The sequence below is a fragment of the Python bivittatus genome, unplaced genomic scaffold, assembly GCF_059951505.1.
Source record: "Python bivittatus isolate LINGU-HERP-01145 unplaced genomic scaffold, Pbiv_v1 ctg000080_np1212, whole genome shotgun sequence".
NCBI lineage: Eukaryota > Metazoa > Chordata > Lepidosauria > Squamata > Pythonidae > Python > Python bivittatus.
In genome coordinates, this window is record NW_028277035.1 from 88,780,554 (window position 1) to 88,852,642 (window position 72,089).

A 72,089-nucleotide genomic window follows, 5' to 3' on the forward strand; every position below is an offset into this window, starting at 1 on the left:
TATTGGAACCGTAGAAAGAAGGACCTGCTCCTTTCTTCCACAAGTCATCTATCTGCAGGGAAGTCAAATGGTTAATAATGCCACATCTGGAGAGTAGATTTTCATAGTTGTCACATTTAGAGGGTAAGTTGCCATAGCTATTACTGATTGGTGAGATGATTTCTGGGTCATGCTGGATGTCAGAACATTCTCCTAGTCTTACACGGCATGATCCAGAAGTCATCTCACCAATGTCCCATCTAATTTGGCTCCTTCGAGTATTACAGTGGAACCTCGGTTTACGAACTTAATTCATTCCGTGACTCTGGCCGCAACCCGAATTGGTCGCAACCCGAAGCAAATTTCCCCCTAAGGTTCAATGTAATTACCGTTAATCCGTTCTGGCGTGGAGGACAGGGAGGCGGCTATTGCTTGGAGGGAGAGTCCCCCTCCCTAAAACCACGTGTCAGGGGCAGAAAAATGGCCGCAGACCATGTGTCAGGGGCGGAAAAATGGCCACGGACCGTGTCAGGGGCGGAAAATGGCCGCGGACCACGTGTCAGGGCGGAAAATGGCTGCGGACCACATGTCAGGGGTGGAAAAATGGCCGCAGACCACGTGTCAGGGGTGGAAAATGGCCGCGGACCACGTGTCAGGGGCGGAAAAATGGCCATGGACCGTGTCACGGGAGGGAAAATGGCCGCGTATCCTGCTCGTACCCCGAGGCGGAGTTCGCAAACCGAGGTAAATTTTTGCGGCCGGAGCTGGTCGTAACCCGAAAAGTTCGTTAACAGAGGTGTTCGTAACTCGAGGTACCACTGTATTTTGCTGTATTATTGCTGTATGCTGCCCAGAGCTGATCTTGTTTTCCAACCTGATCTTCCATTTTGGTGGTGCACTGTTTGGCTTTTTTTCTTGTTTGTTGACTTCAGTTATTACTGCAGCCGTGCTGAACATTAGTTGGTTTGTTTCTTGCAGTGAGCTGGTGCTTATATTTGATATTACAGTATTGGCATCTTTTAATACTTGTGCTAGCTGTTTCTTTGTAACAAGCTTCAATGCAGGCAACCTTATTCTGTTCTTTTTGTGCTGTTCTAGATGCTCAGTTATTCTTTGTTTCAATTCCTCTTGTTTTTTAGTTTGAGGGCTTTGTTTTTTCTGAGGAGAAGGCAGAGGAGAAGGTGCCTAGTTTGGGAATGAAAATGATTCAATAGCTCTGCTGGCTTCCTCTACTGCCGACTCCCCCTGGTTTGCCTTTACAGTCTGAGCTACTTCTGTCAAGGCTTCAATTTCTTTGCCCTGGGTAGACCTTTGCAGTTCTTCCAATTCTTCTTCTGTGAATACTTTATTCCATATTATAAATCAATGCTGATCTGATAGCCTCTGTTCTATGATTTCTGATTCTGGATGTTGTTCTTTCCAGAACTGGTGTATTCTTTTTAGATATCCTCCTCTCGTTGGACTTGATTTGTAATAGCAGATCATTATTTTCTTTTGTTTTCAGTCTGTATATTTGCAACGGGAAAACAACTTTTCTTCCAGTAGTCCTGCAGCTGCTGGCCCGAGTTGCTCAGTCAACAGTCCTGAGTCCTGTAGCCCACTTGTCACCAGATGTCCAGGAACTAGAACATCTAGCATGGTCCTTGTTGACCTGGGAAATGACTAATCCGGTATAGGTTTCTGTAAATTACATCTCACCATATTGCTTATGGAAGAGACACTCTTCGTGTGGCTCCTCTGATGAGACCTGTTCAGTATGGTTGAACCTCTGGCATAGCTCTCTTCCTCCTTGGAGCATGCAAGCCTCACAATCACATCGAGGTAGTGCCTCACTGGGGTATTATTATTATTATTTAATATCCTCTTTGGCCAGACTCACATATGAACTGAGAGGAATACAAGCTTTATGTATAAATGTGGCCATGCAAAACCTTGTTAAGTATGCTTAATCAGAAGCAAGTCCTACTGGGTAAGGTGCTTAAAGTGCTGTTATGGACACTAGGTGGTTTACAGTAGCCTGTGTATCTACAGGAAGATCAGTTTGCTTAGTCAGTCACTGAAGAAGACAGTGAAGTTCATGTAACATAGTAGGCTGCTGACTAGGCATACAATCATAATCCAGTATGTCTCTTGAATGTCTCAGAGCTCATCTTGGCAGGGATGTGAGGGCAACCTCCTTCTCTGGTCCAATGCATCTTGCATTCCAGAATGTTGACCATGCTACTTCTGACCTGGAATCCCTCATGAGACTTCCATCCCTCCACTCTGGGGTCCTTGATCTCTGTTGTAGAATCAAGCAGAATTGTTCTGTCTTCTGTGACCTCAGTGGGTGAACTAGAATCAACCTCACATGCCAGGTAGTACCCACAGTAACCACACCAAATGTTTTTGTTAACGAGCAGATTATTCATGGCAATCCCAAAGCTGTCTTTTGTTAGCATGCTTTTGAAATACACACCTTGACTTCTTCTTCACATTCAAATATACAGTTTCTAGAATGTGTATTGCTGGACAGTTGAATTTCATTTTAATGTGCTGAGGAATCTTTTCCCCTCTGTAGTCCTGGATCTACAGTTGTTTATCCAGATCTGCTGGCCCGAAGGCAGCTTATTCACTGAAATGCTGTGATATACTATATATAACTATGAATCAGACTCAAGTTAGTGGACTGCTCTTCTAAGATTCTTGGCAGGGAAGAGCAGAAGCACCCAGTCCCCATGAACCTTTTGTTGTCAAGCTGGTAAAATATGGACATTGATGGACTATGTTATTGTCAGGTGAATTTATAGTTGATTGATGGACTGGACTCCATGAACCACAAATTCTACGGTAGCTAAGACTGCAGGTTAGTGGCAGTAAGAATCACATCTGAATTCTCTAGTGCAGAGGTGAACAGGCTTTTTCAAACTTCAGATGGAATGACCTATCTACAGACAAGAAATATTAATCATAATAGTACAGCAAAAATGAAATAAATCTTTACCTGGCCATGGAAAGTTAACTTCAAGATGAAATATTTATCTGAATTATTCTCACCTGCGTCTTGAGGGGCTGTATGGGGTTTACAAATATTTCAAAATATAAGGTGATAATAATGAAAAATAATAAACTATACATTCCTTAATATAAGCATCACTGGCTCTACAATGAATCCCCAAAGGCCCTCTGGAAAAGCCAGGCTGTAGCCAGCTTTTGGATGGCCATGAGAGCATGGACTGTACTTAGATGGCATGCTGTTCCCTAGGAGGAGAGCTCCCACAGAAAATGCCCATCATCAGGCCCCCTCCCACCACACCTCCTAGTAGGCAGGGATCCTTCAAAGGCACTCACTAGCTGTCTAGTTTGGTAGTCTCTTAGATACCCAGGGCCCAAGCCTTATTGGTGGCAATCAGCACCTTGAATTGCATTTGGAAAAATACTTCAGTTCCTGAAGTGGCAGCATTGTGGCTGACCATTAAGCATATGGGCCAGTGCATTCTGGACTAGCTGAAGTTTCTGAGTGGTCATCCAGAGCAGCCCCATGTGGAGCAAATTATAATAAACTAACCAAGAAATGATAAAGGTATGAGTGACTATGCCCAGAGCTTCCCGTTCCAGGTAAAGCTCCAGCTGGTACCAGCTGCAGTTGATCTAAGGCCATCCTGGCCAAAGCTTCTATCTGCTCTTCAGGCAAAAGTCAAAAGTCCAGGAGGATTCTCAAATTGCAAGCCTGCTGTCTTGGGGGGAACACTACCCCACTGAAAGACAAAATTGGTACATTCCTGGAATCAGAAGGGTTCTGAATTAACAGCCACTCCATCCTGCTTGGGTTGAGTCTGAGTCTGCTTTTCCCCATCCAGGTGCTGAGTCAGAACTTCTACTGTATCTCCTATTGGGCTTGGGGTAGAGAAATTCAACTACTTTGAACCAACATGTGTCCTCTCCTAACTACTTTCCTTTAAAGAAAGGACTGAGCCCCTGAGCAGCCCATAATGGAGCACGTGTAGGTCTGAAATTACGCTGCAATTACCACAAATTGGACAGCACACACACAGACACACACACCTGAATTTCTCCTAAAAGGTATGAGCTCTCATCACTAAAAGATTCTCACTTATAGGAGAACTTGAATGCTTTACAAGGTAATAAATTAGTCCTGTCCTTTTAATTAATATGTAAGCCACCTAGTGTTACTTTGGTGATTGAGGCTACCTATAAATTGACAGTAAATACATTTTTAAATGTAGTAAAACAACAATAAGAAATCTGAAGAAAGGATGATTAGAGACCACTTTTTAAAACTTTCCAGAAACATTTCCTTGCCTTGCTCTTATCAGACCACACCACCTAACTTTGCAACCAGTCTCCAATTGTGCCCCATTTTAGCTGCTCGAAATGAATACTGTGTCCTAATAGAAATCCTTCCTTGAATGTCCAGACACAGTTTCTTCACTTCAACTTCTGCATCTTTGACATTTTAACCAACAGATCAACATTTAGTTTTTGTATTGAGTGTGCAGCAGATCGTGGACCTGGGTGTGAGTTGCTTTGAGTTTACCTATATTTTCACGTCGATCTGTGCCATTGGGTTGTGGCAAAAGTATTGTGCCTCAACCGCATGGTGACCCCCAGTCTGTTTTTTGCAATTCCCAACACACCTCTGACTATACCTCTGTGCCATTTTGGTGCAAAGCACATGAAAATTACAGGGGAAGCCTTCCAATTTGCTTAACACAAATAAAGAATCACGGTAGACCTCCTATTTCTCCTGCACAACAAATCAGAAACCCTTGTGTATGTGGTTTGGCTCACTATGACTATCTGTGATGGAATGGAATTATGAAGGCCAGGCTCAGGGAGACAAACATTTTCTGATTGATGTCAAGCCTAGCCCAAGGAACTCCAAGAGACAATGCTAATTCAGTTCAGCTATGTTTATTAGCTACAACCTCTAGCAAGAATCTTCCCAGACTAAAACCCCAGTTCCCAAAGTCCTCCAGCCACAACAGTGTGAATTCCTCAGGGAGGTGCCAGTCTCATCCTCTTGTTCCTCCCACGCGGTTCTGGCGAGCTAAGAAAATGTTTATCTCCCTGAGCCTGGCCTTCATAATTCCATTCCATCACACTATCTCAACACTGCCATCCTTGGATATACCCATCAAATGCCCACTGCTGAGCCACAGAAATTACCTACTCTGGGCGCAAGGTATGTTTTCTATGCTAGATTATTTCTGTTCTGAAAAACATACTCCACGTAGCGTAATAATTCTTTCCTGGTTTTCAAAAGCTGTGGCTCCAGACAGTGCTTAACAGTCCCTAAGAAATCCCTTCTTAATTACAATTTTGTTCCTTGCTGTATGGCCAAGCCCTAATTAATCCTTAGTTTTGGATGCTGTTTCTCACACCTATGTGGTAAAGCTACCTCAGTGTGGCCTCATGTTTCTCTCCAAGGAACTCCACACTCAACCTACGTAGTTTAGCTTAATACAAGCTTACTGCAAACTCTTAAACATGGTAGATGTTATAGCGCACTGTCTGTCCCTCCACCACAGTTTAGGAAAGGGGTCAGTGGCCTTGTTGTGGGCCACATATTTTCAAGAATAATCTTTTGGGGACCACTTGATGAGTCGCCCTGAAGCAAGCAGGAGGGAGAACCAGACTTAAAAGAGGGCGGCATTCATTTTCTTTTTGACAGCCCCCTTTCCTCTTCCTAACACCCTCTTTTCTTTCGCCTAAGCAGCAGGCAGCACCGAAGGGGAAGATAGCTTTTACCTGAGTCAAAATCATTGCAATTAAGCTGAAGACTGCATGCTTTAAAACAGGGTTGGCTACCACAGGCCATGGGCTACATATGGCACCACGGCATCCTCCCAAATCTGCTTCAGAGGTTGAGTAGGGTCAACGTTTGGGGGCTCCTTTTCATTTTTTTTTCATAATTTTGAGATTTAAAGAGGAAAAAGAGCAAACACAATAAAAGAAAAACCCAGCCGTAGATGAAGTTTCCTATTTGAAGAGTTCTAAGGAGGAAGATGGAAATACCTGGCAGTAACACTGAGTCTAATTTGAGGATTTCTTTCTTTATATGTTGCCTGATGGTAATTAATTATTAATAATAATAATGACAGATTGTCATGGAGAAAATCTATCCATATGGTTGCTAAGAGTCAACAATGACTTGATGGCATAGAATCATTATATTGCAACTGTTTATTATCCTGGCTCTAGTTCTTAATCCTAGTTCAACTCAAGTATCGTTCTAGTTGATTCTAATAAATACGGATCTTGCTTTTTTTCTTTGATGGATCCACACGACTACTCTAGCTTTCTATGGGTCTTTTCTTTTTTTCTTCCCAGAGTGGCTTTGTGTTACCAATCTTTCCTCCAGGAGTCTCTTCCCCATATTTTTAGCCCGGGCTCTCCAGATGTCCCTGTGCTCTCTGCTCTGTCCATCTCAGTCTCCAAAGTATGCTGACACATTCCCATCTGTGGATTTCATCAGGAGATCTTGGGTGGAGTCAGAACGATCTGGGCAACTCCTACAACTCTGATTTTGCTGGTCCTTGTAGATATAAGCCAGAAAGAACCCGCTGCACACCAAAGCTGTGAGCTTTCAGAAGAGCCAGTGCCTTCCAGAGGGAAACAGAACCGTCATTTTCCAGCCTTTAGGTAGATAGCCAGCTAGGTTATTTGTCTGAAAGCTATGGACTGGGAAGCAGGGACAGGATATCGTTGAAAGTAGGCTGGGAATACTGCAAATACTGCATTTTTTTGCAGGGAAATTACTCAGATTTAAATTGTAAAAGAAGGGAGCTTACTTTATAGGGTAAATCAGATTATTTGCTCATCTAAACCAGGGTTCTAACTGCCAACACCTCTGAACCTTTAACTAGAGATGCCCGGGAGCAAATCTAGGATTTTCTGCATTGATGGTTAACATATGCAATACTTCCTAGAGGAGACCAAGAACATCAAGAGCCTCTGGTTACCAAAATGTTAAGGCTGGCTCCAGGATATGGGGGTTTTTGAGCATTGTACCTTTCATGGGTCCATCAAGTAGAGGTGGAGTAGGGCATGTAACCTATTTAGACTGCATCTGATCTTCCTGGATAAGCTGCACAAAATGGAGATGTGGGACTGTGAGGTCAGTAGGCTCTTGGCTAGTCTTGGGGCCCTGGCAAATGCCTAGCTAAGCCTCCCTCTGGAGCTGGTCTTGCAAACTTACTTAGCTGTGAAAGAAGCCTCATCAAAGTACATTGTAGAAAGATAATTTTGGGGTCTTGAGCAGTGGCCATTTTAAGGCAAGACAAATGTGAGATGAAGGGGCTTGGTGATCAGTTTGAGCTGTGGTATATTGGAAATTAGTCACTGATTAGAGTTCAGTCTGTCAATAGCTTTGCAAGCTTGTCTGTATGTGCTATTTGGTTATGATATACAATAGAATATGAGCAACTGGGTCCTCTTTGGAGTTTTTGTTACATTCAAAAGATCCAGTGGAAAAAGGGATTGGTGGGCCAAGATTATTTCCACTGGTCCATCAGGCAGCTGAAACGGAAGAGTTTGGCAAATGCTTCCTGGCATAAATAAGTGTAAAGAAAGGGGGAAGTGCCACTTTTAAAGCCAAAATGAAAAATCAGCAAATCTTGAAATCTATCATACTTTCACATTTCAAAATTTCATTTTTTCATGTTGAGATTTTCCATAGAAGTTGCTATTTGGGTTTGGGAATCTGTGGTTAACTTAAAAGGTGAAAATTAGAAGTTCTTATTGGCTTTCTCAGAGATAAGTAAGTCAAATGTTTACTATGTCAGCAATCAAATCTTGTCAAAATTTCCCATTACATGTCAGCAATGATCATAAATTTTGCTACTACATTCCGACTGTCACTTATTCAGAAAGTTGATCACTGTATATCAGATTCTGTTAGCAGATGGCTACTGTCAAATTTTACAAAATCTTCATTTTCTTTCTCTCCAGGCCTTCTTCCTTCTGTGGTATCTCATCATGTCTTCAGATCCCTCAAAACCTGGTCCTTCTGGAGCACCTGGCATTCCTCCTGTTCCAAAACCTGACAGTCCCTTGGTTCCAGTTCCGGAGAAACCGTGGCCTGAAGGGCCACCAAAACCAGGAGGACCTACACCCCTGGGGCCTTTAGTGCCTGGAAAACCTTGGCCAGAAGGTCCCCCTGTATCACCAGTTCCTAAGCAGCCCAAATTTCCACAACCACCAAAGCCTTTAGGGCCTCTCAACCCAGGACGAATTCCTGGACCACTCCGTCCTCTTCAGCCCCCCCTGCCTGATGATCCTTACCCACCACTCCCCCTGCCGCCAGGGGCACCTTGGCCCCCACTGCCTGAGTGGGATGCTTTAGGGAAACATCCTCAAGATCCTTCTAAGAAGGATTAATATTTTCCATCATGATCTCCTTATAGCAAATACGGAACTGTACCTTACTTTTCCCCATGTGGGTACACTACAATATCCATCTAAAGTAAAAAAAATAAATAAATTCCAAATTCCAAATTCAGGTTTGTCCCTATCTGCTGTTAATCTTTCTTGAAAGGCTCTTGGAACTAGTGTGACAACTGGAATAGAAAAAGGAAAGAATTGAAGAAAATGAACTGTATGGATTATAATCTATCCACAGAGGAATCAGTCTTGCAACTCTATAGATGATACACTGCTAAGCAAATCCAAGTCTTAAGTAAATAAACAGCTCTCTTGTGTTTTGAATTGAAATGAGGCTTTTCAATCTATTTATTTGATTATGCCTGCCTTTTTATCTACATACCAACATTTACTTCTCTTTTCTGCCTGGGCCATCCAAAGCTATTCTCGCCAGCATATCTTTGGTTTTTATATAAAGTCAGTTCTGGTATTTATGTTGTAAAGGAACTTTCAATAAAATATTTGGAATAGAAATCTGTATGGCCTGCTCATCTGGTCTGTCACGCTTGCCATCTTTTATCTTTTATCAATTTTATTGTAATTTGTTGTTTGTTATATTCAAATTTAAATAATCATAATCATAATCATAATTATTGTTTAATTTTGATATATTTACAGGGCTGTGAAATTTCAGTATGCCTTTACAAAGGCACATCGTGAACAAAAAGTAATCCTTTCTGGTCTAGGTTTCACGGACAATGTCATAAAAAATAATTATGAAGTAGACAGTTATCAAGATGAGTTGTTGTGGCTCAAGATTCTGGTTTCCAAAGATAAGGGGGTAGAGATGAATTATGCCAACAGCAGAGCCATTAAGGAGTCATGGTACATTATATGCAGTTTTTGACCAAAGCAATTTGTAACCAACAAAATATACAAATGAAATAAAATCTTTATTATGGTCAAAGAGCAGCAAAGGGAAGGTGGGGTACTGTCAATTAGAAAGCATAGAAAATACATCGGAGTCTAAAATAATAATAATAATAATAATAATAATAATAATAGCCAATTGCAAAAGGCAACGTTACTTGGAACAACTTACATCCTGTGACAATATCTTTAACAACAACATCTGCCTATCCCAGGTCCTTGGGAAGGACTCAATAGGTGGATAAAAATGCCAAATCCAGTCTAAACATCTGGCTGACTGTGCGACCAACCATAATAATTATAAAAAGCTAAAAGATGTAAATCAGAAAGTAATATCTAAACGGAATCTAAAAAGAGGGCTAGGAGCTAAATTAGATGGGTGTAGTGGGGCATAGAGGTTAGTATGTGGCAGACTCTATCAAATTACAGAGTACTCTAGTATGACGAACTAGATGCTCATTAAGACTAGTTTATGGCACAGATCGGGTGAATTTTAATTGCTGCTGCGTAGAACCTGGCAACGTTATAGCAGGTTTGGTATCTGAAAGCAGCAGGGAGAGGTCGAATTGTCCTGGGTGCCCTGGGTGAGCAAAATATCCAGTAACTCAGACTGGAACGTGGCCTGGTGAACAGTGTCTTTCTGAAGACAAGACAAGCCTCATACCTCCTCTACAACAGCCGTATGTACAGATGGAGAAATACCTGGCTAGCTACAGGAACTATCAATACCACTTTATTCTGTGCTGATTGGAGAAAGGCATGCGGATAATCACGAGATCTGGATTTGTTCTGGAGTTGAAAGGGAAAAGGGGACCCACAGCTCATGCCGGCTTGCAAGCCACGTATGTCTGAAACTTCTTAAAGACACTGGGACTTTTCACAGTTCAGGTCATGCACCTTTGTGGGCGCTGGGTGGAGACAGGCTGGTCTCAGCTGAGCTACTAGACACCTCTTCCATGATCTAGCTGAGTGGGGAGTGGCACTCTGCAGACCATGCCAATGAACGTGCCTATCAGTGATGGATGTCTTGTTTCATGCCGTGAACTCTTGTAGGCTAGCTTTAGATGAGAAAGTGAGTTATGAATATGACAAACACACACCTAAATAGGATACTAGTACATGATGAGGCCCACTTTGGTGTAGTGGTGAAGGCAGCAGGCTAGAAACTGGGAGACCGGGAGTTCTAGTCCCACCTTAGGCATGAAGCCAGCTAAGTGACCTTGGGCCAGTCCCTCTCTCTCCACCCTAGGAAAGAGGAAGAGGCCAGGGCAAACCACTTCCAAAATCTTTTAGGCTGTTCAGCTCCAGGCTAAGGACTCTACTGGGCCATGGGGGACATGCCAAGGGATGTAGGGTGGAAAGCTGATGCACATCTCGGTTGGTTTCTTAGGATAAGGCCTGTCTGCATTGGTTTCCCCCATCCGTTTAATACAGTGTTGTCCAAACTTGGCCACTTTAAGATGAGTGGACTTCAGTGTCATATAAAAATTACTTATCTTCTTACTCTAATTTCAAATCTCAATTTAACTCATCTCTGCACATTCCATAATTTTCAATAACTTCCTCCTGCATAAGTACTTTTTAATTTTTCCAATTCTTAAAAGTTACAGTTCTAACCAGTATCAGTTACAATATCAGTTACAGTTCTAACCGGGTTACAGTTCTAACCAGATTCTTCACTACATGTTTCAACAAAAATGTCTCTAGTTTAAAATCTATATGTTACTATATTCAACCATGTATAAATTTTAGTCTAATCTCTTGAAACATTTACAATCAAATACAATTTTTAACTATATATCTCGGATTTATACTTTATTCCAGCGCTTGCATAATTTTGAGTTCACCCTTTTCATTCAATATCCCAAAATATCTAGCTGTTTATTCCTTTTTCTATATTATTGGGTAAAAGAAAGCAATAATAAATGTCCTTTCAAACATTCTGCTTTTTGAAGCTTCTGTCAGTTCCATCATTGTTGTATTCCCCTCGTTTTTTCTTTAAACATCTGAAGTAGTTTCTTTCAATATTGTTTTACTTCTTCTTTTTGTGCATTCTCTTAGTACGATTTTCCATTATAATCTTGTATAATCTTTTTCTCACCCTCAGTGCCAAGAACAAGTCTGTCCCACCTTCATTTATCAGTTGATTAACCCTTTTAATTCTCAGTTTATAGGCCTCACAATAATTCTGTTTAATGTTTCTGATTTCTTGTACTATTTCTTCCTTTTCCATTGATCCTGTTTTATGTTTAATTAAGTCCATTTTAGCTTTATTTTCTTTTTTTCTTTTTTTTTTTGCGGGAATTTCTGCAGCTCTTCTTCCAGTTTTTTATAGTCATCCTCAATAGTTTAAAGATCTTTTTCTGCATTGTGTTTCTCGTATAATTTATTATCTTGATAAACCTTTATTGAGTCAAAGGATTCTTTATCTTTGTTCTTGCCAAAAATAAGAAAAAAAAAAAGCAAGAGGAGAAAAAAAAAAAAGAAGAGGAGGGAAAAGACTAAGTCTCTTTAAAAAAAATCCAACTGAGGGGGGAATGGAGAGCAAAGCAGAGCTTCTAGCAGAAAGAAGAGCTACTGCCACTAATCAGAGCTCTTGTGACTAGCTCAAACTTTCCATCTTGATATTTTCAAAATCGCTTTCAACTCCACTTTCTTGTTTATAGTTACGGATGGCACCTGTATAAACATGCACATCCCACTATCTTTTTAGAAAGCACAGGGTCTTTGAGCATGTGTCACAATAGAAGAAAAAAAGCACTATGTCGAGCCTCTAGATGGCAGTGCAACTTTCTTTCATTTACTTTCTCTTAACTCCACTTTCCCCATTTCAAAATCAAAAAGTATAAATTTCTTATAACAATAAAGAAATCTTAGTCAAAAAAAAGGCTTAAGATAAAGAGTTATTGAGTATTAAAAAGAAAAAGCCTGGCTGGGGGGATTCTGGGAGTTGAAGTCCACATATCTTAAAGTTGAAAGGTTGAGAAACACTGATCTAGGGTATCTAGAACCAAACCATCAAGGACTTGATACCAGCACTTTGAACTGATACCAGTAACTTTTTGTTTGTTTGTTTGGGTGCCAGCTAGTCAGTGTTGGTGACTGCCAGTACAAGTCCCTGCAGTTTTCTTGGTAAGATTTCAGAAGTGGTTTGCCCTGGCCTCCTCCTCCTTCCCAGGGCTGAGCGAGGAGGACTGGCCCAAGGTCCCCCAGCTGGCTTTCATGCCTAAGGTGGGACTAGAACTCCCGGTTTCTAGCCTGATGCCTTAACCACTACCCCAGACTGGCTGTCCCAGTAGCTATACTGGCTTTCCCTAGTCTGCAAGTGGCTGGCTATGTTCTACACTGCTTGTAGCTTCCAGAATGTCTCATGTACAGAGAATTGCAATAATCTAAGTGCAAGATGAGAAAGGCATGAATTACGGTCACAGGTAGAACAGCCTGGTTCTTCTCTCCTCCTGCTTCAGCCCAGGAAAGAGAGTAAAAAACCTCTATCTAGGTTTTGGAATGAATACTTACAATGCAAGAAAAAAAAATTAAATTATATTTTTGGTACCAAAGGACCAACTTATTTTAGGTGTCGTGGTGGAAATGCTACCCCCCACCAATATAGATAAAATACAAGCATTGTGGTCTGTGATAATGCTGCTGTTCTATATATTTTTTTCATACTCTGGATATTATATCTTAGGCTGGTGAATGAAACAAATGAAAAGTTAAGAAACTTTTGATTCCAGGGGCTAACATTTAATCATCAAAACATCCAGCATATAGATCCACCAATTGTCCTTGTTGTAGTTCAACAATCCTGATGAATCACAAACCAGGGTTCAGCTCCCATCAGCCAGAAGAATTGTTTCCTTCATTTTTTAATATTTTTGTCCCCATGTTCAAAACAGGGAACTAGATTCCAAGGAAAGACATTAAGACTTGGCTTAGAAAATATTTTTCTGGAACAAAGCAAAATGGTGGTTAGCAAAGGAGCCAGTGGAATTTTAGGTTCAGAATGAAGGGCATTATTTTGATATACAATTTTATATTTTATATATACACAATTTTATATATGCTTCACACAATGTTTAACCATACCTGTAACAGTGCACTCTATTTTATTTCTAAAGGGTTAACTTGCTTTTGCTTTGTAAAGAGCACTGGTTTCTTCCCCCCCCCCTTATCTCTTTGCTGAATGCCAGATTGTCTTCGAAGAAACAATTAGATGAATACAAGTTGTTTGTTTTACCAAGCTTTTGCAACAGTCGTGGGGCCCTGCATTCCAGAGAAAAGATAAGAAGAATCTGGTATGCCATTCCCTTGGTAACCAGAAGAATAAGTTACATTTAAGTTTACCTTCCTAAGAACCACCTTTCACTTGCTCAGACCGTCCCAAAAATCCCTTGTATGGGTGTGAGGGGATGTACTATCTGATTACAGATTTACATGTCTATAAAGTCTCTGATGTTTGTGTTGTAAGGTGTGATTTCATCAACATTTCTTCTGAATGTGTTGATTGGGGTCACCCAGCTGTGTCTTGATCAAAATACATCTGTTATCTTAAAGAAGCCTCGTCTCAAGTCTTTTTATTTGGCTTTATTGAGACTTGGGAAATAAAAGGTGCCATACATTTTGGCGAGCCAGCCAGGAGTCCCGAAGGCAGGGATTCCTTGGGGAGGCTGCTTTAAGCCCCCCTCATTGCCTTCACAACAGCGGACGGGGAAAATCGACGGAGACCATCCATCAATGTCAAGCGCGCGCCTGGGAAGTTTTCCAGTGACCTTGTGCTGATCGCCGTCGGCAGACTCCGCTCCTGCTGGGCCTGAATGCTCCAAAATTGAGGCTTCTCCCTTCCGTTGTATAAAGACGGATTGGGAAGGGTGAGTATGCTTTTATTAGGTGGGGAGTGGTGCCTTGTGAGTGCGTGAATGAGACATGGGAAACTTCTGTTAGAGATCTGCCCATGAAGTGAGTGTGTGAGGATCTTAGTGCGTTTCCTCTGATTACCCATGTGAGGCGATAGAGGCCACGACGATCCGCGTGGTTGATTTGTGTGTGTGTTGGAATATATTGTCCTAGAGGAGGATTCCAAGGTAGGAGGGTGCACTATTAGATGGAAAAGGATTTCACATTAGGGAGGGTACTCTGGCCAGACCCCGAGCTGATTGAAGGAAAAATCAGCCCGAGAAATTCCTAGAAATCCCGAGCTGAGGCCCTGCGTCGAGGGAAAGACCAACAGGGAGTAGGCAGCCCGAGAAATTTTCCTGTGCCTCTCAAAGAATCCCGAGTTGACGGAAAGACCCGAGAAATCCTCTAGGCAGCACGCACCATAACTCACAGCAATAGAAGGCTTAAAAAGAAAAAAAAGAAAAAAAGGAAAAAGGAAAAAGAAAAGAAAAAGAAGAAAATCCACTAGGTGGCACTATGGGGAACAGCAACAGCCGCCTGAGTGAAACAGCAAGGAAGGAAGCCGCGGCAGAAAGCTTTATGCCGGCAAAAAGCCCTACGCCGCTGCAGTGTGTTATCAAGCACTGGGACATTTTAAAACCCAGAGTTGCAATGAAATTGAGTTTTAAAAAGAATAAACTAAAACCTTTTTGTGAACTCGTTTGGCCACATTATTATATTGGCCCAAATGTAGGATTTTGGCCACCAGAAGGTACTGTTGATGGAGAATTCATAAATATTTTTGCCTGCTTTTTGGCTTCAAGTGGCAGAATTGAGGAAGAGATATATGCTAAATTTTTCTTTAACCTCTTCCTTCGCCCAGACCTTCAAGTTCTATGTGGGCTGAAAACCAACCCTGTAAAACTTTTTTCCCTGCAGCCGAGAGCTGAGCAGGACACAGAAACAAAGCTAAAGCACAAAACGGAGGAGGAGGAGGAGGAATTTCCCCCCCCTTATTGTACTCCAATGGCCCCTCCTCCGCTTCCTGCATCAGCTCCTCAGGCATCTCCATTGCCAGCCCCCACGGGCTCTGCTGCTGCAGCAACCCCCGCAGCTGGGACTGCCCCCCCCACTGCCTTTAACCTCTGCAGCTGCTTTTCAGCCAGCTTCTCAAGAATTTTTAGTGGCAGCTTCACAGTCACCAACGGCTGTGAGTAGCCCTTCACATACCAGGACAGGACTTGTTTACAACACGGACTCTCCTGATATTTTTGTTGCTCCACTACGGGGGCAGGACCCTAATCTCCTTGCCCCTCTTAGACAAGTACCAATGGGCAACCAATTGGCTTTTATTCACACTCCTTTCACTACCAGTGATTTATTTAACTGGAGAGAAGGATTGCCTCCTTATCGTGAGTCTCCACAGCAATATGTGGATCTTGTTCAACGCATCATTTGTACTCAAGAAGGGCCTTCGGCTGCTTCATCAGAGTCGCCTGAGTGCTATAGAAGCCCTAAGTGTGCCAACAAACATCAAACAACTCCAAACATTTCTAGGCATAACTGGATATGCAAGACTTTGGATCCCTGGGTATTCCCTCCTTGCCAAGCCTCTGTACCAACTCACACAGAAAAATATGGCTTGGGAATGGACTGGAGAACATCAATCTGCTTGGCAGGAATTAAAGGACTCTCTTGCTAGAGCTACAGCCCTTGCTCTTCCTGATCAGTCTAAAGGCTTTGATTTATTTGTCACTGAGAAGCAAGGATGTGCACTAGGAGTCCTTACCCAGAAATTAGGCCCGGAAAAGGTTCCTGTTGCTTATCTATCCAAAACTCTGGATGCTGTGGTAAAAGGTTGGCCTGCTTGCCTTCGCTCAATTGCAGCTACAGCGCTTTTAATTCAAGAGACAGAAAAGATTTCTTTAGGAGCAACAGTTGATGTATATACACCCCACTCTGTACAGACATTACTGGAACAAAAACTTCCTGCATGGGCCACTTCAGCCCGATTGACTAAATATGCCAGCTTAATTTTGGAAAATGATTCAGTTAAACTGTTTCGCTGTGAGCAGCTCAACCCAGCCACCCTCCTGCCTCGACCATCAGAGGAGGTTAGCTCATCGGAAGGCCCCCATGACTGCCATCAGGTTTTAGAGATTATTGTTGGAATTCGCCCTGACCTCCAAGTTGAACCTTTTAACTTGGCAGAATGTCAGTTTTGGACTGATGGTTCTTCCTTTATTGAAAATGGGGTCCGCCAGACAGGTTTGGCTGTGGTCACCACTGATGGACCTATTTTGTTACGTAAGCTGCCCTCTCACTGGTCAGCACAGGCAGCTGAGCTGTTAGCCCTTATAGAAGCCTGTTATCTTGCCAAAGGGCAGACAGCCAATATTTTCACAGACAGCAGATACGCCTTTTTAGCTGCACACACACATGCAGCTCTCTGGAAAGCCCGGGGCTATGTGGGGGCAGATGGAAAAGCTCTGAAGATGAAACCACTGCTTGAAGAACTAGCTATGGCTGTGCGTTTGCCTACTCAATTAGCCATAGTTCATTGCAGAGGTCACCAGACTGATCGAGGTGAAATCTCCCGAGGCAATCGTGCTGCTGATTATTGGGCCAAACAAGCTGCTCGTAAGGGTGATGTCATGCCTGCAGAAACTCACCAGCTTTTACCCCTCATTCCTATAGAGCCTGATCACCCACTACCCCCTCTTTATGATCAAAGAGATCATCTTGATCCACAAGGAAAGTGGAAGGATGGGTGGTGGATTGTTAACAATCGTGTTCAGTTACCTCTTCAAATCCTATGGATGGTTGTCAAAAGAAGTCATGCTATGGCCCATTGTGGCCCCAAACCTCTTTTCAAGTGGCTTTCTCAAAGATACAGTAACAAGAAGCTGAGGCACCTCTGCCAAACAGCTGTGGCTCAATGTGCTATCTGCCACAGAAATAATCCAAGGAGTGGTAAATCTACTCCTTCAGGCCACCTTCGTACTGCTCAATACCCAGGAGAAGCCTGGCAAGTGGATTTTACTGAGCTTCCCAAAAAGGGACCCAAAAATCATCTTTTGGTCTTTGTAGATTTGTTCTCTGGATGGCCTGAAGCCTTTCCTGCCTCATCTCAACGGGCAGGAGAAGTGGTCAAGGCCCTGGTGGAACACATCATCCCAAGATTCTCGGTCCCTAAAGGGTTAGAGTCAGATAATGGGAGACACTTTACCTCTGATGTCACTCAACAAGTTAGCAAATTCTTGGACATTCCTTGGCATCTACATTCCAGTTATCGGCCCCAGGCTTCAGCCAAAGTGGAACGTATGAACCGCTCTTTAAAGACTCAGCTTGCAAAGCTCTGTCAAGAAACCCAGCTCCCCTGGCCAAAGATGCTGCCCCTTGCTTTAACACGTATTAGGGCCATGCCCAGAGGGCCACTGATGTTGTCACCTTTTGAAATGCTTTATGGGAGACCGTTTGTATCTCATGAAGTGCTAACTGCATGGACAGGTGAAAAGAACATTTCTCAATATTTGCAGAAGCTGGCGCACGTCCTATCTTTTATTTCACTACAGGTTCGAGACGCCTTGCCAGTTGCTCCTGATGTACCACCCATCGCCCAGCCAGGCCAGTGGGTCAGAGTGAAGGAGCTGTTCCCATCTTGCACTGATCCAAAGTGGTCCGAGCCGAAGCAAGTACTCCTGAGCACGCCCACTGCTGTAAAAGTTGAAGGCATCAAAGCTTGGGTGCATGGATCCAGGATCAAGCAGGTGAAGGAACCCGAGATACCTGGCAAGTTTCCTCAGTTGATGGACTTAAACTAAAATTGCAGCGCTCTCTAGCTTCACCAGCAGATCTTTTCAAGGACTAATTAGGTCCACCGGTAGAGGCCTAATTCAGGAACAGAAGATTTGAAACCATAGACTTTACCAGCCACACAAACACCTAGATGTGCTGGCTTGGTCACAACCCAAGTTGTGAAACTGACTACATAAGAAGCATCTTATGTTCAAAAGCAAAGGGAGGAAATGAAGGGCATTATTTTGATATACAATTTTATATTTTATATATACACAATTTTATATATGCTTCACACAATGTTTAACCATACCTGTAACAGTGCACTCTATTTTATTTCTAAAGGGTTAACTTGCTTTTGCTTTGTAAAGAGCACTGGTTTCTTCCCCCCTTATCTCTTTGCTGAATGCCAGATTGTCTTCGAAGAAACAATTAGATGAATACAAGTTGTTTGTTTTACCAAGCTTTTGCAACAGTCGTGGGGCCCTGCATTCCAGAGAAAAGATAAGAAGAATCTGGTATGCCATTCCCTTGGTAACCAGAAGAATAAGTTACATTTAAGTTTACCTTCCTAAGAACCACCTTTCACTTGCTCAGACCGTCCCAAAAATCCCTTGTATGGGTGTGAGGGGATGTACTATCTGATTACAGATTTACATGTCTATAAAGTCTCTGATGTTTGTGTTGTAAGGTGTGATTTCATCAACATTTCTTCTGAATGTGTTGATTGGGGTCACCCAGCTGTGTCTTGATCAAAATACATCTGTTATCTTAAAGAAGCCTCGTCTCAAGTCTTTTTATTTGGCTTTATTGAGACTTGGGAAATAAAAGGTGCCATACAAGAACATAGCAGAAAACAAGCTAGATTGTGAACCAAACAACAAACCCAATTAATGCAATGCTTTCCTGTGAAGGCAGAGATACCTTAGAGCAGGGTTCCTCAACCTCAGCGACTTTAAGATGAGAAGACTTCAACTCCCAGAATTCCCCAGCCAGCTGTGCTGGCTGGGGAATTCTGGGAGTTGACGTCCACCTGTCTTAAAGTCGCTGAGGTTGAGGAACCCTGCCTTAGAGGTCTGAATCTCCAGATGTGGCAGAACTCAACTTTCTTGCAGGTGAAGAATGCTGGGAGTTGTAGTTTAGCAACATGTGGTAGGCCCATAATTAAATAGTAAGTTACCTTTCTATTATAAAGCCTATATATTATAAGGTGAAATATACATAGGATATTTATAGGAGACCTAAAATAAAATAAGGCCTATTTCCTGATATATAGCAATCTTGGAAAAGAAGAACCAGATATGGTTCTTTTCTTCCTTCACTGGAAATTTACCTCTGGCTTTAACGGGTACCTAACAGGAAGATGTTCAGTAACTGCAATTGCTCCAACTGGAAATGCAGAGAAGAAAATCCATTGGCTTAATATCATAATTCATTGCATAGTTTTTGCTGTTCAGACTCAGAACTTGCAGAATTTTTTTGATCTAATGTTTTTACTTTCTCAGTTTATGACATGAGGGTACAAAGAAAAAGGAATTGTGAGCTAAGAAAACATTAACGTCTTATTTTTAGTTGCCTCGAACTGTGATTTCTTATCGCTTTGCAAAAATGGCACAAACGATTTTTCTCTCTGTAATCATGAGGACTAGAATCACGCTGTTGCTCTTAAATGAAACCAAAATGATGATTACAATTGTCTGACTGCTAGTGTCTTCAATTCTTGCTCCAAGTGCCATTATGTAACCACATCTGTGCTGATTCAGGTATAGCTGTCAAACAACATGTCTAATTCTCATTCTTAGAGACAAACTAGTTAGCGGGCTTTTGCACTGTGTGGCCTGTGAAAACTGATCACTATCAGGATGGCAAATAGTAGGGAGCAGGAATTGAGTCTTGTAGAAGATGGATACATGGGGTTAAGCCTGGGATACAGTCCTACTTGGCTCTACTGGCTCAATTTTCTCTATAAATGAGGAAGTCACGTTACTCACAGACAGAAGGTTAAGGAACGTGGCTAGCCCCAGGATCAACCACTAGCTGCTGCTATTGTGGACAGAAGAATTCCTCCACAGCTCAGCACTAACTATTGCAACTGCAGACAGACCTCCTGCTTTCTTAGCAGCACAATGTCAGAAGGATCAAATTCCTTCTTTTTCCCTGGTTCGTTTCCAAGCCAGGAATTTTAATATAACACACCAGACGGTGAGTGGAGGTCAAATATTTTTATTCACCCAAAGTTGTTGCTGCTTTGGATGGGGGGACGCAAAGCACTGCTCCTGGTCTCCCTTTTTAGAAGGTTGTATAGTTTAGAGATTTAGCCAGTCATTATCAATGGAATGGAAGGTGTTAGCTCATTGTGAACAGATGTTTCCTTATCTTAGAGTGAAAGCAGATGCCCTTATTTATAGTTAAACAGATATCTCTTTATCTGGAGCTAAAACAGATATGCTTTTCTATGCATAAGATAAATGCCTTCCTTTACATAGGTATGCATATGATACATATCTTCCTTTACATGGGTATGCTTCATGATGTGTCTATTGTTTCTAATGGAGAAGCCAGCTTTTATACAATGGCATTACTACTGCCTATATAATCTGTATTCCAACACCAGGAATGGATGAAACTGACTAGACCAGTGTTTTTCAACCTTGGCTACTTGAAGATGTGTAGACTCCAACTCCCAGAATTCCCCAGCCAGCATGCTGGCTGGGGAATTTTGGGAGTTGAAGTCCACACATCTTAATTTTTCTGAGGTTGAGAAACACCATATTAGAGAGACTGACCTGAATCTTGTCATGTAGGTGACTGAGAAGGGAGAAAAGGACTGAGGAAATTCCTGCAAATTACAGATGCTGTACGTGCCTTTAGTTATTTATTGGCTATATAGCTCTGTGTTTTGCTCAACAAGACAGCTAACAATAATAAAAATAAGGATAAAAACATAGTTGTTATTAAAGATAAACATCCCATTGAAACAGTTGAAGCATAATTAAAAGCACATCGTTAAAAAGAAAACAGTGACCAACCATCCCATTTAAATCCATCTGAGCAGACAAACCAGCTTTACCTATTTGCCTGCCAGTGGAAATACAATAGAGCAGTTCAACTCTCAAAATTCCTTGCCAGCCATGCTGGCTGGGGAATTCTGGGAGTTGAAGTCCACATCTCTTAAAGTTGTTAAGTTTGAGAAACACTGCAATAGAGAAAAGACTAGCCTGACTTCTAGTGGCAGGGAGTTCCAAAGCCTAGGAGGAGCCATTGAGGAGGCCTGACCTTGTACTCCTGATTCTTCTTCTTCTTCTTCTTCTTCTTCTTCTTCTTCTTCTTCTTCTTCTTCTTCTTCTTCTTCTTCTTCTTCTTCTTCTTCTTCTTCTTCTTCTTCTTCTTCTTCTTCTTCTTCTTCTTCATCATCATCATCATCATCATCATCATCATCATCATCATCTATATGCCATCTGACTCCCAGTAACTCTGTGGTTATTATCTCTGATAGTAGAGCTAATAATTACTTCTGGAGAAGTGGGAAATTGAAATAGTAGGAGTTACTCTGTTCTCAACTCGCATGTTCCCAAGCTTGCCGCCTGCTTCACTTAATAGTTTTGTGGCTTGTTACATCACACTGCTTTTTGTCTTGTGCTCTAGAGAAAGCAGGCATTGTGGTCTGGGGCAATATTATCTGGTCAGGTCCCTCTTTCAATTTCAATGAGATGTTTATCTGTAATATTAGAGCCAATGAATAAGAAGGGCGAGGTGAAATTACAGGTAGTCCTTGGTTAACAACCACTTGTTCAGCAACTGCTCAAAGTTACAATGGTGCTGGTCCTTGTAGTTACGGCTATCGCAGCATCCCCGTGGTCGTGTGACTGTGATTTGGGTGCTTGGCAACTGGCTCATAATTACAACAGTTGCAGCATCCCACACTCACCTGATCCCCATTTGTGACCTTCCCTGCCAGCTTCCAACAAGCAAAGTCAATGAGGAAGCCACCAGGAGGTAGCAAATGGTGATCATGTGATGTTGTGCCTAACAATTGTGCGGAATTCGCCTAACAACTGCAACTGGAATTGCCGGAACAGCCATGGAAAGTCAGCACGGTCACATGACATTGCACTTTACACCCGTGTCGCTTAGCGACAGAGTTTCTGGTCTTAATTACCATCATTACCTGAGGACTACCTGTATTACTATCAGGCTAGGCTCTGTTCTATGCCCCATGAAATTTTAACACTGGCTCTGATCAAGCCATGAACAACCTCCCATTGATCTGAGGAAAGCTGGATCTCCTGACTTACTTTACAGAGGAAACAGCATCCAACATATCCCCCAATGAAGACTCCAGTCACGGTTAAGCAGATCAGGATGATTGCCCAGAACTTTGGTGGTTGCCTTCCTGCACCCTGCGTGGTTGTCACTATCAGTAGAAAAAGAACATGAAGACTTGCATTGAACTGGGCTGGTGGACGCAGAATGTAAGAGCACAGGGAGTGGAGTCATTCATGCTATGGCTGTGTTTCTCAACCTTGGCAAGTTTAAGATGTGTGGACTTCAGCTTCTAGAATTCCCCAGCCAGCCATGTTGAAGTCCACACATCTTAAACTTGCCAAGGTTGAGGAAAGTCCACATGTCTTAAACTTGCCATGGTTGAGAAACACTGCTGTGACATTGCTGATTTATGCGGGTGGGTATGCATTCTGGGGAGGATGGTGTAGTTATCCTCCGGATTAGAAACCTCACATAGAACTGGAGTGGGAAACATTGTCATGGCTGGAGCTGCACTGAACATTTGAGGCAGTGAGAGGACCAGAGTGAGAGGGGCCATAGGGCAGTATGGGAGGGGCCATGACATGCAGACAGGTGGGGCTACAATTTCTTTGTTGTGATTTGAGAGGAAGTTGAATTGCCTAGTCTGATGATGAGTAGAAGGATGGGTAACATGCTCTCCGCAAGCTCTTAAGTCATTTTTGTACCCCTGCCACCCAGCCTTAAGCACCACACCAAACTGGCTCTCATGTTCATATTAGTACATTGATATTTTTTGGAGTGATGGGATTTTTCAGTTGTTACACACATCACATTGCATTTTCACTGTGTTGTATACCAACCCAGAGCTCTGTTGAGAGGAATGCATTATACACACGCACACGCACACATAAACTCCTTGCCCAACCTGGGAGTTTCCAGATATAGAGCAATCAACTTCCAGACCTCTCAGCTATACTTTGTTGGCTGGAGATTCTGGGTGTGGATGTCCTTATATTTGGAGGATGTCCAAGTTGGGAGTCAGATACAGATCAAACATAGTCATCAACAACAAACAGAGTAATTATAACATGTCAGGGTTACTAAATTGAGGAATTAACATTATTAGAATTTCAAGTTCCTGAGAATTCATGTTGGACTCATGGTAGGCAACTGTATTTTTTTCAGCTATATGAAAGAACTTTTCTAGCTAGTCTCCCCTTAATTCTAGCTGAAATCTATGACTTTTACAAAACCCCAATTCCTTTGTATTCTAGTTGGGAGAGTTATGCTAACATTTTAAACTGAATTATTAACAGGTGGAAACATTTCTGTATTATAATGCAGGAAAAGGAATGGGCTGAGAAAGTGTAATTAACTAAAGTCACTCAGTGAGATTTTTATGGCTAAGAGAGATAGAATGCAGATCTGTTTGCTCCAAGACCAACAGCTTAAGCCAGTGTCTCTCAACCTTGGCAACTTTAAGACGTGTGAACTTCCACTCCCAGAATTCTCCAGCCAGCTTGTCTAGCTGGGGAATTCTGGGAGTGGAAGTCCACACGTCTTAAAGTTGCCAAGGTTGAGAGACACTGATTTAAAAGACTATATACAGCAGGGAACAAAAAAATGTGCAAAAAATGTGAAGTTTAACCATAAGGCAAAAATTATAAATTAAACCACTGAACAGTGGACACATTGAGCTTTGTTTGTGTATAAATACTGTAATCATCCCAATGCTGGTATCTGCTGCTGACAGGCAGATCCAATGATCATTGCTGAATAAACTTTTCTCTTTATCGTTAGCTTCCTCTATCAACTGGCATGGAAGTGTTATTCCACAACAGTGGGAAAAATCAAAGTCCAACAGATAGGAGCAGTATCCACACCAATGATTGGCAGTGTGACTGCCTCTGAAGGCCATCAGCTGGGAGACTAGTGGGCTCCCTGGTGCAGCTGGTTGGTCACTATGTGTAATGTATGTGGGAATGACCTTGGGAGACAGGAGGGAGAACAGCAGATTGAACAACCAGTGTGTAAACAGAGCTAGTACTCCTGGTTGTGCTTCTTGCCTAGACTACCTTGCAGGGCTAATACTACAAGAACAGACCGCTGGACCAGATGGGCCAGGGGTCCAATCCAACAGATGAAGTTGGTTTTCCTCCTTATTTTCCCTAGCTGTCTCATCTTTTTCTTGCAAGGACCCGTCAGAGCATCACATGTTTTCAATATCGGAACTCCTTCACAGAATTTATAGTTCCTGGAATTTTCTCTTCATGAATCATCCGGGAACCACATCCCATAGCTGAAATTCAGAGGAGTGTAAGGGATCTTAGATCTGTTGATTTTGCCTGGAGAATGTTGAGCCCTTCAATATAGCTAAACCAATCTGACATTTTCAAAATTGGACTCATGATTTGTTTGGAGAGTCTTAAACTTTTAGATGAACCTGTAAACTTACCTCAGAGTTTGGCTTCATACCATGCTCTGTAAACCTTTTAAAAATACTAAAAAGATTGGCTATTGGACACAAGCATCTAATCAATGATTATGTAGATCTAAACCAGTTTATTTCTCCCATTGATCTACAGCATCCTAGGCCCAACTTATCTATTCCTGGAATTCCCCAAATCATGTTCTACTGAAAGAAGCCACAGAGATATCCGTATACAGCACTTTCCCTGTCCTCTGTTAGTGTTAATATCAACAAGGACAATTTGAGTTAGGGTAGGAATGCACAGGGACAAAGTTAGACAATTTCCACTTGGCTACGTTCACTTAACATGCTTAATCTAGGTATATAGTTAACTTAATAAGCTAATCAACTGGCTGGGTTTGCACTCCACACACTAAGATGCAAAAGAGAGAAGCAACTAGCCAAGATTAATAGTAACCAAGCTTAGCATGTTGTGTGAACACAGCTACTATGTGGTGTCTCCAGTTTGGGCTGTACACCAGCCATCACAAACCTACTTGATGGCGTGGCAGTAATTCTGCTATGGTCTCCTGGAGATGTCCCGGTGATGTTGGATGTTCCAGGAACAGTGGTCTGGATGGTTGCTGTTGCTGATTCTGCTCTTGTTCCATCGGCGGTGCTTGTGATGCTGGCAGAATGGCCCTTTTCTGTTGAAGTAAAGATGTGCGTTGTGACCTCTAAGGTGGTGCTGGTCCTGAAGGGCAGTGCAGTCCTGGCAGATACACTAGCACCTCTAGCTGGTAACAAGAAGAAAAAGTTATCCTTAGTAGAAAGAGCAATCAAATATGACTTACCATATTTTTCCTAGCATGGAAACATGGGTCAACAGCTTCTCATTCTATACTGACCTCTACTGGGCATTATTCCTCTTTTCTGTCTTGTGTCCAGCAGCTTACTTCAGATATGAAGACTTTCCATTCCCATATGCATACACAGATATGAGCTCTATTTAAGTCCCTTGAACCCATTGCAGGAAAAGAAAAGCAACATAGACTCGTGCTACATAGAATAGTCCTCCTCCTTACGCTGTTGTCTACCTGACCTTCTGGTTTAAAGGACAGAAGTCTGGTAGCTACTTTTCAGATTCATCCATTTATTAAAAGGCATATGCTTTTATGGACCACAGCTCATTTCATTAGATGCATAGTGGCTAGGCTGATGTAGGATTTGAATGGGGACGAGGGAGGGGGTAGAACAAGAGGAAGCCTTGAAGTTGCCCATGAGCAGGTTCCCCTCTGGGCAGATGAGTCACATAGGCCAATCGGTCTTCTGCTTACAGCCTTCCTTATTATATGCATATTTTATGTAGTTCTATGGTAACTTTCTCCCTCTTTTGAGGTTGTTTCTGTTTCTGTTTCTTGTTTTTTGGCAAGCTCACCTATGAAAAAGATTTTAAAGCTGGAATCCTTTAGGGAGTAGCTTGCAAGGACATTCCATTCTGTAAAATGAGACTCAAGTCCAGATAAACATGCATACTTGATTTTGACCCAATCCTCTAGCCATCTCACAGGCTTTTCTACAGGAAGCATGTTTACGGTAAACCAACCTAGCAAATATATAAACAAAATGTGCTCAAATTTTGAAATAAGTTCTAAGGATTCTTATCTAAACCATGTTGTCTTAAATATGGATCATCAGAAATTATGCTTTATCCAAGCCCTGGGCCTGTTTACTTGGAAATAAGTCAACAGGATTTACTCCTGGATAACTGTGACCAGAACTGTAAATCAGTCTCTCCATGGCATGCATCATAAGCCACAGACAAATTACACTGTTGTATAAACAAGCCCATTGTTCACTTGAAACAGCCAGTTTGGCGTAGTGATTAAGGCACCAGGCTAGAAACCAGGAGACCATGAGTTCTAATCCCACCTGAGGCACAAAACCAGCTGGATGACCTTGGCCAGTCACTCTCTCTTGGCCCCAGGAAGGAGGCACTTCTGAAAAACTAGTCACGAAAACTGCAGGGACTAGTCTAGGCAGTCACCAGGAGTCAAAAACTGACTCAAAGGCAAATCATCATCGTCGTCGTCATCATCATCATCATCATCATCATCATCATCATCATCATCATCATCATCCCAAAACATCTGGAGCACCACTTGAACACCATCGGCATTGCAAAATCACCATCAGTCAATTGCAAAAGGCAGCTTTACTTGGGACAGCTTATATCCTACTATGATACCTTTAATACCATCAACAACAACATCTGCCTATCCCAGGTCCTTGGGAAGGACTCAATGGGTAGATAAAAATGCCAAATCCAGTCTAAACATCTGGCTGACTGTGTGACCACCGCCAACAATAATAATTCACTTAAGACTTTTCTGATGAGTGGAAGGAAACCGTCATTCTTAATTATTACAGGGTTGACACCAGTTGGGGGAGAGCATGTAAAAGCAGTGCTTCCCAAACCTGGATAAATTACCCAAAATTGGGTAAAAGTAGTTTTCCTTTGGATAATGACACACGGCCCCATTACCCAATCACAACAGGGCCATTTAAACTGACTTAAAGATTGCCATGTGTACTAAAATATATTTGAAGATCTCCCAAAGTATTCCTATTAAGACAAAAATTGATAAAATTAACAAGAGCAATTTGTTGAAATGACATAAAGGTCATTCAATTATATTGTTTTTATAATACAGGTAGTCCTCGAGTTACCACCATTCGTTTGGTGACCATTCGAAGTTAGGATTTTGGGTAATGAAGGACAAAATTTGGGAAGCGCTGATACGGAGTCTAAGAAACATGGAGAGTAGAGTTTATATATTCCTACATGCTCTCCCCCAGTTGTTGTTCCTCCTCAGTTACTCCCAATGGGCATGTTTGCATTTTTTTTTAGACTTGGCAGACATACCATATCTGTTCTGCAAAAACCCATTTGGCCAGTAGATGGCAGCAAAGACATGTAGAAAACTCCCCCACCTTTTGTGGACATCTGATGGTCCTCCAGGTTTTAGAAGCCCAGACATGGTACCCTTAATTCATGAGTTGATTAATTTACTACGGAATGACTTTACTAATTCTGTAATAAAGTTAAAGGAAGGAGAACCCCTGGGTGCCCTCTCCCCTTGATTTTCTCTTGATCAAAATAATTGCTGTCCACTACAAGAGGCTTGGATTCAAATGGCCTACCTGCTGATAAGAAGACTGAAAGCAGCAGGAAGATTAAGCAACGGATGCCTGACTCCAGAATCCATAGAAATTTCATCTTGCAGCGCTAGAAGTGTGGACGTATCCACCTGGTGCCAGATTCTCTGCAACTAAGGGAGCCGTGCCTGGGCTCACCTGTGCCTGCCCGTGAGAGCTCGGCCCACATACCTTCAGCCACTTGCCTCTCCTCAGGTGTGGTCCGTCTATGATGGATGCCAATTTTTTTTCTTTTTTAAATGTCAAGAACACATTGCATCATTGCCCTTCTGGAAGAAGATGTCTCTGCCCGGAGAAATCTTTCCTGAGCAGTGATGTGGCCAAGGTATGCAATAGTTGAGTGGAAGTGAGGCATGTTTCGCTGAATACACAGAAGGTGGAATGTGTTTCTTGGGGATGAGCTACAAAAGGCTGAAGGCGAGGAGAGGGTGCCACCTCTGTCATTACTGCCTCATGGGAAACCGTGAAGATAGGAGAACTTGCAGAAATGGCTAAACTGACTTGTTTGGTTAGGGAAGGAGCAGTAACTACTACCAAAAGCCTTTATGGACTTTTTGCTGAAAATGGATAAAAATGAACTGGTGATTTCTGGGTTTACTGATTAAAAGGGGCTGTATAGAAGAAGGGAACTATGTTATGCAGCTTGGGAGGGTGGAAGCAATATTCACTATGTAAGTGCTGCAAAGAAGATTAGAAGTTGCTTCTTTAAATATTTCTTTCTTTTCTTTCTTTCTGGATCTATACCGTCGTTCATGTTTTCTTCCATTTTCTTTCTTTCCTATCTTTCTTTTTATATCTTTTTTCCTTTTCTATATTCTTTTTTATTTTTCTGTAGCTTTTAACTTGGTAAAAAAAATGTCTTCCATAAAAATTATATAAAAAGAAAATGAGAGTATCACCCAAATTCTTCTAGTCTTCCTCCTCTTACCCCTTTATTTTCATGGGTGGGTCATACTCACTCACCTGCTCAGCCCCAGCGGTATGACTAAACCCCATCTTCGCTCTGTGCTCAGGGAAGAATGCCTGTTTTTAGCCTCCTAATTCTTTAAAGATGATGTAAATTTTGGGCACCACCCAAGAACAAACCTTCTCAGTGAAAAAGGAAGAGAGTGATCCAGCAAGGAGTTCCTAACTGGAAAATTAAAGGGTTACACTAACAGGGTATGTATTGTGCCAGCCCTGGGCCCAATCCACCATACAAGCCTTTCCCAATCTGGATGTCCTCCAGCTGGGTGGATTTCAACCCCCAAAGTCCCTTTCCCAGTGACCATCCTTTTGCTGAGAGGTTTGGGAGATAGAAGTCCCTAGAACAGAAGGATATCCACCTGGGGAACGCTGACCTAGAGCAAGAGAAAAAGTTGACTAAAGAGAACTGTAATTATCCAAAAGGTGCAGGACACAGAAATTAACAGTAGCCCTGCCCAAACGGGGTTTATGTCCTCTTAGCAAATCTAAGGCAACTTTCCCACTTTAATGATAAATTACTAGGGGCAGGGAAGAGGGAAACTAGTCTTAATATTAGGTAAATATAGTAATTAAGTAAGAGGTCAGTAGCAAAAAGGAATGTTTGTACACCGAGGCCTGTTCCCAACTAGGCCCCTGCCCTATTATGGGTCACGTAAGCTGTTGTGGCTGCTTCATGGGATTTTATGAGGATTGGCCTCTTGCACTCCTGGGCAGAACTTTCTTGCTGGGCTCTCCTTCTCTGTCCTTGGCCAAAGTTAGCAATATGGGCTTGGTCACACAACATCTTAAATGTAAAACTTGGGTTAGCAGATCACCGTTGCTGTGTTTGCATAATGTGCCATGAACAAAGAAATAAGTCATAATGGGATAGCTTGGCTCACAGAACTCGCTAAGACATTACCCAAGTTCCTGCAGTACGCTGAACCATAAACTACGTCATCCTGTTGTCATGTAATCTACATGTCATATGAGCCCAACCTGGGTTTCTTAGTCATAGATCAACATCCCTTTGCTTGAGTAGCTCCATTACAATAAGATGACTATTTTTTATTTTTTTTGCCAGACAAAGTTCTTGAGGAACCATCAGATACTGGAGCTTTTAACTGTCTTCCAGCAAGTGGCTTGGCAGGACCTAGTCAATGTTGGCTGGCCTCAAAAAAAAAAAAAGAAAAGAAAGAAAAAAGAAAAAAAGAAACAGGACCAAGCTCATTTCAATGAGAAACTATGAGGAAATCTGAGAGTTGCAAGCTAGACTGGGAAACTGAAAAAACACTGCAGAGGAAGCCAATGGCAAACTATTTCCATACTGTGGCTGTAGAAAATTACAAGGACCTGATGTTGTCATCAGGAACTGAGCTTGACTCAAGCAAATATCTACCTTATATGCAGATCGAGCTTTTGCTGTCATCCTGGGAAATCACCCATTGTACAGCTAGAGTGTATTTCTTCCCTTCAGGCTCAGGATCTATCATCACTTTATGCATTTGTATCATACCAGGGAAAGGAAACCTTTTAGGCAACGTAATACTCAATGGTGCTCATTGCATAAATTGAGTACTAATTGGCCTTACTCTCTGTTGTATGCTTGGCAAAGAGGAGAGAGAGAAGAATGCTGCGGGCTAGCCAAGAAGATCCCGCCCACTGCCCCATTCAGAAGAATTCCAAGACTACAGTCACCTATATGAGGAGAAAAGAAGTTTATTCACATCAGTGCAATGGAGGACCTCAAATTACCTCGGAATGAGTACTGCTTCTGGGCCAAGGCACATCCACGAGGAGATCCCAGGTGAATTTCAAAGTCCCAAACAGTGTTTCTCAACCTTGGCAGCTTGGCCCACACATCTTCAAGATGCCAAGGTTGAGAAACACTGGTCCCAAACATTAGGGTAGGATTTTATAGGTTGATCGTACAAAGTGTACATGACCCTAAACCATGTTTCTTGCTTACAGTCACTATCTGCAGGACATAATGCCCCATCTAATACACCCAGATTCTGTGATGGCTAATCACGGTTTGTTCTAGAAATATAAATACTTTGTTTTCAGTTATCCCAGAATCGGGCATTTCCCCCTCCCAGTGATGCAGTTTACTATAAGTTGACTTTTAGGTAAAAATTTTAGTCCTAAATGACACATACACAATCACTACTTAATGTAGTGTCTTCTGGACCATTCCCTCACACTACAGGATCTTTTGGCTCATGGGCCCAACATGCAACTCTTTCAAGGTTTCTTTTTTACTCCTCTCACATCCCTCCAAAGGGTCATCTGAACCTTTTATGCCCGCTTCTACAGTTGTCAGACATCACTGAGGAAGCTGTCATAGAAGGTTGCGCAATCCAACTTAGCAATTAAAGAATCTCCTCCTTATCTCAAAAGATCTTGGCTCTGCCAATTTATCTTGCAGTAGCTGTTTTATCAAATGACTAAGTCAGACAATCAACTCTGTGAAAACCCAGGTAATGCTGAACAGCCTTCAACCTCTGCCATTGCTGACCTAGAAATCAGTTTGGGGTTAGGAACCAGAAGAGTAAAGAAGTCCTGTCCCCAAACATAGGGTCAGAGAGAACCCTTGACCCACCCACTGTGCGTTGTTACCCTCTGTGTGTTGTTACCCACTGCATTCCTGGGGTTAAGGGCAACCCCAGCCCAACAACGATTAGCTAACTCCTATTATATTTGCAAGTCTGGGCAACCGTTCATACCACAAGATGCTATGTTGGCTTCAGGAGGACATACCTGGATATATTCACACTACAGACCCTGTGTGAGCCTCCTTACCTTTCTCCCTCCCATCCACATTCAGCAGCATTTATCTCCTTTTCTGGAAAAACAAAGGAAAGCCTCCTTTCAAATTGCCCTCTTGCCTAGCATGAAGCTTTATAAGAGAAGACGTTTGACATTTTCTTTCTATTACAGCAGCAAACGTTTGACAGTTTTCAAGGTTAAAACAAGCAGTTTGAACAGACTTTAAAAAAAAGGATATGCAATCGGTGCAAGTGGCCTTACCATCACGTGCTTGCTAACTGGGTCAAACCAGTCCATCTTAAAGGAAATCAACCCTGACTGCTCATTGGAAGGGTCGATAATGAAGCTCAAGCTCAGATACTTTGGTCACCTAATGCGAAGAGAGGACTCTGGAAAAGACCCTGATGCTGGGAAAGATGGAAGGCAAAAGGAGAAGGGGACGGCGGAGGATGAGATGGTTAGATAGCATCACTGAAGCAATGAGCGTGAAACTGAGCAAACTCAGGGAGGCAGTGAAGGACAGGAAGGCCTGGTGCAATATGGTTCATGGGGTCACGAAGAGTTGGACATGATTTAACGACTGAACAACAACAACAACTGGGACTGAGATATGCAGTCTGGCTAATTGTTTTAGATTCAAGTTCCTGGATCATTTTCGAAGGCAAGGCCTGTGTATCACACATAGCAATGGATAATTTCCAAGGAGGTTATGAGAACATCAGCAGGAGCATCGGCAGGGGAATGAAAAAAGTCAAGATAGCATCTGCAACTACGTATTCATAGCTCACCCCTTCTTGATGTGTGTTGCGGGGCTTCGACAGGGTGGCTGCAGCCATTGGCTCTATTTTTTTTTTTTATCTGGTTGTTAAAGCAAAAAGAATCAGTGGTAGTTGAATCTCATAAGAAGTGGCAGCGTGTGTGGGATGCTGTGACTTTTGAACAGAGAGAGATGATGATTGCTCCGCAGTATTTGAGTTTGCAAACGTATATCAGAATTATGTTGTTTTGTATTTACAGGAATCATGCAAAGTAGGTAAAGCTGGGGAATATTGTAATTGGCCCTGAGAATAACCTTGAGGAAGAGGAGGAAGAGCCACAGCCAAGACAATAGTCAGATAAGAGCAATCTGAGTCGAAAAGCAAAAATGTAATGTGAGAAAACATCTCAGATTTAACCCTCCCTAGTTCTCTTTAGGATAAAGGCAGGGAGGGGTGAAGCACATTCAGACTTGCAAGATTCAGTTACTGTAACCCAATCATAAAAGTAGTATTAGCATTCATAACTTTGGTTTCCTTTTCTGGTCTACCTCAAAGGGCCAATAGATATTTAACGGGCTCATGGCAAGCCAATGCACTCCACGGCTAAACAAGGATTTGAACCACAGTTTCCCACATTCTCAGTTAGTAGCTTCCTATCTCCGCTCTTTATTCACTGAGCAGATGCTTATCTCACAGTGCATGGTCCTGATTGTCGGTCAGAAACAACAGAGAGAGTCTACAGCAGAATATACAAATTTGAATGAGTGAATCCACAACTATCTTCCTTCTTTCAGGGTTGCCACCCAAAAAGGTGGCGAGGCACTTAGCAAGATGAAGGCTACAGCAGTTCCATTCTGAACAAGAGCAAGTTCTCAGCAGGTTAGGGATCAGTTCCAAGAAGCTTATTGTTGTAACTTGATATAAGACTAAGACCAAGAAGGTCCTTTCTTCATCAACAGGAATTCTGGTAGCTCCGGACAAAGTTGTGGACCTGGTACAGAGGGTAGGAGGTGGAGCTGGCACTCTCTGGTCTTAAGCAATAACAAAGCTGCAGGAGAGATACAAGGAAACACAGATGGGGGTGAGGTTGAGGGTAAAACAGAAATGACAGTATGTACAATTCGTATATCAATCTCAACTGTTCTGTAAATAGGACTGGTTTCTCTCAAAAACATATGCTTCAGTTTCTTATGCGTTGATCCTCATGGCAGAAAGGTAGGATGAAATTATATGATTTTATCCTTGGGAGATCACAGATCTGAAGACCTCTGTCCCAGGTCAATTACAGTCTGCGGATTTTCTTCTGTGCTGTTCCCAAGCTCAGGAGTTATGCTCAACCCTCCCTTTCATGAAAGGAGTTAAGAGACCTTCCTCTTCAGCCCTGCCTTTTCAGTTGCATGTACAATAAAATTAAAAAGGTAATTAAAAACAAAAAGTACATATTATTTTATTTGGTTTTTAATTTTCCATTTTTTTTTAGTTTGGATTGGTGACCATCTTGAGCGTCCTATGGTCATAAAGGTAGAATATGTATTGAAATAATAATAATAATAATAATAATAATAATAATAATAATAATAATTTGATGCCCCAAAGTAGAACCATACATTGAAACAATGCTGTAGAATGATTATGTAAAAATGTTGCAGGGTTTCCAAATTCAGACGGACTATCGTCTAGACCACAACATGCTGGACATCAAGTAGCTAAAAAAAAGCAAGTTTTACTTATAGATGTTGTAATACCAAATTATAGTAGGATAATTCAGAAAGAACTGGAAAAGATGGTAAACTATCAGGAGTTAATAACTGAAATACAGAGATTATGGAATAAATTGACAAAGGTTTTCCCTGTGATTATTTGAGCTTTAGGAGCATCAGTAGAATTGTCAGAACAGCTGAAAAAGTGGAATTATTGAACATCACAACTTTCAGTTTCCAAAAAAACAGCTTTGTTGGGAACTATCAACATACCACGGCAATATCTGAACAATTCTGAGGCTTTTGGACAAAGTTTGAATTGATCCTAAACCACCAGCATTTGCTGACCTTCCTTTAGAAAAGATGAGGAAGGAAGGTGATGATGAGGATAGCCTCATTTCATTTCTAACAGGCAACAGCTACTGCGGCTACTTATAAGGATTTTCTTTCCTGAACTCAAATACTTGCTATTCTTCCCACTAGGATCAAAACTTCAAAAAGTGTCACTGGACCACTGAGAGCCTATTCCAGACACTGTGCCATCTGACAGAGTCACTGAAAACAGGTGGTTTCCCCAGCTATAAAGTACACCTGGCCTTGTTGCCTGCACTCCAACAACCCACAAAACCTTCTTCGTACCCAGTTGTGTCCTCCACTCCAACTCTTGTACAGAAATTTCCCCAAGTCTCCCATTTCTTACCAAGCAACTGAGAAAAAGCAGTAAAAGAACAGCTCCAACGGAAGCCACACAGATCAGAATAATAATCCAGTAGGGGAGGCCAGCTTCATCTTCAGGTTGGGAGGAAACTTTGTGGGGAAGAGAAAAGGTTTCTGAGTTTAGTAAATTGTGTTATCGGAATGTTAGGATAAGGAGATATATAGCAAGCATTGTCTTCCTGTCTACATTGGAGATGAATAACTGGAGCTCCTGGAATAAAAGTGACTGGATCAGAGTCAGCAGTGTGACTGGCTGCAGAAAAGGCACATGTAGTTCTAGGCTACATCAACAAAAATGTATTTAGAGGTGAATATGTGTAGCTCAGGGTTGAACTGTGGAGTCCTTGGGGTTCTCTGAGCTTGGTTCTTTTCTTGCAAATGTTTCATTACCCAGCTGTGCACTGAAGATGTTACCTAGCCAGGTAATGAAACGTTTGCAAGAAAAGAACCAAGCTCAGAGAACCCCAAGGACTCCACAAAAATGTATTTGCAAAATCAAGGGAGATAATAGTTCTACTTCATTATGCATTGTTTAGGCAGCGTCTCAAATATTATGTCCAGTCTGGAGCACCATTTTTTACTAGGATTCAGACAAACTTGAGCAGATTCAGAGAAGGGCAATGAGGATGATCGGGGGACTTGAAACAAAGCCCACCAAAGAGAAATTGAAGGAACTGGTGGGAATGTTTGTCCCTGAAGACTGACGGAGGATGCGATAGCCCTCTTAAAAGGTATGGAAGGACATCTTTCAGTAGGTCAAGACTGTTCTTTGTATTCTAGTCATAGAACAATTGATTTTAAATCACTGGAAGCAGATTCCAACTGAATGTTAGAAAAAAGGAGATTCTATCAGTAAAGGAAATTTGACAGTGGAATCAGTTAACCAGAGAAGCTGTACGTTCCCCTTTATTCAAAGGAAGCTAAAAATCCAATTGTTAGGAAAGCCTTGATTTGGACTTCCTCTTCTGGCCCCTTCCAGCATGTTGACAGAAAGTCAGTTTTTATACGAGTAGGTTAAGCAGCAATGTATTTTTATGGGCAATACTGCTACATGGTTCCATATCTGAAGGCATTTTTGTTGTAAGTTCAAATGTGGTGGTACAAAGAAATAAGCCTACCTGTGGTGTTAGTAGTGGGTCCTGTCAGTCCTGACTGTGAGAACCCTGTAGAGCCAGGTGAGTTGGTAAAAGTTGTAATGCTGGAACTAAGCTCGGCCAAAGGAGATATGGTGTTTGAGCCAGATGAACTTTGGGAAGGGAAGCCAGATAAGGTGGGAAGAGAGGAGATAGTGTTAGTTGAAGAACTGTTTGTAGAAATGCCAGTGCTGGAATAGGATGAACCTGAGTTAGTGGAACCAGAGTTGGAAGATGCACCAGAGGTAGTTTCTGAGGTCTGGATGCTTGTTTGGAAGTTGGTGGAGCTGGAGTTGGGGGATACTGAATTGGTGAAGTCAGGGGGTGGAAAATACTGAGCTGATGAAGCTGGGATGGGAGGAAATTGAGCTGGTTGAACCAGAGTTGGAAGATGCACCAGAGGTAGTTTCTGAGGTCTGGATGCTTGTTTGGAAGTTGGTGGAGCTGGAGTTGGGGGATACTGAATTGGTGAAGTCAGGGGGGGTGGAAAATACTGAGCTGATGAAGCTGGGATGGGAGGAGTTTGAGCTGGTTGAACCAGAGTTGGAAGATGCACCAGAGGTAGTTTCTGAGGTCTGGATGCTTGTTTGGAAGTTGGTGGAGCTGGAGTTGGGGGATACTGAATTGGTGAAGTCAGGGGGGGTGGAAAATACTGAGCTGATGAAGCTGGGATGGGAGGAGATTGAGCTGGTTGAACCAGAGTTGGAAGATGCACCAGAGGTAGTTTCTGAGGTCTGGATGCTTGTTTGGAAGTTGGTGGAACTGGAGTTGGGGGATACTGAATTGGTGAAGTCAGGGGGGTGGAAAATACTGAGCTGATGAAGCGGGGATGGGAGGAAATTGAGCTGGTTGAACCAGAGTTGGATGATGCACCAGAGGTAGTTTCTGAGGTCTGGATGCTTGTTTGGAAGTTAGTGGTGCTGGAGTTGGGGGTTACTGAATTGGTGAAGTCAGGGGGTAGAAAATACTGAGCTGATGAAACTGGGATGGGAGGAGATTGTGCTGGTTGTACCAGAGTTGGAAGATGCACCAGAGGTAGTTTCTGAGGTCTGGATGCTTGTTTGGATGTTAGTGGAGCTGGAGTTGGGGGATACTGAATTGGTGAAGTCAGGGGGGGTGGAAAATACTGAGCTGATGAAGCTGGGATGGGAGGAAATTGAGCTGGTTGAACCAGAGTTGGAAGATGCACCAGAGGTAGTTTCTGAGGTCTGGATGTTTGTTTTGGTGGAGTTGAGTTCAGAAGATGTTGAACTGCTGGAGCTTGGATCAGTGGAAAAGCCTAGTGAGCCAGTGGAGGTAGAGCTGAAAGATGTGCTGAAGGTACTGTCTGATGAAGTTGTTTGGGAACTTGTTGTACTGGCAAGAGATGAGCCTGAAAATGGAGAATAGAAACATTCTGAAATATGCAGTAATCTTATTGGTTAGATGATGCAGGCATATGTCATCATAGCAGGCCTAATCTTAGAAGAGGCATTCATTGCTATGTGAGGGAGAAAGAGGTGTGCCTCTGCTAACATGAAACAGTCTGCATTGTTTTTAAAAATACTTGTACTTAGGAATATATTCCATATTGATATATCTGCTGTTTAATTAATCTGGGGACTTTAAAAATCTATCTAAAATGATTTAACCTATCAATTAAAACCAGTTTTGATGGCCTAATGGTTAGCATATTGGACTATGACTAAGGAGACTCAAGTTTCAATCCACACCCAGCCATTGCTATGGAGTCAGTATTTCTCAGGGTGCCCCCCTCCTCCTTTTAAATGTATTAGCCACCCAACTCCAGTGGGAAGTTGTAAGGAAAAAATGGGTAGAGAGAGAAATTACTATGGATTTCACTTTGAGTTCTGAGTGGAAAGTTGGAATATAAAGATAATGAATTTATATAAATCGTTGATCAAATAGTACAACCATAGTGTAAATTACATTGATCTGAATTTCATTGAACAGAGTACCCTACAGGATAAAATATGGCTCAGTGGGGCTTCAAATTTGATTTGCAAAAAGTGAAGCAGTGTAAATATAGTATCTGTTTGCCCCCCTCTGAAACAGCCATATTTTTCCCAGATTGTACCTCCCAGCCCCAGTGATTAGTTGTTGTTGTTCAGTCGTTAAGTCATGTCCGACTCTTCGTGACCCCATGAACCATATCGTGCCAGGCCTTCCTGTCCTTCACTGCCTCCCTGAGTTTGCTCAGTTTCATGCTCATTGCTTCAGTGATGCTATCTAACCATCTCATCCTCTGCTGTCCCCTTCTCCTTTGATTAGTATGATTAGTATAACACTATATAAATAGTGTTTTTACATTCAAATTATGCCAAACACACAATTATTCTAGTACAGACTTTAAGTTATGATGTTTAGCCTCAGAACAGTCCCTGGACAGTCACAATCAAAATCTCCCCATATACATTAGGCTCCAGGTCATCCTTCGTCCCCTCTTGGCCTTTACTAGAAGGGTTGGGACTCAAGTTCGTCACATCTCCAACCAGGATGGAAATTCTGGGATCTGTAGAATCAAGACGGTCATGATGGGGAGGCTGTATAGCTGAATGTAAGAGTGATACAAGAGGACCTTTTAACTAACTCTGTTGAGAAGCTGCCTGGCCATTTTCTATCTCCAACTTTCCCACGTTCAACAGGCCAGTTTACAGGATGAATGTAAGGAAGGGGGACTAAATAATATTCCAGTCACACCCAAGATGAGGTCTTCTACACATTTGGGCCTCTGAATTGTAGAGACATGCAATTGCATTCAACTAAATCTACTTACAATAATCATCTTTCAGGACTTTGATGCAGAAAGGTGGGGAAGATGGTGGGTAAGAAGAAGGCTGGTACATACAGCCACAAAAATTAGAGCTCAGTTCAGTTGCGAATATCTGAATAGGATGTACCAACACTTGCCTTGTAATTTCTCATTTTTTTTCCTAACTGCAAAAATAGTCTTCTGTTTTTCTACCATATTCTCACAAGTAGCCTTCTGTTTTTCTTCTGGTACTTGGGAATTCCTTTTGAATCTTTCTTAGTGGTGTTTTTATGTTCTTGGCAATGTTTTTCTTCCCAATTTACTGTTGAAGGTGACAGAGGAGGCTATTGTGGCTTTTTTTTACACCTCTTCCTCTCCCTCCTAAACTTCTATGGCTACCCACACTTGCAACTCTGAAAAACAGAGCTTGGAGGCTATCTGCTGGAGCGATGATGTTCAGATGAAAGGCAGGATGTTCACATACCCCTCTTGGCCACCAGGTAACTAAATAGAGCAAGATCACCACACACTCCAGCCATCTGAATTTCATCAAAATTCTCTTCTCCTTTGAAATACATTTATAAAGCATATTATCTTTTGCCAAATGGAATGGGTCAGAACCTCCTTGTTCTTCCTTTCTTGAGACAATTATCCTGAGTCCCCCACCCTCCAGTTGGGATTATCTATGAGATCAGAGCTCCGTTGGGAAAAGCAATGGGGGTGGGGGGAGAAGGGGAAACATTTTGAACTCCCCCATCCTTGATCTCCATTTCTCCCCATGAAACTATTACTCCCTATCCATAGGAATGATAAGCAAAGGATCCGCCCTCTGAGTGACATGAAGAATGGATGGCAAAAAAATCCTTACCTGTCAGATGGAGGTACAAGGGCAAAATAATCCATAAGAAATGCTTAGGTCTTATTAACCAGCTGTCCATTGTGGCTATACCAGGTTTAGTCAAGAGTGATATCTCCTGGAAGCATTCTTCCTACTTTTTATAGCTTGTTACCAAATGCGAAACCTTTATCTGGCACCTGCAGGCATAATTATTACACAGTCATATCTGTAATGGTGGGTGAGGGCAACTAGGCATCTTTGGATCAGGAAGGTGTGTCAGAGTTTATTCAAGTTAATGGACAGCAGAACAAGGGTAGGGCTGAGCATGAGCACTTCAAAGAGTGGATATGATTAATCTCATCTTCATTTGTTTCATGACGAAGATACAGAAACATTCCTCTTGACAAAAAGGCAGATTAGAGGCTTGGCTGAGAAAAATACTCAGACATAACGAACACAAACAGACACATAATAGATGTATTCTCATGAGGAAAGAAGTATCAGATGCCTCAACCAATGTAGGCTACATATCAGGAAGATGGAGACATCAGAAGAGAGAAATGGAAGAATTTAGCTAGATTGAAGACTAGGCCAATCCACTTTCTTCTGAGTTTCATTACCAGAAACATTTCTACGCAAGCTCTCCCTTTCTGTTTCACATGCACATGTGTGTGTGCACCCAAGGGTATCCAGGGGTGATCAAAAAAGTCAAGACGTTGGGTGCGTCACTCTTCACACACATAGAACAAGGGTTCGATCATGTAGTCATCCTCGCCATCTTGACTTCCTGTGGGTGTCCCTGTGTGCCCCCATGTAGATCTCTCAAATAATTTGCTTCTGCTCTGGATTCCTTTAGACTCCAGGTGGACATTGGATTTCCATGGAATGTTGGTCTCACTCATGCTAGAACCCTTTGGCCTAATTTTAGACGCTGGTTTCCACACAGTCAAATCCTTTCCACATCAAAATTTCAGATTCTTGTCTGTTAAAATATAATGGACTCCACAATAAAGATGAAGTAGAGAAGCATATTCCAAGCAATGCAAGACGTGAGTCATGAAATGAATAAAAGCGTCAAGCAGAAACAGACTGAACTCTCAAAGGTAGTTAGTAAGTAGGTCTTTCATATATTTAAAAATTTTTAAACTTATTTTACTTCATTGAAACCTGGCCATTTCTCCAAGAGTGTTGGGTAGGGTGAAATAAGTACTTTGCAGTATAAAATGCTGTCTTTCTATATGTTTGGGACATGTATATTGCAGAAATAAAAATATATTCTTACCATGTTGCTAGCTAGGTTGCAGGAAACCTTGGTAAATGCATTTTTAGCAAGACAAATATGTTTTCCCCAGTCTTCTGCAAAAGGCCCTTTATCTTGTCTCATTTCTTATTTGCTTGTGGTTTCTACCTTAGTTATGGCAGTTTGCTGACAAGACCATTTCTAGCCAATTCTAATTCTAGGTGCAGGTTTCTTCTAATTGATACTGTCTAAAAAATGCTGAAGCCTCGTGGAAGAAACTATCTTTTTCTAATGTTTGATTTTCTGCATGAACTTGCCTATATAAACTGGCTTTTGCCTAACTTTCTTACTTAATTTGAGCCCTTTGACAGCAAGACACATTATAATACAGATAAAGAAGAAAGTTGGCAAATAGGAATACTTAATCAGTTCTGAATGTGGACAATCCCATCAGTCTCTTCTCCAGCAAGTTATCTCCATGGATTAGACCAGTGTTTCTCAGCCTTGGGAACTTTAAGGTGTGCAGACTTCAACTCCCAGAATTCCCCAGTCCGTACACCTTAAAGTTCCCAAAGTTGAGAAACATTGGATTAGACTTTTGTTTACATTTCTGAGATAGTTTTAAATATAAATACTGTTTGGTTCTTGTTTAGACGGCATCTTAAAATGCCCACAGATTTTTCTTTAATAAGATTTATGGAAAGGATAAGGGAGAAGGTTATAGAAATCTCAGCAACTGGATTCCTTTCACTTTCTCTTTCAGTTTGTTAGGGCAGAGCCTTTTAAAAGAGTTTTTTCCTATTGGATTTCTTGGGAACCAGGAAACTGGCTGCTCTTTTCCCAGATAACTGAGGAACATGCAGGTGGTTGTTTTCCAAACCATTTCCAGAATCTTGATCAGGTTCCGAACTGACCATTATAGATACAATGAAAGGATCCTGTGGCCAAAGGGAGGAGAAATTCATACAAACTGTGTTGTAGTTAAAATTTCAAATTTAACCTAATTCAATATTTTGAACCAAATGTAATGTATGTATGTATATGTATATGTGTATGTATATGTATATGGGCAATATATATATATATATTCATAAAAATATCACACATACAAGTGTTACATTAAGGGAAATATATGTGGCACAATTGTCTCCAGTAAATGTGAATATTAGGAGAAATTTGCACCAACTCAGTGATACCCAAAATAATAATAATAATAATAATAATAATAATTATTTTTATTATTATTATTATTATTTCAGCTTGAATTAAAAAAAATGAACAGGTCTCCCACTAAGAGTAAAAATAAAGTACTAAATTAAACCAGTAACAATTGATTACCATATGCTGATGCCCAATATCAGGGCTTCATTTCACTTTGCCTGCTTTTGTAATTTAAAAAAAATGTAATTATATATAGTGAATTTGGAATGGATTCATCTCATGCTTCCAAGCCAAGGTGTCTTTGGACCTTGGCAACATTTATTTTAAAATCTTCTGTGGTTGATGGTAATGGCAAACTATACTATAACCAGGGATATCTGCAGGGGTATCAACATTTTCAGGACGGAGGACACACGTGTACAAAACAGGCGGGCTTTGGCTGTAACATCAGGCCCACCTTCTTGCAGGTTTTGACACACACACGCACCACTCCTGGCTACATCCTAGCAAAATTTATGTGTACTAGAATAAGGAAGGGAGAGGACTGCACCAAACTACAAAGGTTAGAAGTTTAAATGTTTAGAAAAGATAGGTTACTCAGGAAGTTGGCATGATTATGGCCTCGTTCAGTTGGGCGCCACCAAGGAAATTTGCCAGGTTTCTAAGGTGAAGTATCTGCTGCACCTCCTATAGCACAGTATTTTCCTTTCATTCTGTAACAAGCTTATCCTGATTTTTCTCGTTTCAGCTGCTGAGTCTCTCTGAAACCTCCTCCTTTCACTCTCAATCTGTTTGTCCTGTTTTACTTCGGAAGCAAGAAAAATTGCTCTCCTCCAGCTCCCCAAAACTTATGCCTTTTAATAAAACGTGTTAGCTGGAAAGGTGCTACCAGACTCTTTCTGATTTTCTGGCCACCATAGACTAACAGTGGAGTGAGGTAGGAGGAGAGAAGGAGAGGGGAAGACAGGGTGCCAAACAGAACATTGCAGAACCCTGTCCATTGCAGGAATCCCTGACAGATGGTCATCTAGCTTATGTTTAAACACTTCTAGCAAAGAAGAACCTCCTACCTCCTGAAGTAGTCTCTTCTATGGCTGAACTGCTCTTATCTCAGGGTTTTTTTTTTCTGACGCCCAGCTGAAATCTATTTCCTTGTAATTTGAACTCATTGTTTTTGCTTTAGGACTTCAGGAACAAGAACGGAGAGAATGTTGTTCTGTGTTTTCCATGAAGATTCTGACAAGCCCACATCCTATGTACAGTATGTGTTCTGAGCTTGTGAATTCAGAGTGGCAGATCTTAGTGTCTGGATATATTGTAGCACTGTAAGGGTTGGTGTCCCAGTGGTTACTAATTTATTTTTTGAAGGGAGATGTTGATGGAGAGAATCTCAACATTCATGTTAGCTTCACGTTTTTCCTGGAATAATGAAGTTTTCTCGGGAAGTCCATGGTGTCCTGTATGTAGCTTAGAATATCGGTGGCATGTGAATGCAACCCTTGTAGTTGATTGATTTTGTGCCATCAAGTCAGTGTTGACTCCTGGCAACCACATAGATAGATTTTCTCCATGACGATCTGTCCCTAATCTGGTCCTTCAGATCTTCCAATAGTTAGACGCTGTGATTGTGCCAAATCCTGAATCGATGTGATATGGGTCATCTCCTAAATGATTTATATCCCTGTCAGATGTACTTAGAATTGATATCTCAACATGTGTTGAGTAAGGGTAATTAAATTCCTCCAATAAAGCCTTCACACAGGGTGAGAACATCTTACCCTGTTTGAAGGATCAGTAGTTTAAAAGGAAAAGAGAGAGAGTCTTATTTGTTTTCTCTTATTTAAAATATGTTGTATGAATATATAAGTACATAGATAGATTGTCAGCCCTATAGGGTAGACCAGACTAAGAAACCAATGCCATATAGGTCTAAAACTACATTTATTAGAATAGCTATAGAAACAGAATCTTGCAAGTCTGAATGTGCTTCCCCCTCCCTCCCTTTCTCTTCATGTGAACTAGGGAGGGGCTTGTCGGAGACTTTGTCTCAAGTTATTTTCTTGGCTTGGGCTCAGCTCCCTTTTATCTGACCATGACCTTGGTAGCAGCTCTTCTTCCTGTCCTTCAAGGCCATTCCCTCTGCTCTCTACACAGAGCATGTTAAATGAATCAAGCCAACATTAAATGAAGCAAGATCATTCATACATTATCTACATCATACACTGGACAGTTCTTTCCACTGGCTTAGGAGGATGGATCAGAGGGCTACTTCACAATTTTAAAATTGGCTTTTCAGAACAACAGCAACAATTGATTAAATTTGTATGTCACCCAGCTGTCAATGACTCTCGGCAGCTCACGACAATCAAACAAAGAAATTATAATAAAACCAATAAAAGATGGCAAGTGCGACAGACCAGATGGAATGAAGCGAGGGGTTTCATTCTCCCTCGCCAAAGGCCTGGGTAAAGAGCCACAGCTTCACGGCTCTTCTAAACCATAGCAGAATGAGGGCCATCTGGATTTGGGGGGGAATCTCATTCCAGAGGGCAGGTGTTGCTATAGAGAAGGCACGGTTCTGGGGTCCAAACAGATGGCATTGTTTAAGTCAGTGTTGTCCAAACTTGACCACTTTAAGATGAGTGGACTTCAACTCCCAGAATTCCCCAGCCAGCATGGCTGGCTGGGGAATTCTGGAAGTTGAAGTCCACTCATCTTAAAGTGGCCAAGTTTGGACAACACTGGTTTAAGTGCACCAACCCTGTAAGATCAAATCAGCCGTGCAGATAATCTGGTTAAAAGGTTTTTTTTATCACCCCAAATATCAATGAACATATCTAAACATTTGCTATTCAATTAAAAGCTCAGTTGTGCATGTTAAAAGTTGATACCAATGGAAAAGTTAGCAAACATGCATTGTGATGTCTTTTCTCTACTTGTAGCAAGAAGCTGCTATGTCTTTTATTTCTTTAAAAAGATGCATGGCTTTTTGGCCTCCCCTCTGCCAAAAATTCAGCAATCACAGTTTTTCTCATGAAACTTCTCCCTATTTTCCTCTGGCAAGTATGTCAGTTAACAAGCGGCCCATAGGGTCATCTCTTTGCTAACTTGCTTTCCTGAGGGGGCTCTGGGGGACAAAGAGCTTTTTCCATCAGTTTTTTGCCTATCTGTCCAATGACAAATGATACATCTGGAATCAGCCTGTATATTTTAGGTAGCTGATAGAAAACATCAAATTGGGTCTCCTGTGATGTATCTATGGAAAACTGGTCTTGGACATGTGGAAGATGTCATTCATCATATGGCCCAATTTTTTGGTAGTTATTTTTCAGCAGAATTTGAGGATAAGCACCTGTAAAATATGGGGTTGAGGAATTTCTCTTTCAGCCTTTATCAATGGTGATAATAGCTCCAACACCACTTTCCGAGAATAACTATTCCTTCATTCCTCTTGGGAAAACTCCATGGTTGCTAAACTGCTTTAGAAAAGGAGTGGGTTTTCTTTTGTACAAGGTTTGATGGAGCTTTTCTCATCCATATTAAGGCGAGGAGAAGGCAATACTGTATTGCAGTGTTTCTCAACCTTAGCAACTTTAAGATGGGTGGACTTCAACTCCCAGAATTCCCCAGCCAGCGTGGCTGGCTGGGGAATTCTGGGAGTTGAAGTCCACACATCTTAAAGTTGCTAAGGTTGAGAAACACTGCTGTATTGCATTCCACTTGTAAGACTCCTGTATTGTTTTATGCTTCTACCATTTTCTTTATTCTTTCTTACACACATAACCACACACACATAAGTATAGAAAGCAAAAGGCAGAACATCATTTGTACGGCACCACTAAGGGCTGGCCCTGGCCATCCAGATGTTGACATGATCATAACACACCAGTTGTATCAACGAATACATAACATTGGATTATTATTCACATTATTCCTTAATGTAAGAGCCTTTGGGTTCAATCAGTAATAAATATTGTATATATACATAATCAAGAGCCTCCTCCAGAAACAGGCAATGAGGAAAGTTTTAGGAAAAGGGTGCTCAGAAGTGATGCAATCTTCCCAAAGCTCACTGAGGTCAGAAGTGACACCTATCTTGGTTTCTGTTGCTTGCTCTATAAATTATTCCTCTCCAACCGCTGTTTGTTTTCTCATGACCTGATTTGCATGACAATCAAGCAAGACATTCTTCCCACTGTCATATGAAGTTGTACAGGCTTGCCCCACAATGCTGCCAGAGTGGCTAGAGACACAATGGAATTTGGGTGGGAACCTCTGATAATTTTTCACTGGGATGAAATGGCAAGGGGCAAAAAAGATTGGACATGTGGTCCAAAGCGGAAATGACCAAAAAGTAGTTTCAAAATTGATGAAGGTGTTGATTGGATAATAAAGAGACTTCTTATGGTATTCAACTCACATAATTTAAACTGATTGGGGGGGCGGGGGGTAAGAGATTCTAAGTCCAATTGAAATAATAGTGCTGTTATGAGATGAAATAGCACTTCAGTGAATTTGCTCTCCCAAATTCTTCTTAACGTTCCTCTTTGAGAAGGTTAATGTTGAATAGTCTTCAGATCTTGAATATTTCCTCATATTCTTGGAATGCTCAGTGCCTAGGCACGTAGCTGGTATTTGCTTCCATCTGACTGGAATTAATTGTGACTAAGTCTGCATTTCATTTAGTTATTTTTACAGATGACATGGAAGATTTTAATATTTGATAGATGGCATATAATAATAGTTATTAACCACAGTATGTTTCCTCTAACGTTTTTCTGAGAACCAGAAGTATCGGCCTCCTAACCTTTTTCTTTTTAATAATCTCCATGTGACATATCAGGTAGAGCTGTGTGATTGTGTGTGTGTATGTGTATAAGAGAGAAAGAGACAGAGAGAAGAATTATATAACAAGGAAGTATATAGTATATGTATGTACCTAACTCCGTTGTTGCAACTTTTCAGATCCATACCAGTTTTACACGACAGGTTATTCACATTTCAATTCTTTGTTCTTTATTCTTAGATTTATTATTCTGCCTTTATTTTGTACAGCTAAAAGCGGCATACATAATACTTCTGCTTCCTACTTTCCCCACAACAACAGCATTGTGAAGTGGGCTGGGCTGAGAGAAAGTGACCCAGCTGGCTTTCATGCCTAAGGGAAAGCTAGAACTCAAAGTCTCCTGGTTTCTAGTCCAGCACCTTCACCACTACATCAAACTGGCTTCCTTTAAATTATTTCTTCTATACCTTTTGATCCAGAAGTAATGCATGGCTGTGAGACCTGGACCATAAAGAAGGCTGAGCACCGAAGAATTGATGCCTTTGAACTGTGGTGCTGGAGAAGACTCTTGAGAGTCCCCTGGACTGCTAGGAGGTCAAACCAGTCAATCTTAAAGGAAATCAACCCTGATTGCTCATTGGAAGGATTGATAATGAAGCTCAAGCTCAGATACTTTGGCCACCTAATGCGAAGAGAGGACTCTTTGGAAAAGACCCTGATACTGGGAAAGATTGAAGGCAAAAGGAGAAGGGGACGGCAGAGGATGAGGTAGTTAGATAGCATCATATGGTTCAGGACTATCTTACAAAAACTTCAATATCTCGGCTTCTCTAGTGAGGCATTCCTAATGATGGGCTACAAGCGTGCACTCAGTGAATTCAAACAGCGTATCAAAGATCTGGAAATCCAGCAGGATCAGTCTTCTTTGCCTAAGAATGTTTTTTTGAGCAGTCAAGCCTTTTCTTATAAGCCAGCAAGATACTTACATTACATAGCTGTCTCCAGATTCCGAAGGGCACTAACTCTAGCATGCTGTGATGCTCTCCCTACAGCAGTTTTGGAGGGCTGATACAAAAAAGTCCCACATGAACTGAGATTGTGCCCCTGTGGACAAGGGGCTATTGAAACTATAGCACATGTCCTGTTATACTGTATTTTCTATAAGGACTCATGAACCCATTTAATAACTCCTCATCTGATAAAATATCCAGGGAATTCTGATCTTTTTTACGCCCAGTTGTCGCTGTCTGATCAGAATGATTTAGTTTCCCTGAACGTAGCTAAATTTTGTTATACTGTCTGCAAAATTAGGCAGATTTTGACTGCCCACTGCTGATCCCACCAATCTATAAATATATTATCATGTTCTGTTCACTTCAATTAATGTATTTTTGATGTATTTCAATGTATTTTAATTTGTAATTCTGGTCTGTGACCATAATAAAGATGAAAAAAAAAAATAGCATCACTGAAGCAATGAGCATGAAACTGAGCAAACTCCGGGAGGCAGTGAAGGACAGGAAGGCCTGGCGCGATACGGTTCATGGGGTCAGGAAGAGTCAGACACGACTTAACGACTGAACAACGACAACAAATACCTTTTGAACCATCTATAAATGGCATTACTCTGGGGAGCGTTTGAGTTGTTCTTCTCAGAGCAGCCTTCCACAATCTGGCACTTTTTAGATGCGTTGGGAGGACACACCCGAAAAGGAGATATCCCTCAGTAAGTGCAGCTTCTCAGATCTGGGATAAGTATTCCATCAGTACTTGACATGCTACCTTGGATAAAGGACTCCTTGGAAAGGACCCTGATGCTGGGAAAGATGGAAGGCAAAAGGAGAAGGGGATGGCAGAGGATGAGATGGTTAGACAGCATCACTGAAGCAATGAGCATGAAACTGAGCAAACTCAGGGAGGCAGAGAAGGACAGGAAGGCCTGGTGCATTATGGTTCATGGGGTCACGAAGAGTCGGACACGACTTAACGACTGAACAACAACAACACCTTTGATAAGGAGAGAGTATATAAGATAACATCAAGATTATCAGCCACTGCAGCCATGAATTTGTCCAGCCCTCTTTTAAGCCCATCTAAATCAGTGCCCATCATCCAATCTGATTGCAGTCAGTTAAATAATTGTCTATTAATTGCCATGGAGCATCAATACAGAATGACTGATGGGTCCTACCTTGGCTGCTTGTGGGGTTCCTGTGGGCAACTGGCTGACAGGGGTAGAAAATCAGTTGCTGGACCACATGGAGAAAATCAGCAGCTCTTCTTATATTTCTGGAAGGGATTATCTGGACCCTTTTCAGCCTGGGTTCAGTCTGGGGTACAGCCCTGAGACGGTATTGCTTATGCTTGCTGATGACCTTTGGAGCACCCAGGATGGGGGTGGTGCAAGGGTCCTGGCTCTCCTGGATCTCTCAGTGGCTTTCGATACCATCGACCAGGGTATCCTTCTGGACCAGCTCTGGGGGTTGGGAGTGGGAGGCACTGTTTTGCAGTGGTTCTCCTCCTTTCTCCGTGGCCAGTTCCGGTCAGTGTTGGTGGGTGAGGAGAGGTCGAGCCCTAGGCCCCTGCAGTGTGGGGTGCCTCAGGGCTCGGGTCTCTCCCCTCTCCTCTTTAACATCTACATGAAACTGCTGGGTGAGGTCATCCAATGGCACGGGGCGCACTGATGATGTCCAGCTATACATCTCTACCCTAGGCCAGGCAGGTGATGCTGCCATGGTGCTGTCTGAGTGCCTGGAGGCTCTAAGGGTCTGGATGGGGAGGAACCAACTTGGGCAAGATGGAGTGGCCCTGGGTTTTTGGCCCCCCAGGGTTTGGTGACTTGTCATCTTTGACTCTGGATGGGGTTGCACTCCCCTGGACTGAGCTGGTGTGCAATTTGGGGGTCCTCCTGGACTCACAGCTCTTGCTTGATGAGCAGGTGGCAGTCATGGCTAGGGGCGCCTTTGCATAGATCCATCTTGTATGTCAATTGACCATAAGCCGAACCTGGGAGCCCCTGTAACAAAGGCCTTGTTCATGGTCACTCACACCTTAGTCACCTCCCAGCTGGATTACTGCAACGTGCTTTGCTGGGGCTGCCCTTGAAGACCACTCGGAAGTTACAACTGGTCCAGAATGCAGCGGCACGCACAGTATTGGGTGTTCATAGATGTGATGGAATGGTTTGATGAAGGCCGTGCTCAGGGAGATAAGCATTTCCTTAGCCCCCAACAGGAGTGTGGGAAGGTTAAGAAGATGAGACTGGCACCACCCTAAGGAATTCACAGTGTTGTGGCTCGCTGGCTTGGGAACTTAGGTTCAGTCTGGAGAGATTTCTGTCTTTAAGGTGGAAGCTAATAAATGCAACAGAACTGTATCTGGATTGTCTCGTGGAGTTCTTTGGGCTGAACCTGACAATAGGTTTGCCCACATTACACCTCTATGGCGTGAGCTGCACTGGCTCCTAGTTTCCTTCCAGGTGCAATTCAAGGTGCTGGTCATCACCTTTAAAGGCCTACATGGGACAGGACCTGGTTATTTGTGGGACCGGCTCTCCCTAAGAATCTGCCTGACCCACTAGATCGGATAGGGTAGGCACGATCCCTTCCCTGAAATCCTGCCACCTCGTGGGACCTCAGAAGTGGGCCTTTTCCGTGGCTGCCCCTACCTTGTGGAACCCCCTCTCCCCAGCAATTTGACAGGCCGCCACCTTTCTAGCCTTTCGGAAGACTGTTAAGACCCAGCTTTTTCATGAGGCACTGGGACAGGATTGTATAGGCAGATAGTACCAAAGGAAATGATTATGGCACAGGGTTTTTGTTTTACTGTTTCACTGTTTCACTGTTTTTACTGTTTCATGATTTATTTATTGGTTTTACCGTTGTTGTGAGCCGTCCACAGTTGTTTAAGATGGGTCGCCATATAAATCTTTTAAATAAATAAATTGCCTTCCCCAATTTGGCACTTCCCTGTCCTGGTTGGGAAAGTTTGAGTAAGCTAAATATGTGTGAAAGTCTTTTTGAGGGATTCTTTGGAAATATTTGCCAAATCAATTTTTCTCACTCTAAATTTTGAGGAAAGATCAAGCACATAATGGATAGGGCAAAGAGTTGACTCAGCCTTAACATTAATTGATCACTTGTTACAACAATGTGATCCATATTTTTCCTTTTAAATCTGATGATAATTATGAATCTAATTGAAATTTAAGAGTGAATGACTATATCGCCAAATACTCTGTAAGAGAGACTTTTATAAAGCATCTTTTCTGTAAGAGTTTCTGTAAGAGATTTTTATAAAGTGTCTTTTCTCAGGGCTGGTAGCATGTTTGGCACAGCGATTGAAAGATTCAGTAGTGAAATGACTTTTCTAAGTTTTAATTCCCCTCGTCTCTTTGCAGTAATGAGTAGACAGAAGCAGAAAATGCCTCTACACTAGCTCAGAAAAACGTTACTACTGAACTTTACTGGAAATTGCCCAGTGTACCTCACTATTTTGCCCGTGTTGACAAATCCTCTAGGTGAAAAAACGGAGCAGTGTGTTTCTATATAGTCTACATTCAAAAATATGTTACTGAACTAGTTCTATATTAATATTATATGGATCTCTCTTTGTTTCCCTGTTTTATTTTAATTACTATTATGCATAGATTATGGCATGGGACCTATAAGAAAGGAGAAACAGCTAACTGACTATTTCCTAAAGTTATTTTTGTTAGCTACAGCCCCGTAGTCAGTGACTAGGTGGGTCTTAGGCAAAGTACCCTTCCTCAACTATACTTAGTCTTCCTACATCTGTAAAATGGGGATAATAATACTAGGACAGTAAATACAAAGCACGTTCAGCATATGTACTGTCATATAGAATTATTAAGTAATACTTGTATGTGAGAAATTAAAAGCATGCAATCACTGTCATTATGCTTTCAGTGAAGCTGCACGCATAATTAGATGTATATATTAACCCTGCAGAATAGAGCTATATTTCTTTCATAAAACAAGAAATACATATTCTTTTTTCCCACTGGAACTGAATGACCCTTCTTTGCTGACATCCAGATGCAGTTCAAAAAGATTCATTTCCTGAGCTCAGTAGGCCTTGTTTTGAGGGAAGGGTGAACTCAGTCTTTCTCTAGTCCATGTAAATTTTTCAGTCGAAAATTTATTCCATCCACTTTCTGTATCAACAAAAAATCTATAACAAGAATTCATAATTGCTATCACTGTTATTCTGGATGTTCTTCTTTCTCCAGTTACAATCTTGGGAGGTCTGAAGCATCTGTTGGCTATCATTTCACAGCATATAATGACCATTGTTTTCGAACATCTCTTGGTTATTGTCTTGGGGGATCTGCTGGCTACTGTTCCTTCCCCAGCAGTCATTCTGGAAGCTTTAGAGCGCACCGTGGCTCTATACACTGTCAGCTACAGGAACAGACAAGTGATATTTCATGCAGTAGACAACCTGCAGGAGATTGGAAAGAAGAAAGAGTGAGGCCAAATGGAAAGCAGAATGGAGTTCACTCTGGTGGCAACCACTGTAGAAGAATAAGGATGTTGAATCAAAACAAAGGCCTCTCTAGACTTGTACTAATTTCATTTAGACAGCTACAAGCCACAACTGTAATCATGTAACCAATGACCCTAGCATCTGTAATCATGTACATGTAATCATAGAGGTTCCACTGGTTTCTCTTGCCCAAAATCCACTAGCTTTGTACTGAATCAAATGGTTGGTTCTCCTAGCTGAGGATTATCTACTACACCAGTGTTGTCCAAACGTGGCCACTTTAAGATGAGTGGACTTCAACTCCCAGAATTCCCAGCCAGCCATGCTGGCTGGGGAATTCTGGGAGTTGAAGTCCACTCATCTTATAGTGGCCACATTTGGACAACACTGTACTACACTAAGGCTGTCCAAGGCCTTAGGCAAGCACTGGCCTGATCCTTTGAGGCTTTGGAACATAAGAAGGTGCCTTATACAGAGCCATCTCAGTGGTTACGTTGACTAGCAACAGTTCTCCAGAAGGTCAGGAGTATTTCTGGAGAGTCAGAGATTGACCTAGGGAGTTTATGGGTGCAAACCAGATGCATCACTTCATTGTGATGCTTTCCTTGCAAGATGTCTGGCTGCAGGTAGCACTGTAACAACTGAATGCCTTCTTCTCTAGGTCAATCTCTTTATTTTTGCAGAGGAACATTTTCAGTATTTGAAAGGATCAGATGAATCAAGACCTTTCATTCTAAGCAGTAAAAGCAAATATAATCCCTAGAGTGAGTTTTAAAATGCTCCCCGTTGTGGGGAGATGGGCGGGGACAAATCAAATAAATAATAATAATAATAATAATAATAATAATAATAATAATAATAATAATAATTTCCATTTATTATTATTCCAATAATTTTCCCATTAACTGTAGTGGGGAAAAAACAATGGAGAAAAGAGTCTCTATCGACTGGATCAGTGAGAAGAAAGTTTAGAGGTAGGGTGCACATGAATATGTTTCTCCTGGGAGCTCTTGGAATCTTTAAGAAAAATATGTTTTGGTTAATGGGGATTTCTTCTCCATCAGAGAACATGACCTCCTTTATCTCAGTAACATGTGCATGACCTTCTGTTTGTGCAAAGTGAGCCCTGGTGGTTAGAGATAGAAAATTCAGACATATGTTGGAGAAATATGTGATTGGTGACAAAACAGACTGGAAATCTCGAAGGATCTTTTATGTGTATCCTGAAAATCTTGAGGTTCTGCACAGGAATTTGAAAAGTAAACTAGACATCAGAAGCTGAGGGAGTAGATTTTAAAAGTGGTATCTGGAGCTGTTGGGAATTCTGGTTCAAGTTGGGCGTATGCCCTACCCTCTACACTGTTCTCCAGATCCTATCCTTCCTTTTCCGAAGTTAATTCTTGCCTTGCATAAAAAGACATACAAATGACTGTTTTCTGCTGTGGAGCAAAGTGTAGATAGAGATGTATAAGATTCCTGACCTTAATAGAATTCACAAGGCTATTTGGATGATTCATGAAAAATTTGATTTGGGACATGTGTCATTTTTAAACCAGGATTGCCTGGTCCTTTGTCCACTGTATCCCAAGATGGGGAGTCAATCCCTTTTGAACTTCACATGGAAGCTCTCCAAGGTTCAATTGGAGTTGACAACTTTCCTGTGAGCCTAGCTCTTTGTTCCCTTCACCCTCCGCAAATGGCACTTTCCCCTTCCTTACCAAGCAGCCGAGACACGTCAGGAGCAGGAAAGACCCTGTGACAGTCATGGAAAGGAGGAGGATGAAAGCCCATTGTGGGAGTCTGTCTCCTGCAGAGTTGAAGAAAAAGGAAGGGATGAACACGGGCATTTCGGACAGGATATATACATTTCTACAATTAGCTCAAGTCCTAAAGATGGTAAGAAGAGAGACCTTGGCTACATTTCCCCAACTTTTTCCTCTTCATATAGTTGGTCAACAACTTTCTTCTATAATAATCAGATATAGCCACCAGCAAAAGCAGGGTTTGGGAAAAAAAGTGAATGGCACCCATCAATCAGATTTACTTTGTTCCCATTTATTTTGTTCAATCTCATTCCTGAAGTATTACTGAAGATTAGGCAAAATAAGAATATTCCACCTCTTAGTTATTTTTTTAAAGAACATCATATAATTAATCTGGGTTCAGGCAGTATCCTTATTTTCCTTAGGAATCCAAATAAAAACATATCTCATTGCAGTCTGAATTGTGCAGAGTTAGGAGTTCTTTGATGGTTGTAAACAACTTGGGTGGAGGAGAGATTGGGGACTCAATTTGGATGAATCTTATTGTGATTCTTGGTGGCATAGTATTCTGTTTAATTGTATTTCGGCCAGCATTCATGAATTACCTAATGAAAAATAATCCATCAATGATATTAGGGTTTTTATTTTGTGTGTGTCTGTGTGTGGGTGCCCTCAAGCCAGTTTTGACTTTGGGCAACTGTCTGGATAAGTCCATGCAATTTTCTTGGCAACATTTCCAGAAGTAGTTAGCCCTTGCCTTCTTCTTCCTCCTAGGGCTAAGAGAGAGAGACTGGCCCAAAGTCACCCAGCTGGCTTCGTGCCTCAGGCGGGACTAGGGTCTTCTGGTTTTCACCCTTTAACCATTACACCAAACTGGCTTTTACACTACAGAAATTGCAGTTTTTCTGGATTGTGTTGGTAAAGGGTAAATTAATGGGTACATCATCTTCTTTGGTGTCCTTGCCCAACTGATTGGTTCTTTGGGCTGAAAAATGTTGACAGAACTGAGGAAAACATTCAACAACCTTCTACAATGAATCTAAAGTTGATTTTCTGTCTCTGCCTCTTAATGCATATAAATTGGTCAGCCCAAGAAATTGATCCTTTTTATTGTTAGTTATTAAGTTCTTTAATCTTGGAGAACTAAAGTACATCTTTCATTAGATTAATAGAATTAAAAGTATAAGAAATGTCCTTGGATAAAAAAATTGAAAAATTCTACAAAGCACAAATTCAATCAAATCTGTTGCTATTTATTACTTATATTAATTAATTATTCTAAGAGATCACCTTCATTTGTGCAAATGTTATTCTGGACAAAAATATTGCACATGGATGTTGAAAATCTTTATTTTTCTCTCCTCAAGAGTACACATATGCTTTTCCAGCTTCAAATGTGCTCTTTGGATTTTTTTTGTTTTCTTTTTAATTCTGTGTGGTTATTGCTACTTTTTTCTATTTTTTTTTTTTGGTCAGCAACAACAATAGTAATAATAACCATCTAGCAAAGCTGAGGGTTATGCAGAGTGGAAAATGATGAAGAATGGAATGCAAGTTACAAACCAAGAAAGATGAAATTTTTTTTTCATGTATTCTTCAGTTCATACACAGCATGAAATAAACATGATGCTAAGGCCATTTCCAGTGGCTCAGAGTATCTTGTAGAGTCATCTAGCTGTTACTGAGAGGATATAAAACCTGTCCTCATTATTCTTTTGGTACAGGAATGGTCGGATGACTCCATGAGATTCTCTAAGTCACTAGTGAGGAGCCACTAGGAGCATTTGAGTAATAAGATCTAACTCGTATACAGATTCCAGAACTTAAAATAACGAATCTTGCTGGAAAAAGCCATTTCCAGATTAGAAAACTCTATAGGGAAGATCCATTCTTTATTGGTAGGCCAAATACTTGGGTGGTTTTTCCTTGTGTTTTCAAATCTTGACATTTACAAAGAAAAATACATGCAGCTTTGGAGCAACATTTCTGGAAGTGGTTTGACATTTTACTTCTTTCCTAGGACTGTAAGAGTATGACTGGCCCAAAGTCACCCAACTGGCTTCCATAACTAGAACTCACAGTCTCTCAGCTTCTACCCCAGTGTTTTAGCCACTACACCAGACTGGTTCTCTATAGGATCCTAATTCAGTCTATAGCATCTTTGGTTTAAAAAGAACTCTGGTAGACCTTTTCCTGAAAGTTGTACAAGTCACCGTTGATTCTGTTGGGATAGATGGGTCATACAACTTGTACAACTCAACTGGTTATGCTTAAATGAAATAAGGTAAACTTACCACTAGTTGTAGTAATTGGCTGAGTTTTTCCTGAATAAGCTGTAATGACAGAAGCCAACAATGTACTTCTGGTTGTGGTGGAGACTCTACCTGTAGAAATATTCTCTCTCCCCAGAGCTATAGAGGTTGTGGAAATGGTAACTGATAGAGGGGTGACAGAGGTTGTGACATTTGTGGCTGGAGAAGGTATAGCTGGGGTCAAAGGCTCAGCTGTAACAAGCAGTTTTTCTGATGTACCAGTGGAGGTGCCTGAGATGCTGGCTGGAGAACCTGAATTCTTAGTTGAGAAAATAGTTCTGGTACTCCTAGTGACTACTGTAGACTTTGTCCTTGATGTTGCAACAAGAGATGTAGGCTTTAGGGGTCTTTCAGTGGAATGTGACATGGCTTTAGGAGAGGGAGGTTTTGAATTGACTTTTGAAGACCAAAGACCTGAGGTTGCTTCGCTGGAACTTGAAGTCACTTTAGGTGATGGATGTCTTGAGGTGGTTTCAGTAGTTAAGTACTCAGTAGACGTTGCTGCAGGAAGACCTGAAGGGGCATCTGGAGGTCTTGATGTTCCTGGAGGTGAAATTGAAGGGGTCTCAGCAGATGGAGTTTCTGAGATTGTTGGAGGGGGACTTGAAGGAGCATCAGGATATGGAGTCCCTGAGGTGGCTGGAAGGGGACTTGAAGGGGGACGAGGTGATGGAATCCCTGAGCTGCTTGGAGGGGCACTTAAAGTGACATCAGCATAAGGAATTTCTGGGGTTGCTGGAGGGAGATGTGAAGGGGAAACTGGAGGCGGTGAGGTTCCTGGAGGGGCACTTGAAGGGGTCTCAGAAGATGGATTTTCTGAGGTTGTTGGAGGGGGATCTGAAGCAGCATCAGGAGATGGAGTCCCTGAGGTTTGTGGAGGGAGAGATGAAGAGGCATTTGGAAGCTCTGAGGTTCCTGGAGGTGCAATTGAAGGGGTTTCAGGAGATAGAGTCTCTGAGGTTGTTAGAGAGGGACTTGAAGGGACATCAAGATATGGTGTCCCTGAGGTTGCTGAAGGGACACTTGAAGGGACATCTGGAGTTGCTGATGTTGCTGAAGGGAGAGATGAAGGGGCATCCCGAGGCCCTGATGTTCCTGGAGGTGCACTTGAGGGGGTTTCAGCAGAGTGAGTCTCTGAAATTATTGGAGGAGGACTTGAAAGAGCATCAGTATATGGTGTCCCTGAGATGGCTGGAGGGGGATGTGAAGAGGCATCTGAAGATGGAGTCCCTGAGGTGGCTGGAAGGGGACTTGAAGGGGCATCAGGTGATGGAGTCTCTGAAGTGGTTGGAGGGGCACTTAAAGTGACATCAGCATATGGAATTTCTGGGGTTGCTGGAGGTAGATGTGAGGGGCCATCTGGAGGCCCTGTTGTTTCTGGAGGTGGCCTTGAAGCAGTTTTGGGAGATGGAGTTTCTGAGGTTGTTGCAGGTGGACTTGAAGGAGTATCAGGATATGGAGTCCCTGAGGTGGCTGGAAGGGGACCTGTTGGGTCTTCTGGATATGGAGTTCCTGACATTGCTGCAGGGAGATATGAAGTGGCATCTGGAGGCCCTGAGGTTCCTGGAGGTGCACTTGCAGGGGTTTCAGGAGATGGAGCCTCCGAGGTTGTTGGTGGGGGATCTGAAGGGACATCAGGATATGGAGTCCCTGAGGTTGCTGAAGGGAGACTTGAAAGGACACCTGGAGATGGAGTCACTGATGTTGCTGAAGGGAGAGATGAAGGGGCATCTGGAGGCCCTGATGTTCCTGGAGGTGCACCTGAGGGGGTTTCAGCAGATTGAGTCTCTGAAGTTGTTGGAGGGGGACTTGAAAGAGCATCAGTATATGGTGTCCCTGAGATGGCTGGAGGGGGATGTGAAGAGGCATCTGAAGATGGAGTACCTGAGGTTCCTGGAGGGAGACCTGAAGGGATGACATGATATGGAGTTTCTGAAGTTGTTGGAAGGAGAGGTGAAGGGCCATCTGGAGGCCCTGATGTTCCTGGAGGTGCACTTGCAGGAGTTTCAGGAGATGGAGCCTCTGAGGTTGTTGTTGGTGGATCTGAAGGGGCATCAGGATATGGAGTCATTGAGGTTGCTGAGGGGAGAGATGAAGAGGCATCTGGAGTCCCTGATGTTCCTGGAGGTGCACTTGCAGGAGTTTCAGGAGATGGAGCCTCCGAGGTTGTTGGTGGGGGCTCTGAAGGGACATCAGGATATGGAGTCCCTGAGGCTGCTGAAGGGAGACTTGAAGGGATGACATGATATGGGGTTGCTGATGTTGCTGAAGGGAGAGATGAAGGGGCATCTGGAGGCCCTGATGTCCCTGGAGGTCCACTTGAGAGGGTTTCAGCAGACTGAATCTCTGAAGTTGTTGGAGGGGGACTTGAAAGAGCATCACTATATGGTGTCCCTGAGATGGCTGGAGGGGGATGTGAAGAGGCATCTGAAGATGGAGTGCCTGAGGTTCCTGGAGGGAGTCTTGAAGGGATGACATGATATGGAGTTTCTGAGGTTGTTGGAGGGAGAGGTGAAGGGCCATCTGGAGGCCCTGATGTTCCTGGAGGTCCACTTGAAGGGGTCTTAGAAGACGGATTTTCTGAGGTTGTTGTAGGGGGACCTGAAGGAGCATCAGGATATGGAATCCCTGATGTGGCTGTAGGGGAACCTGCTGGGTCTTCTGGATAGGGAGCTCCTGACATTGCTGCAGGGAGATATGAAGCGGCATCTGGAAGCCCTAAGGTTCCTGGAGGTGCACTTGCAGGGGTTTCAGGAGATGGAGCCTCCGAGGTTGTTGGTGGGGGATCTGAAGGGACATCAGGATATGGAGTCCCTGAGGTTGCTGAAGGGAGACTTGAAAGGACACCTGGAGATGGAGTCACTGATGTTGCTGAAGGGAGAGATGAAGGGGCATCTGGAGGCCCTGATGTTCCTGGAGGTGCACTTGAAGGGGTCTTAGAAGATGGATTTTCTGAGGTTGTTGTAGGGGGACCTGAAGGAGCATCCGGATATGGAATCCCTGATGTGGCTGGAGGGGAACCTGCTGGGTCTTCTGGATATGGAGTTCCTGACATTGCTGCAGGGAGATATGAAGTGGCATCTGGAGGCCCTGAGGTTCCTGGAGGTGCACTTGCAGGAGTTTCAGGAGATGGAGCCTCTGAGGTTGTTAGTGGTGGATCTGAAGGGGCATCAGGATATGGAGTCACTGAGGTTGCTGAAGGGAGAGATGAAGAGGCATCTGGAGGCGCTGATGTTACTGGAGGTGCAGTTGCAGGAGTTTCAGGAGATGGAGCCTCTGAAGTTGTTGTTGGTGGATCTGAAGGGGCATCAGGATATGGAGTCCCTGAGGTTGCTGAAGGGAGAGCTGAAGGGGCATCTGGAGGTCCTGATGTTCCTGGAGGTGCACCTGAGGGGGTTTCAGCAGATTGAGCCTCTGATGTTGTTGGAGGAGGACTTGAAAGAGCATCAGTATATGGTGTCCCTGAGATGGCTGGAGGGGGATGTGAAGAGGCATCTGAAGATGGAGTACCTGAGGTTCCTGGAGGGAGACTTGAAGGGATGACATGATATGGAGTTTCCGAAGTTGTTGGAAGGAGAGGTGAAGGGCTCTCTAGAGGCCCTGATGTTCCTGGAGCTGACCTTGAAGTGGTTTCGGGAGATGGAGTCCCTGACGTGGCTGGAAGGGGACTTGAAGGGGTATCAGGTGATGGAGTCTCTGAGGTTGTTGGAGGGGCACTTGAAGGGGTCTTAGAAGACTGATTTTCTGAGGTTGTTGTAGGGGGACCTGAAGGAGCATCATGATATGGAATCCCTGACGTGGCTGGAGATGAACCTGTTGGGTCTTCTGGATATGGAGTTCCTGACATTGCTGCAGGGAGATATGAAGTGGCATCTGGAGGCCCTGAGGTTCCTAGAGGTGCACTTGCAGGAGTTTCAGGAGATGGAGCCTCTGAAGTTGTTGTTGGTGGATCTGAAGGGGCATCAGGATATGGAGTCCCTGAGGTTGCTGAAGGGAGACTTGAAAGGACACCTGGAAATGGAGTCACTGAAGTTGCTGAAGGGAGAGATGAAGGGGCATCTGGAGGCCCTGATGTTCCTGGAGGTGCACCTGAGGGGGTTTCAGCAGATTGAGTCCCTGAAATTGTTGGAGGAGGAGTTGAAGGAGCATCAGTATATAGTGTCCCTGAGATGGCTGGAGGGGGATGTGAGGGGGCATCTGAAGATGGAGTGCCTGAGGTTCTTGGAGGGAGACTTGAAGGGATGACATGATATGGAGTTTCTGAGGTTGCTGGAGGGAGACGTGACGGGCCATCTGGAGGCCCTGGTGTTCCTGGAAGTGACCTTGAAGCGGTTTCGGGAGATGGAGTTTCTGAGGTTGTTGCAGGTGGACTTGAAGGAGTCTCAGGATATGGAGTCCCTGAGATGGCTGGAGGGGGATGTGAAGAGGCATCTGAAGATGGAGTGCCTGAGGTTCCTGGAGGAAGACTTGAAGGGATGACATGATATGGAGTTTCTGAGGTTGTTGGAGGAAGAGGTGAAGGGCCATCTGGAGGCCCTGATGTTCCTGGAAGTGACCTTGAAGCGGTTTCGGGAGATGGAGTTTCTGAGGTTGTTGCAGGTGGACTTGAAGGAGTCTCAGGATATGGAGTCCCTGAGGTGGCTGGAAGGGGACTTGAAGGGGTATCAGGTGATGGAGTCTCTGAGGCTGTTGGAGGGGCACTTGAATGGACCTCAGGATATGGAATTTCTCTGGTTGGTGGTGGGAGACCTGTTGGGTCTTCTGGATATAGAGTCCATGACTTTGCTGCAGGGAGACTTGTAGAGGTGTCTGGAGGCCCTGAGGTTCCTGGAGGGAGAGATGAAGAGGCATCTGGAAGCCCTGAAGTTCCTGGAGGTGCACTTGAAGGGTTTTCAGGAGATGGAGTCTCTGAGGTTGTTGGAGGGGGACGTGAAGGGGCATCAGATAATCGAGTCCCTGAGATTGTTGGAGGGAGAGATGAAGAGGCATCTGGAAATCCTGAGGTTCTTGGAGGCGCACTTGAAGGGGTTTCAGGAGATGGAGTCTCTGAGGTTGTTATAGAGGGACTTGAAGGAACATCAGGATATGGAATTCCTGAGGAGGCTGGTGGGGAACCTGTTGGGTCTTCTCGATATGGAGTTCCTAAGATTGCTGCAGGGAGATGTGAAGAGGCATCTGGAAGCCCTGAGGTTCCTGGAGGTGCACTTGAAGGGATTTCAGGAGATGGAGTCTCTGTGGTTTCTGAAGGGAGACTTGAATGGACATCAGAATATGGACTTTCTGTGGTTTCCTGAGGGCCACGTGAAGGGACATCTGGAGATGGAGTTGCTGATATTGTTGCAGGGAGAATTGAAGTGGGATCTGGAGGCTCTGAGGTTCCTAGAGTTGCATTTGAAGGGGTTTCAGGAGACGGTGTCCCTAGGTTTTCTGGAGGGAGACTTGAAGAGACGTCAGAGTATGAAATTTCTGAGGTTGGCAGAGGGGTACTTGGGGTCTGTTCTGGAGATGGAGTCTCTGAGTTTCCTGGGTGAAAAGTTGTTGTGGCATCAGGAGATGGAGTCTTGGAGGTTTCTGGAGGGAAAATAGTTTTATCACTTCTTTAGAAAGACGTAAAAAATTATATCGCTTCAAATACTTTGGCAGTATATACAACAGGGTGAACATATTATCTGTGTTTTTCTCTTTGTTCCACAGAATATCTTCAGCATATTATGACAGCACCACATATTATTGTATTACTGTTTAATGCATCTTTTCTGCATGGGTAGGGGACACAAGCAAGGTGGGTTGACTCAATTATTGTGGCATTGGGGGCACCATTGGAGGACATGAACAACCAAATTAGGGGCAGACTATCATGGAGAACAATCTATCAGTCTGGTCACTAAGGGCTGACAGTGACTTCATGGAACATAATCAATTAAAAAAAAAAACCCAAATCCAAATATAAAAAATATAAATATAAATATATAATAAATAAATATATAAGTAAAAAATTATTAAAAAAATTGTTTTTATTGAATTGTTCCTCATCACAGTTCCTCTTCACTAAGGCTCTGATAAATCCACCTATTTATAAAGTGTGATGCTCCACTATCCTGTTCTCATTGTCAGGAGAAGAAGTGGGAGAACCTGAATGAGGCAGCTGTTACTCAGTCTTAGTAATCTCCTCCTCCTTCCTTCAAGGACAGTTTGAGGCCATGATGGGCCAAAGGTTAGCAAGGCGCAGTGACCCAACTTCTTATCTCCTCCTCTATATCGGATGAGTCTATGTCAATGGGGTTCAGGCAGCCCTCAAGTCTGGGGTTCCTGTCCCTTTCTGCAGCCCGGCTGGAGACTCTTCTTTCTTCCCGTTGGTGCTTGGGATGAAGTAGCGTTGCAAGAGACCCCATGGAGTTTGGACTCTCTCTGTGTCCCAATATCATAATTAAAATAAAGGAAGCTGGTCCTGGAGCGTGATGGTTGAAGAGCCAAACTGAAAGGAGGAGTCCGATACAGCCAGGCAAATTCACCTTTGTGCTATGCATAAAGGTCATCACCGTTCCAGAAACATGTCATATTTCTGCATGTGCACACATACCCTCAAAAATGCTTTGTGTGCAAGTGTGTGTGTATTTATGTGTGTCTGCAACAATAAAGAACCCCGTGTTCTTAACCCTGTATTCTATTGCCAAGTATCTTGTGCCCTTTTCTGGAAGTAAAAAAGTAATTGATTTATGGGTTAAATTAATGATATCCTAAGCTTATTTTTAGGAGGAGCACAGCTCCCAGATCAGTGTTTCTCAACCTTCGGAACTTTAAGATGGCTGGCTGGGGAATTCTGGGAGTTGAAGTCCACACATCTTAATGTTCCCAAGGTTGAGAGACACTGTCCTAGATTGTCAGGCGTGGCTGTGATTTAGTGGTTAAACAGAATGAATGAAAAATCTTCCTTTTTCATTCAGTGAGTGAACAGAATAGCATCTGCACACATTGATTCATATCTCTTTCATATCTCATACATTTTATTCGTGGTGAATTTGGGTGATTTGTTTCCGCTGAAGTTATTAGCAGCACAGATGTTAGTGGCCAACTTTTCAAATGCCCGACATACAGCAATGTATCAAAGGATCAAATCAGGGTAATTTATATAAAATGGGCAGATGAAGTTGAACCAAGCTCCATTAAAAGTTATATCCAGTATCTCCATTTGTTAGGAGATGTGCATGTAAATAAATTACATTTTTTCTCTCCTGATTTTAGTAATTATGTGGAGGGTTTTTTTTTTTACTGTGCCATACAGGGACAGTAAAACAATGGAAGATAAAAGTGACTTCACTAGGAGTTTTGTCTTGAATTGTGTAGTAAGAGGTGTTCCTCTTTCCATCAATTTTTCAAATCCCTATGCCTTATTAATGGTTATTGATTTGTTAGATTGACAGATAGTCCTTGCTTAACGACTGCCCTGTTTAGTGGCTGTTCAAAGTTATACCAGCACTGAAAATGTAACTTTAAAAGCAGTCATAATAGTTATGACCGTCACAGCATCCCCGCGGTCACGTGATCACCATTTGTGTGCTTCACAGCCAGCTTCTGACATGCAGAGTCAATACAGAAGCCAGAGGTAAAATCAGAAGTTGCAGTCATATGTTGTCTTGCTTAATGTCCATGTTGCTTAGTGATGGAATTGCTGGTCCCAATTGTGGTCGTTAAGTGAGGACTACCTGTATTATCCTCTCATTGAGTGGCTTTGTTTTTCTTTTTTCTTAAATGCACAAAATTACCATTTACTGAATTAGATTCCATCCTGGCATTGGAATCTGGTGGCAACTGCTTCAAGGACCTAGGGTGAGACTTTTCCCATGACCTGCAACTTGATCCTTTCAGATGGAGATGCTAGGAATTGAGGCTGGAACGATGGGAATGATTCTCTGTCTTTCTTTTCTCAACATCCTCCCCAGACTAAACTAGATGCTGGCCAAGGTACCACCCCATCCAAAATTGATTTATTAATGATCCCGGATTCCAGTTGACCCATCCTACTTTCAGGAGCATAAATACAATCTAGAAATAATGGATCCATGAAACATGAAAATCCTACCTTCTGTCCTCACGTGGGCACTCAGAGCAAATATAATCCATAATGCAACCATGGAGTGTCTTTGCATTCCATCCATTGTGGCTTGAGTTGAATGTGTAATGTGCTGAGAACATCCATCTCCCTTTTATAGCTTCTGAAATACCTGAAATATGGCTTATTTCAAACTAACAAATGTCATTTTGAAGCTATAATATCTTGTTTGGAATTGTAGGCGTGGCCTTCTTCACGTATGTCATATTATGTGAAAAATGGAGTTCATGGGGTGGGGGCAGGCCTCGGAAGAGAAGATGTATACACATTGCATTAGCTATCTGCTTCATGACGGGTTACAGTATTAATTTTAGATATGTTTTCTCTGGTAAATCATTGAGAGAAGTTAATTTGTTGAAGGAGCAATATATTAGCAATATAGCTTGGGCTTTTTGGGATTATTTTTTATTTTTGATATTGTTCTAATTTGTCTACATACATTTTTTGTTTTTGTTTTCCTTTTGCTAACGTTGAACCCTTTGGGATTGGGGCAAGTGGTAAGGAAAGGGAGGGGAAGGGAGGGGAGGGGGAAGGGAGGGAGGGAGGGAGGGAGGGAGGGAAGGAAGGAAGGAAGGAAGGAAGGAAGGAAGGAAGGAAGGAAGGAAGGAAGGAAGGAAGGAAGGAAGGAAGGAAGGAAGGAAGGAAATGCTGGTACACATATGAAGACAAGCAATCAGAGGTTGTCTTTCAACATAAACTGTGTTTAAAAAAGGGTGAAGGAATAGAGCAGATACAGTATATTTGGGTAGTGTTTGGTTTGGTTCTTAACAATGAACTGAATTTGCCTTGCAGTGAGACGTTTCTAATCATGCAACCAATTGTGACAAATGCACATCTGTTTTATCATTAAAAATATGAAAAGAGAATATGTCTAAATGGTGAGAAAGAGCCACAAGCATTAGTGGCAAATTATTGATCCCGTGTACATGCACAAGGTGACTTCTCTTCACATGTGATAGAGGTGGAACAGTCTCCAGCCTGGTATCTTCCAAGTATTGGACCACAGTGGCTACCTCCCCATTTATTGTAACCCATTTCTATTGGCTGGGAATGGTGGGAGTTGTAGTCCAAGGCATCTGAAAGCTGTCATGATTAAGAAAACTGCCTTACAGCATTTGTAAAACATAGTGTTCCTGCTCCTCCTATAAAATAACAATTATTCTCCAATTATCTTTTTTCAGGACTGTGATTTTTTATCTGGGACTGTGTATTGCCAGTTCTGACGTGTCTTCCTGGCAGGGAGGAGGATGGGGTGGCATTTAAGACCAGAGTTAGGAGGATCGCTTGGTGGCAAGAGGCCAAAGCAGCTGATCTCTGAGCATGGACAACCCGTTTGGAGCAGGGTGCATATTAATTAATTTCCTTGGGGTTCCCAAGAATGAAACTATATTTATGGTGCTTTGTGGGATATTTAAATGGTGGCTTGGCATAGCTTGGTACCAGGCTGCAATTTTTTTGAATGGAGACAAAAGTAGGTCCTCTTGTGAGGTTGGGATCCTAACTGCCCCAAATGATGCCTGGTGTGAATGCCAGCCCTCCATGAAACATTTCCTCCAGTGACAGGTTGATGCTTCAAACATGTGCTTTCATTAAGCCTTTTTCAGTCCATGATTTTGAGAAAGGTGTTTTGGATGGGGTCTGTGTAATCTGAATTCAACCAAGCCTGTTCCATAACAAGAGGACAAGTCATAGATTCCTGCTCTGGTGCCCTTTCATCTGTGGGTGTGGCAAGAGCTTGCATGAAATGGAAACCCACTTGACATTTGAAAATATCTTTGGAATGAAGTGTCCCTTCTGTGATTATCAGCTGCCAAACTCATGAGTAGATGGACTTGCTCTGAGGCAGTGATAATATACTCCTTCATCTCATTAAGTTCTTTTCCAAATGTTGCCTTACCTCATTAGACTGGAAATGAGAGTCACACACAAAATGGGGGTGAAAAGATTCTATTTTTTTTTTAAGGATCTTGGTATGTCATGGTGCCTTCAGCATCATTGAGAAGGATCCAAATGGTTCTGTAAATATTGCAAGACAGAGAGAAACTACTGGAGGCCTCTTGAAGCCAAATTAGATATGTAGCCAGTTGGATGTATTTTAAAAAGTGCATTAAACCTGTTCATATGAAGGCAGGATGGACAGAAAGGTCAGAACTATTTTATTTTATGTGGTTTAGTGGCAAAGGTGTAAGTTTGCCTGGGGAGATCCAAATTCATATCTATTCATGTCTCCCTCAGCCATGAAAGCTCACTGAGTATCTGTGGGCAAAACACTCTCTTTCAGTCCAACCTATGTCCCAGGATTGTTGTGAGGAAAAATTAGAGAAGGAAGTGCTTCCATTGCTGCTTGGAAGAAATGTAAGATATTATTCTAATGAACAACAATAACATAAAGCATAGCGGATAAGTAGAAGCAAAACCAATCTTCGATCTATGTTTGCTTTAGCTGTAAAGCAAGTTCCCCATTGCCCACCTTATTACTATTATTAATGTCAGGCTGGGTGGGGGGAAAATTTTTAAATATAATATTGGAGTAAAACTTAATCATCCTCTCCATGTTTCATTTTGTGAATCAAACCTTCCTGAATGCCACTTTAAAAAGCGAAAGAATGAAGAGATGCTTAACTTGCTCATAATTGCCTTGCACATCCTAATCTGAGTCTGAAAGAGGTTCTTGGTGGATTATAACATCGAAGGCCAGCAGAGCTGTTCAACTGTAATGTCCGTAGGTGAGCTGACCATTAAGATGTCTGCAATGCAGGGCCCGTGCTTCACCAGTGCAGGCAGATTATGGACTTCGATGGGTACTGACAAGGCTGAGCCTGTAGGGCAGTGTTTCTCAACCTTAGCAACTTTAAGATGTGTGGACTTCAGCGTCTGAATTCTGCTAGGGAGCAAGGGAACTCCATTCACAATGGACAGGAACAACACTAGGTGTGTCTCCAGATGTCTGGAGACCATTTGAAACCCTGGTATATTTAGGTTCAAGGTTTCAGCCACAGTGTAACTGTTTTTGGAAGAAGAATCCATTCATAAAATGCAGTCAAAAAAGTTCCTTCACAGAAGGCCAAACTCGTGGGACTAAAAGACAGGGAACCTTTTGGATCTCAGCTTCAAAATACAAACCCACACCTCCATGATTATCCTGTCAACTCTCCCATCCTCTGTCTAACCCACATCTTTGATTGACTGATTAATTGATTATGTGCTATCAAGTTGGTGTCAACTCTTAGTGACCACATAGATAGATTTTCTCCATGACAATCTGTGCCCAATCTGGTCCTTCAGGTCTTCTAACAGTGCATTCATCACCATAGTAACTGAGTTTATCTACCTTGCTGCTGGTCGTCCTCTTCTCCCCTTTCCTTCAAACTTTCCCAGCATTACAGCCTTTTCCAGAGAGCTAATATGTATCCAGAGTAGGATAATTTATAGTAAGCCTAGTCATTTGTGCCTTGAGTGAGAACTCTGAGTTGATTGGTTTGATGATCCATTGGTTTGTTTTCTTGGTTGTCCACGGTATTCTCAGGAGTCTTCTCCAACATCAAAGTTCAAAAGCATCAAAACTCTTCCTATCCTGTTTCTTTAAAGTCCAAATTTGCTTCTGTAGAGAGTCATAGGAATACCATGACTTGCATGATTCTGATCTTTGAGGGTATAGAAAACATCATGCACTACCTCCCACCCTGTCAGGGCACCCCAAACCAACCCTCTTTCTCCAGTTCTTCTTCCTGCTCCATCAGCGACTAATATCTATTTATTTACAATTATACAAGTTGCATAGTTAAGCATCCAGATGGCCAGTGCTAGATTTTAAATGTGTCACTTTCCTAAGAACAACCAGCATGCTGTGGTTTATTTGGAGACAAATAAAATGCAACATTTTTTTTTTCTCCAGTTGAGTACAAAATGGAAACTTGCAAGTGGGTAGCTGTAAGGAAACACATTTCTACTCTAAAAACACGTCAATGGATAGTAAAGTCCGCATAGTGTGTGATTCTAGCAAGGCTACCATCTCTCAGCTTCTAAAGCTGTTGGAAGTGCAGTTTCCATGGTTAAGGCAACATGTGACTCTCAATACCTCTAGAAATACAAGGTTGGGAGATCACTGCTGATGGCCAGAATTACTTCTGGGATAGGTCTGTAAAAGAAAAAAAATATAAGATTTCAATCATGCTGGTTCAGACCAGTACCACCTAGGGTCCAAGGTCCACCCTGTTCAGAGGTAATCCTTCCATTGGTGCAATGAGCTTTTTCTTGCAGAAAGAAACCTGCAGATGTCATGAACATGTTCAGGGGGCATGGCAAAGGTAGAGAAGAAATCCGAGGGTTGTTTAAACCCCCTTTAAGTCAAAGGGGCAAAAACTGTGGCCTTAGAGCTGACTAAAGCTCCTTTGATGTGGCTCTCAACTGTCATCATTTGGGGGGGGGGGCATCAAATTATGACATTTAATCTGACCAAATGGGGGAAATGATAAATAGGGTAACCTTTTCCTATCTATTGATCATCTCCCATCTCCTTTAGATTATGCCATGAGACCTACCAAAAAGGAGAAAGAGCTAAATGGCTACATTTTAACATTTATCCACAGCCCCTCTAACAGTTTTCAGGTGGGTCTTAGGCAAAGTATCTTCTCTTCCCACCTCTGTATAATCAGGATAATAATAGTGATCTGTTTTTCAAATCTACTGTAGTTTTAACAGGATAATGACTGTGAAGCCCTATAAGAATACAGACGGGCCTATAGAGATGCTAAGTAATACTTGTATTTGAGAACTAAAAGTGTTTGTACAATCACTTTCATCATGCTTTCAGGGCAGCAGCATTCATATTTAAGTGCAAATATAAAGATTGCAGATCGGGGCTGTATCCTTTTAATCAGACATCACACAGTTTTTGGTGCTGGAATACAATGAGCCATCCTTGCTGTCATCCAGAGGCCGTTCAAAAGCACTGGTTTGTTGAGCCCAAGTCTTATTTTTAAGAAATAGATAAATTCCATCTTTCTCTGGTTCATGTAAACTTACATCTATTCAGTCAAAAAGTGATCTATTTTCTGTATCAAGAAATGTCACGTGAAGATTTGCAGTTACTTTGTACAATTTTCCCCAACCTTTCCTAATAAAGTACATGTTCATCCTTTAATGTTGAACTAGCCGATCTTCAGAGATTTCAAACAGTGCAGCCAAGTGAACTTTGGTTAGTATAGTACTCGGATGGGAGACTGCTATGAAATATCATGGCTGTAGTCCATACTGGAATCTGGAGACAGAAAAACAAAATAGGAAGAAGACAGTAGTTCTATTTCCATTTTGTACCAAGAAAACTATGTGGACATATCCATGAAGTCATCAGGACTCAAGCTTGATCTGAGGGAACATTTAGTTCACTTTTGAACTGAAGGCTGCATTGCAAAATTCATGGAGGAATGCCATCTGAAGGAGAAATAGAGCAACTGCATATTAAAGTGGAGATCAGAAATTAAGTCCATTCACTTAAAAGTCCAGACCAAATAAAATTCTACTGCGTCCCTGTTTGTTCATGTATGAACATGATGGGGAAGGTTAATATTTTGGCCAAAAAATTTCAAAAATAGATTGGGAAGAAATCAATCCTGTTATAAGTTGCTGTCAATCTTGGGAGGTCTGAAACATCTGTTGGCTATTGTTTTACAGCATCTCTTGGTTATTTTCTTGGGGCATCTGTTGGCTACTGTTCCTTCCCCAGCTGTAATTCCGGAAATTTTGAAGCACAACATGGCTTCTGTATACACTTTCAGGTTCAGGTTCAACAGACATGGAAGATTTCACACAGCGGACAACCTGCAGGAGATTGGAAAGAAGAGAGAGTGAGGCCAAATGGAAAATAGAATCCACATCATTCTAGTGGCAACCACTGCAGAAGAATACGGAGGACTTGTGCTGGATCTCCTCTGGACCTGGGCTGATATCAATTAGGGGAGCCACAAGCCACATCTGTAGTCATGTAACACTGATCTCAGCATCTGTAACCATGTAAATGTAATCATAGAGGCTCCATAGGCTTCTCTTGCCTAAAACCCATAGTTTTGTTATGGATCAGATAGTTCGTTCTCCAAGCCAAGTATTGTCTACCATATCTTAACTAACACTGGCTGTCCAAGACCTTAGACAAGAGCCCACCTGATCGTTTGAGCCTTTGGAACATAAGAAAGTGTCTTACAGGAGTCAGTCCAGTGGTTAACTGACTGACACCAGTTCTCCATAAGGGCAGGACTTGACCCAGGGACCTTCTCCCAAGCTGATACTTGCCCTCTGTAGGAAGGCAAACACATAGATATATATTTTCTGCCATGGATCAAAATGTAGTTTGGGATGTGTGGGTTCCTCACCCTAACAGAATTCACAAGGCTATTTGAATGATTCATAAGCAATTTGATTTGGGACATGTGTCATTCATAAGCCAGGATTGCCTGGTGTTCTGTCCACTGTATCCCAAGATGGGAAGCCAATCCTTTTTGAACATCACTTGGAAGTTCTCCAAGGTTCAACTGGAGTTGATGATTCTCATGTAAGCCTAGCTCTTTGTTCCCTTCACCCTCTGCAAATGGCAGCTTTCCCCATTCTTACCAAGCAGCCAAGACACGTCAGGAGCAGGAAAGACCCTGTGACAGTCATGGAAAGGAGGAGGATAAAAGCCCATTGTGGGAATCTGTCTCCTGCAGGGTTAAAGAAAAAGGAAGAGATGAACACAGGCATTTTGAACAGGATATATGCTGTTGTGGAAAAAATGCCCACTTAAATAAGGAACCAAGGTGTTTGGAGAGGATGTCTCTTATTGGCACGCACAGCTATACAGTAGTGATCATTGGACTCCTTGCTAAAAGAATGCAGACAAGCCCTGAAGCCACCAGGTTACAGGTTACATACCCTCTGAAATGATACATAAGAATCACAGAAGTCAATGTAAATGATAAGATGACCTTTACGGCTGGAATGTAACCAGTGCCTCTAAATTCTATCTTTCTAAGAAGGCACCGAGCCCGCTCTTTCTACTGATAGTAGCACCTTCTAATATAAACAACCCTTTATTGTGCCCATGGACTGCTTTCACACCTAGGAAAAGACAACAAGCTGGTTTTTGTTATTGATCTTCTTCCCCTCCAGGGTCATCCACCAGTTTCTGCTGGTTCTGCTGTGCAATTCAAAATCCCTCACGGCAATCAAGGCCCTTCTCCATGGTGGCTCCCTCCCTGTGGAACATCATCCCTGCAGAGATAAGACTGGGCCCCACCTTGATACTCGTCCACAAGGCCCTGAAGACATGGTTTTGCCAGCAGGCCTGGAGATCCCAGGTTGATATGGAGCCCATCAAATGGCTAGTGTAAATGTGTTGTTGTTACCAGGGGGGTGGGGTGGGGGTGTAGTGGGTTTTGTATTTGGGGTTTATATTTCTGTAAGCCGCCTGGAGTCACCGTAAGTTAGTTGGGCGGCCATATTAATTGCTTAAATAAAATCATGTATGGAAGGTTAGACTATCATTTGTCCCCCTTAATGCAGCTCTTTCATTACTTTAGGTGCTGAAAAGAGTGAGAAAGGAGTGACTATATTTCCCCAGCTTTTTCCTTTTCATACATGTTGGATAACAACTTCCATCAGCCTTCTATAATGATCAGATACAGTCACCAGCAAAAGCAGGATTTGGGGAAAGAAGTAAACAGCATCTGCGGTCAGATGAAGAATCCTTCTTAAAAGGCAGGTGTCCGCTCCCATTTATTTTGTACAATCTCATCAGTGA

The 72,089-nt window shown here is 42.4% G+C and overlaps 1 protein-coding gene across 1 annotated transcript; it reads right to left on the bottom strand.

The window, feature by feature from the left end:
- Positions 1 to 33,247: 33,247 nt before the first annotated feature.
- LOC148216793 (uncharacterized) lies at positions 33,248 to 39,535 on the bottom strand. Its single transcript, XM_088134717.1, is given in 6 exon segments — positions 33,248 to 33,343; positions 34,696 to 34,802; positions 35,831 to 36,165; positions 36,167 to 36,623; positions 36,858 to 37,217; positions 39,466 to 39,535. Coding segments are annotated over 6 exon segments (1,425 nt in total).
- Positions 39,536 to 72,089: the final 32,554 nt, after the last annotated feature.